The following is a 72,089-nucleotide window of genomic DNA, read 5'->3' as shown; positions in this document are numbered from 1 at the left end:
ATTCTGAGTAAAGCCTTCTGCAGTAACATCAGCATTTTACCAACAAAATCCTACAGCAACGTCAACGGAGTCTTTGACCGACTGATCCTTGGGCAGTACAGCAAACTATAACACAACAAACAGGAAACGGTGAAGACGTATGTCCAGGCGTCTCAAGTCTGGACTCGTTCGGCTAATTGAGCACAACTAACAGAAAGGAAGCATTTCAGGGCACAGAGGTGACAACCTCACTACTTACTTTTATTTTTCCTCTTGAAATATTCCAGGAAACAATTCTGAACGGAATATCTTTCATATGACGACCACGTAAACAAGTACCAAATATTTAGCTATGGAACAAATATTTATTGGTTGGGAGAGAAAAAATAATAATTAGACCTACGGTATGTTTAAATTAAAGTAGTATACAGACAGCAACAATAACTGAAATGAAGGAAACTACAGTGCACAAAAAGTACAAAAAAGCTGGGAGTAATTTAGATATAGAAACACATGAGATCAATCAGGAGCAATGATTTGGGTCCACAGATGAAAAGACAATAGAGTTGCCTACTACATGTATAAATATTGCAACTATCGAATCACAGAAGTGACAATCAGAAGAGGATATTTTAACAATTTTAGGTTCATATGCACTAAAAGAATGGAAATAAGTAGTAAAATAAAATTAACACAAATAAGTACATAATGCTATTAGACGATTTAAATGGTTGAGCTAGGAAGAGAAAAACAGCATATAGAATAGTGACATAAGGGAACTACAGTTATTAAAAAAAAAATAGATTTTTGTACATTCATTAATTCAACGTAATGAATACATTGTAACTTTTTATTCAAACAAGAATGTAACTTTTATTCAAAACAACAATAATCACTTGCTATAATTGAATGTAAACAATCCCGTCAACAATGGGATTTCCACTCCACACAGTAACAGTATTCGTTATTGCACTACACAGACGACAATGACAATTTACTTGGATTATTGAGTAGAACAATGTACTGCTAATTTTAACTAATGTTCACAAAGCACTATTTACAAATCAGAACTGTCAGTTCTCAGTTCACAGTTCGTTTGCCTTGGCTAGTTCTTCTGGCTCAGTCACTCGAGTTCACAGTATCTCGAACCCCAGACCTTCAGAGGAAATCCGCTGAACTTCGAACTCAGGTCCCCCAACTGCGGTCCACTGCACTCAAACTCAGGTCTTCCGGCTCCCACAGTTACGGACACAACTCAAGTCGAACTCCGGTCTCGAAGCTGGCTTCACTGCTACACAAGACTGCCTTGCTGTCCGAAACTAGCAACGACTGCAACTAACTAACTAACTAACTAACTAACTAACTAACTAACTCAAGTTCACTCGCGTGTTGTATTTATAACTAAACCAGTATGTCTGGAGAGTGCGATTTCGCGATCAATCGACAGATGCCTAGAAGATGGCACCTCTCGAATTCTCTGGATTTCTCCCCTCAGTCACTAACTGCTTTACTTCCCCCTGTCCACACCTGTGGAGTAACGGTCAGCGCGTCTGGCTGTGAAACCAGGTGGCCCGGGTTCGAATCCCGGTCGGGGCAAGTTACCTGGTTGAGGTTTTTTCCGGGGATTTCCCTCAACCCAATACGAGCAAATGCTGGGTAACTTTCGGTGCTGGACCCCGGACTCATTTCACCGGCATTATCACCTTCATATCATTCAGACGCTAAATAACCTAGATGTTGATACAGCGTCGTAAAATAACCCAATAAAAAAATACTTCCCCCTCACCCTTCGTCACGACCGCGCTGCCACCTCGCGCCCCCTTACGTCTGTCCCCTCCAGACCCGAGCGGCCGCAACCTTCTTTGCTGCGTCGCTCGTTTTCTCGTGCGCCCCCGACCTCTGTGGAACGCGATCGACTCCCGACTGTCACAATATTTTCAAACAAACAACACACACAAATTCATATCGCCAGGTAAAGGTATTCATCCCATTATTGACTATTGCATAGCAATTAAAATAAAGCCACAAAATTAATTCAAGATGTCACAATACAAAAAGGAGTCAAATGAATTACTCATCACAAACTGCTATGAACAAAAGTAAAATTTCCACCTAGATGGTTTAAAAAAAAAAAAAAAAAAAAAAAAAAAAGAAGGAAATTTCCTAAATGTCTTTCAAAATTAAACTCTCAAAATGATAAAAGCCTGAGAAAATTATTCCAACAGGAATTAAATTACATTCCGATAAAACAACAGAAAAAATGCAAAATAATGGATAAACATTGAAAATATACTAAAGACAGCTACATATGATAGTGTAAGAATTATTATAAAAAAAGAACACCATATTAAAGTAAGCTGCACCTAGTTATATTATTAGAAACATAAATATATTATTATATGCTGTACTCACTTACATAATTTTGTTTTACAGCATCAGTGTCGGAAATGAAGTGATAGCTACAGACCAATTGGCGTTTGTTGACTCAAGCAAGTACGTCATAACTGGTCCAGCCGAAGAGATTAAGAAAATTAATGATCGTCTGGGGTGCACCAACAAAGTTATAGGTTCCAGGACTCTATGTGTGGTAATTATTATGAAGTACCTCAAACCTAATTCCCATTCAGAGGAATACATACTAATACTTTCATTTATGTAGATTTATTAATAATTTAATCCATAAAAATATTATATCTAGATAGAATTTAATCAAAATTTTATTCTAATAATAAACAGTCCTGATATCCTTCTTATTTAACTTTAATAATAAATTTATTACACTTGTTGATGGCTCAAAGCCTGAAAATAAATTACTTATCAATGACTTTGGGTTTATGGAATAGGACACTTTCTATTCATAATTTGAAAATGCATTTTAATTTCAATTTCCATACATTTCAAAAGCTACAAAACTCCACTGCATATCTCAGGAAGTAATATTTAGTGTAATTTTATCTAATAATAATTTGTCGACTAGTAAAGGCATCGATCTTTCGTTTCAGTTCGATTGCGATAAACTCGACAATGTGCCATCAGTCACATTCACCATTGGAGGTGTTGCCTTTAACATCAGCTCAACATACCACATTCAGCAAAACGTAAGTTTTTGTGGGCGATATAAAATTTGACCCGAAATTTATGTAAATATAAGCATTACATAACACAGAAAATTTCAAGCCATGATTATTTTTCAAAATACTCATAGTCCGAACCTTATCGATACATTTCTGGTCTGGCAGCTACTTCAGAGAACAAATTTTCTTGGTAATGCAGCAATTTCTGCACTTTTTTCATCATATCTTTTGTTGCCTTCGAAGCTTTTTGGTCAGAGGTCTAAATAACAGACAGTTGCTAGCAATGTAATTAATCCAGCCTACATCAAGCATATGGCAGGGCTTCCCAGTCAAGTTCAGTTAGATTATCTTTGGTGCTTAGAGGTCGGGCGTTGTCATGAAGGAAGATGATTCCTTCAGACAATTTTCCACGTGTTCTGTACCTTAGTGATTCTCTCACTTTACCTTAAAAAGAGTAGATTATTAATATACGTTTGTTTGTTTATCTAAGAAGAGATCGATCGGTTAATATCTACGTCACTAAAATCGTAATTAATTACTGTTTCTCTGTTGATTTCACCTTAACTCTTCTTGGTGGTCACAAATAAAAATGTTTCCCTCTTTGCTAGAAATGTTGATTTGAGGAATTCATTGACATTCCCAAGCATCATCGGTTGTCACAATTCTATCCAGGACCTCGTGACACACTTAATTGTAGCGCTAGGGATGTTTGGAACAAACTTTAATCCTTATATTGATTACTTCAATAGAATCTATGTGCATCCATTTTGCACACTTTTCATTAACGCCGGTATTTATTCTATTATCTTGACAAATTCACCGATACTTATTCGTCAGTTATCCAACTCAGTTCTTCAGATGCTTGAATCTTTCATCCGTTGACAGAAGTCGTGATACAAGACACAAACCGCAGTGCTCCCATCTTTAAACAATATGCACTTCTCTAAGGATAATGAACGAAGGAAACCATTTTACTGAAACTGTGCTGAAAGTCTTCTACAAATTTCAAACCACTGGTTCCTTCCACACCGGGAAAATTCGTGGTAATTCGTTGTGCATCAGCCTTTCTGACACATATCGTTCATGTTTGTCTTCTGCTGCTATATCTTATCTTACTTACTTACTTACTTACAAATGGCTTTTAAGGAACCCGAAGGTTCATTGCCGCCCTCACATAAGCCCGCCAGCGGTCCCTATCCTGTGCAAGATTAATCCAGTCTCTATCATCATACCCCACCTCCCTCAAATCCATTTTAATATTATCCTCCCATCTACGTCTCGGCCTCCCTAAAGGTCTTTTTCCCTCCGGTCTCCCAACTAACACTCTATATGCATTTCTGGATTCGCCCATACATGCCCTGCCCATCTCAAACGTCTGGATTTCAAGTTCCTAATTATGTCAGGTGAAGAATACAATGCGTGCAGTTCTGTGTTGTGTAACTTTCTCCATTCTCCTGTAACTTCATCCCGCTTAGCCCCAAATATTTTCCTAAGCACCTTATTCTCAAACACCCTTAACCTATGTTCCTCTCTCAGAGTGAGAGTCCAAGTTTCACAGCCATATAGAACAACCGGTAATATAACTGTTTTATAAATTCTAACTTTCAGATTTTTGGACAGCAGACTGGATGATAAGAGCTTCTCAACCGAATAATAACAGGCATTTCCCATATTTATTCTGCGTTTAATTTCCTCCCGAGTGTCATTTACATTTGTTACTGTTGCTCCAAGATATTTGAATTTTTCCACCTCTTCGAAGGATAAATCTCCAATTTTTATATTTCCATTTCGTACAATATTCCCGTCACGAGACATAATCATATACTTTGTCTTTTCGGGATTTACTTCCAAACCGATCGCTTTACTTGCTTCAAGTAAAATTTCCGTGTTTTCCCTAACCGTTTGTGTATTTTCTCCTAACATATTCACGTCATCTGCATAGACAAGAAGCTGATGTAGCCCGTTCAATTCCAAACCCTGCCTGTTATCCTGAACTTTCCTAATGGCATATTCTAAAGCGAAGTTAAAAAGTAAAGGTGATAGTGCATCTCCCTGCTTTAGCCCGCAGTGAATTGGAAAAGGATCAGATAGAAACTGACCTATACGGACTCTGCTGTATGTTTCACTGAGACACATTTTAATTAATCGAACTAGTTTCTTGGGAATACCAAATTCAATAAGAATATCATATAATACTTCCCTCTTAACCGAGTCATATGCCTTTTTGAAATCTATGAATAACTGATGTACTGTACCCTTATACTCCCATTTTTTCTCCATTATCTGCCGAATACAAAAAATCTGATCAATAGTCGATCTATTACGCCGAAAACCGCACTGATGATCCCCAATAATTTCATCTACGTACGGAGTTAATCTCCTCAAAAGAATATTGGACAAAATTTTGTACGACGTCAACAAAAGTGATATTCCTCGAAAGTTACCACAGTTCGTTTTGTCCCCCTTTTTAAAAATAGGAACAATTATGGACTCCTTCCATTGTTCTGGTACAATTTCTTTTTCCCAAATAGCAAGTACAAGTTTATAAATTTCGCTATATAATGCACTTCCACCCTCTTGTATTAATTCTGCTGGAATTTGATCGATACCTGGAGACTTGTACTTTTTCAGATTTTCTATCGCAATTTCGACTTCTGAAATCGTGGGTTCGGGTATAAATGGCTCAGCAGTTTGTATTTCAATATCGTCCCGATCATTTCTATTTGACCTATGTACATTTAGTAGTTGCGCAAAATAGTTTTTCCATCTGTTTAGGATTGATGAAGAGTCTGCAAGCAAGTCACCATTCTCATCCTTGATCACGTTTACCCTTGACTGATATCCGTTCTTAAATTCCTTTATACCCTTATATAAATCTCGAATGTTTTTATTCTTACTATTTGTTTCTACCTCATTCAGTTTTTCCTTCAAATAACCTCTCTTTTTATTCCTAAGTGTACGACTTGCTTCCCGTCTTTCATTGAAATAATTATCTCTATTCTCCTCAACTGGATCCTGTAAGAATTTCAATTTTGCCTGTTTCCTTCTTTCTACTACCATGCAACAATCTTCATCAAACCACGGTTTCTTTTTCTTAGTTTCATAATAACCTATGCTCTGCTCAGCTGCAATTTTGATACTATCTCTGATATTTTCCCACACGCTATTAACATCTAATTCTTTCTCAACTTCGTCGGAACTTTCTAAAGTGGCAAACCTATTCGAAATTTCGACCTGATAATTTTGCTTAGCTTCCTCGTCCTTTAATTTCAAAATATTGAATTTAGTAATATTAACTTGTTGCTCTACTCGCTTGGCTACTGATAATCTTTCTCTTAATTCTCCAATCACCAAATAATGGTCAGAATTACAGTCTGCACCTCTGAAAATTCGAATATCTACTATACTAGTATGTCTCCGTTTATCTATCAAGATGTGATCTATTTGGTTGTGTGTCAATCCATCTGGAACTACATCTACAGAACTTAAATACGAATTACTAGAGACTGTATTCTGTCCCAGGGCGTACGGGAATAAGGTTAGTTGTTCATACACTACATTGGTGTGACATCATGTTGGCGCGTGGGACAGCTACTATAAGAGTACTTGTTTCTTCTATAGTTGACGTTCTATCAATGATTCAAAACTTCACCTTGAAGAATGTTTAAAATGCAGAGAGACGAAGAGCAGCAGTTTTTCAATAACATTTAATCCATGACTTAAATTCTGCTGAGGTTCATATTGATCATTTGATAATTAACACATGACTTAAATCTTGCTGAGGTTAATAAGTAGGTATGTTTTTACTATTAGAAGTTATCAATCAGCCTGTAGCTAAAGCCCTGTACCTAGCGAATAAGGACTAAATTGTTTTATGTTAATTCACCAGACAGGTATTCCTCACCACGGCTATCTCATCCCACATGAGGTAGGGTCGCAACAGGTCAAACAACCTAATCCATTGACATCTTTGACAATGGGGAAATGAGAGGGAAAACATTTTAAAACGCATTCTTGTAAGGGAATTTGGGTCAATAGACTGAACATGTGAGCTCCGAGGTGGGGGGGAGAAGCATGACGGAACAAGCAACATGTTAGGATCACCGAAGATGTACATCGAGTGGGACTGCCGCAGTCCTCGCAAGAGAAGGGATTCGAGCTCTTGCACTGTGAAGTACCGAAGACAGTATGCGGAATTCAAGGATCCTACTTCGAAGGCTTCAATTTGGAAAAACGTTCAAACTTGTTTGGAGAGGGAGATGTGTATCTGTGGCCAATTTCTTTTAGAGCTAATCCCGACATTTTGTGTTAGGAAAACCACAGCAAACCACAGGCAGCACGAGTTGTGCCATTTTAGGAGACTAGTAAATTGACTCTGTGATGACTATTAAAATATATTGCGATCGACCCTGAGCGTATGATTTTTATTGTTGTTGTAACAGCCCAAATTGAATTTCACACTAGACACGATGTTGGGATGTTTCTGGCATAAAATCGGCTCGGATGGTCATCCTGAGCCTGGATCAGGCCACTTCACACGTCACTACCGATGCTGTGCCCAATAAATTAAAATATGTCTTATATTTTCAATGCCAGAAAATTCAGTAGGTTACATCTCGATATATCGAATGCATATTTTTTTTATCTTCTTGCATACACAAAGTTCCTTTATAGAAAAATTCAAAGTATATTTTTAACTCAGTTTATTTTGAACTCAAGTATTTGGTCAAGTATGAGACTCCCTCAAATTTCCGAAGGTTAAGTCAGTAAAACCCTGTGTCCGGTCACATTTAATACAACTTAGGTAAGCAGTCATTATATAGACAAGGTTACGGACAGCAACGGAAGATAGTCCAGCTGCTTTTCTTTCTCTTATGTATCATATATGCAGGTACAGTCGGTTGACGCAGTAAATTGTATACAGCTGTAAATGATGATTAAAGTAAATGTTTGACATGCCAAATAATTTATTATATAGCATATAAAGTAGGGTATTATTTTAAAGAAAAAGTTTCGAGAAATATATATATAACAAATTCCAGTTTAAAATTAAATTTAAATCAACGAGGACACTCTGTACAATTCATTATAAGTGCATTAGAAGAAAATTGTGTATTACAATTAGCGATCTTGTTAAAGGGCATTGCAGTACTGAATAACTACATAATCTTAGTGTTTGGAATGAAACATATCTCCTTCTGTTTATTAGATGAAGCTTGTATCTAGAACACATTCAACCTCCATCAAACATATTGAAAGTGAGGAATATCAGAGATATCTAGATCATTATTATATTACGTGGCAATGTCCCCGCGGTATCATGATCTATGGATCTCCGAGTCACGTATGTTATCTCAACTGGAGAAACTCTATTTTATTTGCTATGTGAGTTAAAACATATGACTCAAAATAATGTTTACGTAGCGTTACCGTACAAGGAAGTTTTATTTCAGTACACTTTATATATATATATATATATATATATATATATATATATATATGTATATATATCTTAAAATTACGGTTTTTGACTTTTTCTAACAAAATATTAGCTAAGAACGTCATGTTACACCAGTCGTAATACAACAGCTACCGAGTAGCAGCAACCAATTTGAAGAGGATGAAGGTCTCTTTCTAGTCTTCTTGAGAAGTAGCTACTTCTGCACTTTCAATGTGTTTTGGTGTTTTAATGTTTCTGTATGGAATATCGTTTGTCTGCTCTGCTTTCAGACATAACTGATATTTAACATTTTCAAACTGAAGTATTCACTCCCAATTCTTAAGTTAACCTCAAAAGCTTATGATTCCTTTATTTCAGAATAGTCAATACCTTACTGCATTTCCTGATATGCAATACTGAGTTGATTGTAAGGGAGATGAGATGGGTGGAAAGTTGTTTATGAAGTAATAGTGCGATTAAATTTGTCACAGATGTCTTCAGCTTCAATCAGCACTGAGAGCACAGCTCGGCTGACAATATATCTCATAATTCTCTACATTAATCAGAAACGGAATGTACTAACCCCGCACAGTGTTTGCGCTATATTCTCTATGCAAATAGTATTGTAAATTTTTATACTACACAACAATGTAGTTTATTCTTCCAACAATAACTCTTCACCTTCTACAATTTAATTCTGCTCCCGTCAAGAATGGGATTTGCTCTCCACACAGTAACACAGCATTCGTTATTGCACTCCACACACGACAATGACAATTTACTTGGATTATTGAGAACAACAATGAACTGTCAATTTTTACTAATGTTCACAAAGCACTATTTACAAATCAGAACTGTCAGTTCTCAGTTCACAGTTCTTCTAGCTCAGTCACTCAAGTTCACAGTATCTCGAACCACAGACCTTCAGAGACAGTCCAATGTACTGGAACTCAGGTCCCTCCGACTGCGGTCCACAGCACTCGAACTCAGGACTTCCGGCTCCACAGTTACGGACACAACTCAAGTCGAACTACGGTCTCGAAGCTGGCTTCACTGCTACACAAGACTGGCTGTTGTCCACTGACTGTAACAACACTGACTTACTGACTGACTCAAGTTCACTCGCGTCTTGTATTTATAACTAAACCATAGTTGCGAGAAAGTTCGCGATCTAGAGATTTCCAAGCATGTGTCCATTCTCGAATCATCCGGATATCTCTCCTCTCTGCCGCGGTCGCTCTTTCCCCTTTCTCCCCACAGCACATGCCCCAGGAAGCAGATGCGCGCGCAACCTGCCCGTCACGGCCGACCTTGCACTTCCTTCTGCTGGTCGTGAGATCGAATCTCACGCGGCTGTCACAATATGTTTTCAGTGGGTCTGTGACCAAATACTTAACTTCACAGAAGTCGGACGGTTTCCTTCAAAGCAATCATGATGAAGTGATGATGGAGACTTGTTGAAATGAGGGCAGTGGTAACGAGTGTATCCAAAGTAAATCTACATTAACAGTATTCTTTTCCATCACACATTTCCCTTGAATACAACAAGATTAGACATCAGTCTACAGTGTGGAAAACTAATAATGCAAGACGATAAAATGAGGCTTATTGAAATATTATTACTATTCTATTTTAACATGTATACTTCGATTTTGCAGGGAGATTTGTGCTACTCGGGTTTCCAATACTCAGCTGGAAAAGTTATCCACTTAGGAGATTTCTTCATGGACAACTATTATGGAGAATTCGATGACCAAAATAAACGCATGGGATTTGCAAAATCCGTAGAAGAACTGTAGGAGTAAGACATTGAAGATACACTGTGGCTTGACTTCAGGAACAACTTTGGAATCGTTTCTAACACAGGACATAAACGATCAAATAATTATATGGACCAACGTACTAACTACTGTCTTTGCCATAATAATGGAAGTGTGTAACTGAGATTCACGTTTTACACTGCACAATACTGTATACAACTGTGTCATGGTGAAGGAACAATATATATGTGCATTCTCCTTTCATGAGTAACTTAATTTTTTCCTCAAATTCCAATTATTCCCAGAAACTCAATCCAAAATTAAGAAATGAATAGTGTCACACTAACTAACAGTCGTATTAACTCTCCGTCCAAGTGGTTATGTCGCAAGGTCATCGAAGCGCGGGGAAATCACGTTGCAATATTATTTACTCAAGGTGGTAGTTTTCTTTAAGTTATTTTAAACAGTTTACAATATTACGTAAAAGTTCAATTCGAAGGAGGAAATGTTCTTAGCCACAAGGTTTTCGGGAGGCCGCCTGTAGAGTGATTTGAAAAACCAGAAACGGGGTGATGAGGAAAGGATGGTGGGAGAGGAAAGGAAGTGGCGAAGATGAGTGGGGTTCCAATCGCCTGATAAAGTTACCTGATATTCATTCATAGGAGTGAGGGAAAACCCCGAAAAAACCTCACCCAGGCAACTAGGAATCGAACACGAGACCGCTAGGTTCGGAGTTAGACTCGCTAACCCCTCAGCCACAATGGTGGACTATGCTTGGATTACTCTTTATACTCGTCTTCTGAAATACTCTTTAGTTTTTAACCCAAAAGTGAATCTTAATATTTTGGTTTTCGTTAATATTCTTGTAGGCCTATATACTGATCGTAATAAATCTTATAATTGTAAAAAGTGTAAGCCTAGGCTAATTTCTTTACAAAAATATATCAGCTAAACAGTCAGCTTTCTACGCCACAGACAAATCTTCGAAGTGGAATATACAGGGTGGAAGTGAAATAATCCTACAGATAGAATGGGACGATAGGGTACACGTAAATAACTGGAAAACCTATATTACGTTTTGTGACTAAATGCACGGTTAATTAGAAAATTGAGTTGGAAGTTTCAGCAGTCTGGTAACATCGCCGCTAACATACTACTCTTTCTACTCGTAATACAGCTGTAAGAAGTGATCGAACTCAGATCTTTCTGTCTCAATGAACTACCTCCCATCTCTCCTTCTGGCTACCATGTTGCGAGCTGGTCGCATTGTTCAGTGGCTTCAAATTAGTGGGTTTTAAATTAAATTTACACGAAAACCGTCCACGCTATTGAAATATGCCAGACGGATAAATGTGATAAACGATTCTTTATTAGATTTTCTATCGACATGGACGAAAATCATGATTCTACTCGCAATATTTACCGAATATTTGTAAAAAAAAAGAATCTCAGAAAACTATGGACTTTCCACCAATATGTATTATGCTTTTTTCTTGCATACAACATGAACTATTCGCTCTGAAAATCTGCAGGGTTACTTCACTTTCACCCTGTGTATTGAACAAGGACTGTATTTGCAACAAGTTCCCGCGGAGTGCTCGCCTTTACCCCTGCTGAATTTCCGACATTAATTATCATCATAACCAGCCTTAATAACATCTATCGTCATCCTGATACCGTTGCAACGCAGAACTACCTCCCATTTTACATCGGGGTAATGACAAAATAATTCACAGCTTCAGTGCGTTACCTCTATAGAAGGATTACAGGGTAAATAAAGTGCCCACCACTGAATTTGGAAACAAGATTTCTTTGTAGATATTTTGTGAATAGTTGAAGTAGATTTTACAGCTAATGTGTCAATTGCTTCATTTACTGTTCTCAAATGAGCGGGTTCCCATTGTAGAACAATGCCTTTGAGTGTTCATCGCTGCTTATTTAAGAACTGGCGGTGCAGTTTCCGTACAAAGAAGTACACGGAACGTTGCATTGTCTCTAACCTTTGACATCGTGTTCTAAAATAATGTACAGGAACATCATTTTATTTTTACTGTAATTTTTATTGTACATGAGTTTTTTAATGTACTTCACACCCATCCCCTCTACTAGTAAACCCTCCACACAGAACCAAGGCTGCGTATGCAGTCGAAGTCGCCTTACGGTAATAGCAAACAGTAGGCCTACTGAGTTAATGAGTAGAGTACGTTCCAGAAATATGTTGGCGTTTTCCAGTGACAAAAGAACTTTCAATATTGAATCATATTTTCGCACAGGTACTGTCGTCCGTTTGCCTACGTTGCATCCCGGTTTCCCCCACCCACTTCTGTTCGCCCCTCTGTAAAGGCTAGTGGCTGGGCTGTCTTAGTTCTTTTCTGAAAACATTAATTTCTGTTAGGAATTGTATGTCTACTTAATATTATACAACTATTTAAAATAACTTAAATAAAAGGGCCTTGTTAAGTAATTAACTGTCAGGTGATTTCCCCTCTTTCTACGAGACTGGGACAAAACCACTTGGACGGACAGTAGATAGCATGTCTGAGTAATTTATCTTTTCGGATCGGGCAGAAGTGAAGATTGAATTTATATTACGTAAGGTACTCTTTTATAGAGTAGGTACAGAATTATTTCAACATGAGTTACTAGTACGAAGGACGAAACTGGTAATTGGGATTAGATACAATAGTCTATAGTGCGATAATATGCACAAAAGAACTGAAGCCTGTATCGAAATGAACGGCCACCATTTTAAAAAATGTGTTTAAATATCCATATTATGATAATTTTTCAATTTAACTTCATTCTCTATATTGTACGCTAATGTGCTGAAGACAGTATAATACACACTGCATAATGAATACGTCCGCAGTTCGTGAGTAAAAACACTTATTGTTAATATAGTACTATATTTTGATTAAACAAAAACCCAATGAAAATTATCAAACTCAAAATCACGATATTTTCTAGTTTACGTAAATGGATGAACTACTTTTCTTCCCTCCTATGCCTAGTAAAGTAATCTGTTTGTATTTTATGCAGTATCATCGAACTCCAGTCGTGGAAGGGGGTTGCAAACGGTGTTTCCGGTTCTCAACCGTTAATCCAAAGGTATAGCCAGGTTAATAATAGAAATGTTAGTAAAAATAAAATGATATCCCTGTATATTTACTGATATAGTATCAAAATTGTTCATGATCTTAGCCAAATATATGCACATTCAATGTTACTTCTAAACAGATTTTAATGTAAGAGAACTTATTTTTAATTTCTCTTGCAATGTACCCTTAAATTACCGACCAAAAAAGTGACTACCCAAACACGAATATGCAAATGGGAAGAAAGGTGACGCCGGATAGCAACATAGCGAACATACCTCTAAGAATAAAACATGAAACAAAATAATCTACGAGAAATTCCATAAAACAGTGAAGATTGGTAATATAACCCAAGGGTCGTGTGATAATTCATTTCACGTCTACGAAGGTGTCTACAGTAAAAATTATGACCACCACATTTCATGTGAAAATTATGATAGTTGGATATCGGGTTGTAAATTTTAAAATAACAAACAAAGGTACAGTTAAATGCATTTAATTTACGAGACGTAAAATGTGTAAGAATCAGATAACATTACAAGAATTAATCATCTATAGGAATACTTTGAATTACGAATGTATATTATTTCTGAGTTTGTAAAGAAGAAACACAATAATGCAGACGATTGTGTTAAGTATTGTTCAGTACGCAGAAAAGACCAGAAACTTGTATGAGAGGTAATACGATTCATGCACAAACGTACACGAAGCTCGAATCCTTAGCAAACTTCCAATGAAAGTCACTTTCTTGTGAAATATGTACTTTTACCTGCTGTGCCGTTCGACTGGTTAATGGTTTATCTTCTAACTTTAGTTTTTAAATTAATTTTCTCTCTTGCACACTAATGAACAAATAACATATCTTTCTACTTAAATAAAGAAAAAATATTGCCTCAAATACATGTTATTAGAAGTTTAGCACTTTGTATTAACCTTTCAATAAAAATGATTTAACAAGAAGAATCCTTTGTGTTGTTATAAGTTACTGTTTTTCTTTCAATTCTGGAAAAACGGCCAAAGTAGCTGCTGCAAAACAATAACTTGAATTTGTAATAATTTTTTTAAGTTCTGGAAAAACGGCCAGAGTAACTGCAAAACAATGAGTTGAATTTGTAACAATGTTTTTAACTCTGGAAAAACGGTCAAAGTAACTGCAAACAATGATTGAATTTGTAACAATTTTTTTAACTCTGGAAAAACGATCAAAGTAACTGCAAAACAATGAGTTGAATTTGTAACAATTTTCAAAAATTTTGTAAAAACAGATAAGTAGCTGCAAAACAATGCGTTGAATTTGTAACAATTTTCAAAAATTCTGTAAAAGCAGATAAGTAGCTGCAAAACAATGCGTTGAATTTGTAACAATTTTCAAAAATTCTGTAAAAGCAGATAAGTAGCTGCAAAACAATACGTTCAATATGTAACAATTTTCAAAAATTCTGTAAAAGCAGATAAGTAGCTGCAAAACAATACGCTGAATTTGTAACAATTTTGAAAAATTCTCTAAAGGCAGATAAGTAGCTGCAAAACAATATGTTGAATTTGTAACAATTTTCAAAAATTCTATAAAAGCAGATAAGTAGCTGCAAAACAATACGCTGAATTTGTAACAATTTTAAAAAATTCTGTAAAAGCAGATAAGTAGCTGTAAAACAATGCGCTGAATTTGTAACAATTTTGAAAAATTCTCTAAACGCAGATAAGTAGCTGCAAAACAATGTATTGAATTTGTAACAATTTTCAAAATTTCTGTAAAAGCAGATAAGTAGCTGCAAAACAATGCGTTGAATTTGTAACAATTTAAAAAAATTCTGTAAAAGCAGCTAAGTAGCTGCAAAACAATGCGCTGAATTTGTAACAATTTTCAAAAATTCTGTAAAAGCAGATAAGTAGCTACAAAACAATGCGCTGAATTTGTAACAATTTTGAAAAATTCTCTAAAGGCAGATAAGTAGCTGCAAAACAATGCGCTGAATTTGTAACAATTTTCAAAAATTCTGTAAAAGCAGATAAGTAGCTGCAAAACAATTCGTTGAATTTGTAACAATTTTCAAAAATTCTGTAAAAGCAGATAAGTAGCTGCAAAACAATGCGCTGAATTTGTAACAATTTTTAAAAATTCTGTAAAAGCAGATAAGTAGCTGCAAAACAATGCGCTGAATTTGTAACAATTTTCAAAAATTTTGTAAAAGCAGATAAGTAGCTGCAAAACAATGCGTTGAATATGTAACAATTTTCAAAAATTCTGTAAAAGCAGATAAGTAGCTGCAAAACAATGCGCTGAATTTGTAACAATTTTGAAAAATTCTCTAAAGACAGATAAGTAGCTGAAAAACAATGAGCTGAATTTGTAACAATTTTCAAAAATTCTCTAAAGGCAGATACGTAGCTGCAAAACAATGTGTTGAATTTGTAACAATTTTGAAAAATTCTGTAAAAGCAGATAAGTAGCTCCAAACAATGCGTTGAATATGTAAAAATTTTCAAACATTCTGTAAAAGCAGATAAGTAGCTGCAAAATAATGCGCTGAATTTGTAACAATTTTCAAAAATTCTCTAAAGGCAGATAAGTAGCTGCAAAACAATGTGTTGAATTTGTAACAATTTTCAAAAATTCCGTAAAAGCAGATAAGTAGCTGCAAAACAATGCGCTGAATTTGTGACAATTTTCAAAAATTCTGTAAAAACAGATAAGTAGCTGTAAAACAATGCGCTGAATTTGTAACAATTTTGAAAAATTCTCTAAAGGCAGATAAGTAGCTGCAAAACAATGTGTTGAATTTGTAACAATTTTCAAAAATTCTGTAAAATCAGATAGTAGCTGTAAAACAATGCGCTGAATTTGTAACAATTTTCAAAAATTCTCTAAAGGCAGATAAGTAGCTGCAAAACAATGCGTTGAATTTGTAACAATTTAAAAAAATTCTGTAAAAGCAGATAAGTAGCTGCAAAACAATGCGCTGAAATTGTAACAATTTTCAAAAATTCTGTAAAAGCAGATAAGTAGCTACAAAACAATGCGCTGAATTTGTAACAATTTTGAAAAATTCTCTAAAGGCAGATAAGTAGCTGCAAAACAATGTGTTGAATTTGTAACAATTTTCAAAAATTCTGTAAAAGCAGATAAGTAGCTGCAAAACAATGCGTTGAATTTGTAACAATTTTCAAAAATTCTGTAAAAGCAGATAAGTAGCTGCAAAACAATGCGCTGAATTTGTAACAATTCTGAAAAATTCTCTAACGGCAGATAAGTAGCTGCAAAACAATGCGCTGAATTTGTAACAATTTTCAAAAATTCTGTAAAAGCAGATAAGTAGCTGCACTACAATGCGCTCAATTTGTAACAATTTTCAAAATTCTGTAAAAGCAGATACGTAGCTACAAAACAATGCGTTGAATTTGTAACAATTTTAAAAAATTCTGTAAAAGCAGATAAGTAGCTGCAAAATAAAGCGTTGAATTTGTAACAATTTTTTTTTAAATTCGGAACAAAAACGGTTAAAGTAGCTGCAAAACAATTAATTGAATTTGTAACAATTTTTAAACTTGATTAAAAATTCACTTCGCTAAACAAAATGCTATAACTTGAAGCATGAGCAATTTGCAACATTAGTGATAATTTAAATCATAATAATATGGAAATTAAATTTAAAAAATTGGAAGTTAAAGTTTTTGGATATATTATGAAGATTATCGAAAGAATATGGCATAGAATAGACAAGCTACAACAAAGAAACAAGTCCGAGACGACAACAACAAATAGTGGAAGTAAATATTACGAACTACTTACTACCTGTCAAAAACAGGTAGCTAAGTACTCCGAAGACTGTTATATACAATAGAAGTAATTTAATACAGTTATATGAACACTTTTTAATGATTGAATAAAATTAATAAAATCGGTTAAAAACCATACATGTTTCGGAGGTATGCTCCTCCATCTTCAGTGGTAGTACAGATGTACCAGCGTCGTGGTACTACTACTGAAGATGGAGGAGCGTACCTCCGAAATATGTATGGTTTTTAACCGATTTTATTAATTTCATTCAATTTTTTAAAAGTGTTCATATAACTGTATTAAATTACTTCTATTGTATATAACTATCTCACTCATGAGCACTGTTGTATCTTACCTAACTTATAGAATTTAATTACTTCGAAGACATTTAAGAAAATAAGAATAGAAAATATGTGTAACAATAACTTTTCCATGGTTCACTTACAGCAATCGAAAACGAATGAAATATTACCCAACAGCAGAGCATAATTCAAATTTGAAAGTCCTTTTGATTATATTGCAGTTTTATGAATACAAAATAAGACGGACCAAGATTGGAAGATAGCAGGAGTAAAATTACTAAAGGAATACAAAAACATTAAATATCAAGACATTCAAAGTAGGCTCTGTCTTGTCAAAATTCGAACAGATATTTCTGTGACAATAGTATTGTCATGTTTACAATCATGTCTTCTAGTGTGACATTTGACACTAAATTATTATTCCTAATGTTGAAAAATGTAATTCTCAAACTTCCTATTTCGTGACAGGTTTCCTTGAAGTAATTTAGGAGCCATTATTCTGAGCCTTGCTGTTCGATTATGATTAAGCTATCATTTAAAAGAACATTTCTGTGCCTTTATCGAAACCACGAAAACTGTAATGCGTCAACATTTTTCTTTGAGCTCGTAAAACGTATAATCGCCATAGTAACATCCACTCCAGACTACCTACTCGTACATACAGGGTGATCCAGAATATTTATACGAAATTTTCGTGTACGTTCCTGTTTGTCAGCAACAAAAAATAGGTTACCGGTGTAGCTCAGGCGGCAGGCGCGTATTTCAGTTGATTCGGAGCTGGGCTTGGGCGTGGATTCGATTCCCGCTTGGACTGTTTACCTAGTTGGGAGATTTTCCCGAATCATAAGGCGAATTTCAGGCAATCCATGACAAATCCCTGGCTTCTTCTTGCTAAATACCATCTCGCTATCACCAACTTCATCGACGTTAAATACCTATTAGTTGATACAGTGCCGTTAAATAACCAACTAAAAGAACAAGCAGTCCAAAGTCAACGATTTCGAAAACATAAATAATCACTTGAAGTAACATTGAATATTTACATTCACTACTCAGTATTTATGTTATTATGGTATTAAAATAGAAATTTATGAAATACTGCACGGCTAAAGAAACAAAATATTTGCATTATTCTAACAACAAACACAGATGCACGAGTTTTTGTATCAGTTGTGACATCATATATCGATATTAGAACAACTGTCTACTACAAAGGCATATCAAACAGCATAAATAAATTGAGAATGGCAAATCCATATAAATTCCGAATTTCACCTACGTATTCCAAAACTTTCATTGGTAATTTCTTTTCCACAGAAAAAAGTCTGCTCTCAGATTAAAATCCGACCTTCAATCAATTCTTGTATTAAGTTAAAAGCTATATAAATAATCATATCGATTAACATATCATTTAATGACGCTGTATCAACTACGAGGCTATTTAGCTTCGGTGGAATTTATGTTAGAGAGAAGAGACCGAGGATTTGTCATGGATTATCTATTACCTTACAGTTTGGGAAAAACTCCAAAGAAACCCACCCAGATAACCCACGCTCGAGCGCTGTATCAACTACGAGGCTATCTAGCTTCGGTGGAATTTATGTTAGAGAGAAGAGACCGAGGATTTGTCATGGATTATTTATTACCTTACAGTTTGGGAAAAACTCCAAAGAAACCCACCCAGATAACCCACGCTCGAGCGCTGTATCAACTACGAGGCTATCTAGCTTCGGTGGAATTTATGTTAGAGAGAAGAGACCGAGGATTTGTCATGGATTATTTATTACCTTACAGTTTGGGAAAAACTCCAAAGAAACCCACCCAGATAACCCACGCTCGAGCGCTGTATCAACTACGAGGCTATCTAGCTTCGGTGAAATTTATGTTAGAGAGAAGAGACCGAGGATTTGTCATGGATTATTTATTACCTTACAGTTTGGGAAAAACTCCAAAGAAACCCACCCAGATAACCCACGCTCGAGCGCACGTTCGAATCAGGAGACCAACTTCTTTCTTATCCCTGACATACTCCGAAAGTTTTGCAATAATATTATTCTAACAAAAATATATGAAATGATTACGCCTAACATATATAAATGCCAATATGGTACGTACAGTGTACAGGAAATTATAAATATGGACACTGCGCGTCGGTACCATTAATGTAGCAGTGACATTTGAGTTACCTTCAAACAGCTGCATCTGCATCAGCATGAGGTTCTGCCTTTTTCCCTAGAGATGGCGCTGATATCGCGTCAGCAATCGACAGCAGAAATAATTTTTACAGACTTGGTGTTCCACTGTTCACGGGTGCTCGATTGCACTGACCTCTATCGTTTGAAAGTGAAATTACACGCTAACGGAGCGCATGCGTAAAGAGGAATAGAACAGGAAAATTCACTCACTGCCTATTCTTTATAGTCTCTATTTGCTGGACAGACATTTGTATCTCAGTGTGTTGAATCTCTTAATGACAATATGTGGGCTATTCTGATAGCCGTTGTATATCTTGCATTCAGTACCTGTTTGGAACTGTCGGTGTATGATGATTAGATGGTTGTTTATTATGCGACTCAAAAGTAGTCGTTTCTCTCAATCTTGAAAATAGAGTAAAAAAATTAAGTTCACAATGCGCATCTAGGAATTTCCAATATGAAAATTTATATCGTAGCTGGTTTTGATGCATCAGTTGAGAATTTTATTAAAATTGAACCGTTTGCCAGCTCTGACCATTAATGCCTCCTAATGAAACTGCCTCAATGTGAGGGGAAAAATCGAAACCATGCATACCGCTTCATATATTGACTTGGCCTTCAGAGAAAACACTTTATAATTTTAGTGGATACTTTTTCTAGATGGGTTGAATTTGTTCGGCTTACATCTACCAATACTCAAACCATGATTCTATCCCTTAGACCCATTTTTGCTACACGTGATTCCCATCTGAAATAGTCACAAACAATGGAAAACAATTTACTCGAATGGAATTAAACATGTCACTACAACCCAGTACCTAGTGGATCAGTTGTACGCCAAGTTCGTGAAGTAAAGAACTCGTTGAGGAGGCTCGTCATTGGGTTTTGGGATGTTAGATTATCAAACTTCTTGCTGACGCAACACACCACCACATAATATATTAAAGGATCTACACCAGCAGACCTGCTTATGGGAAAGAACTACGCAAGGCACTGGATCAAATAATACCAAAATAACTTTATAATTATCATTCTGTTTTGAGGCGCTCTTTTAAGGGGCAAGTCTAGAGAGATAATGATGAAAATTCAGCGTTTTGTTTTTATGTTCGTAATTATATTGGAATCTGCCAGTATCATAATAGGCTTATGATTTAATTTCTTATTTGAGATCCCTTTAAAGTGTGTCACAAGACATTTGTCATAAAGATAAATTAAATTGCAAAAAAATTCAAAATGTTCCCTGTGGCTATACAGACTAACCCTGTTGTAATCCAAAGACTTCACCGTTCTGAAGTACCAATCCACAAGTACACGGCAGTTCTAGTTAAGTAAATACATTACATGCACGCATCATTTCAGAAAATTGCCAATATCTCAAAAATATTTTATGCCTTCAAAATGCTCCACAGTATATAATTTTCATCTATCTTCAAATTTGAAACACATATTGTAACTTTTATTCTCCTTTATCCACCACACACCCGACAACAGTGTGACTTTTATTACTAATGATTCACCCTACAACAATGGGTATTCCACTCAACACAGCAACATAATAGTCGTTATTGCACTCCACACGACGACAATGAAAATACACGACGTATATTATTGAGAAGAACAACAATGTACTCCTAATTTCAAATAATGTTCACAATGCACTATGTCCAGAACAAAACTGTCAGTTCCCAGTTCCGAGTTCGTTCGCCTTGGCTAGTTCTTCTAGCTCACTGTTCAAGTTCACTGTACATCGAACTCAGGTCTTCCGGATGCGTGGCTCTCGCCTGAACACTGTCACACTTACGGACTCACTCAAGTTCACTGCACGTCGAACCCAAGTCTTCCCGGTTGCGGTCCACCACACGTCGAACTCCGGTCTTCCAGATGCTCTCGAAGGCTGGCTTCCTTGCTCGAAGACTCACTTGTAGACTTGAAGACTCAAGACTAACTGACTTCCGAAGACTGACTTGCGCTTTTAATTATTACACCATAACTTTTGGAATTTCCGATTCGCGTGGCTTTCTGAATCTTCGAGAGGAATACGCTTTTAGATGCCTTCTATGCTCTCCCCGCTCCGCGCCGTCACCGAAGTTCTCCCCTTGCTTCTTACCGCGCTATAGCTCCTACCAAAGCTTAAGTTTCCGTTTCCCCGCGCCTTCCTTCTCGCTAGATGCGCGCGCAACCCCTTGACGCCACCAGAACGTTCCAGATGGGTGCCACAATATACAGGGTGTCCGGGACAAAATTTACCAATAAGAAATTTTAATAACTCACCAAATAATTGATGGATGAAAATTCTGTTTGCTGGAATTGACAAAGGGACTTCCAAAGTTTCGAATGACCACTAATAAACTTCTATGTGTGCACCTCTTGTAGCACGACAGATGTCCAGGCGATATTCAAGTTATTGCCATCTGTTTCGTAACATTTCTGGAGTGACAGTTGCACAAGCTGCGACAATTCTCCGACGCAGATCCTCCAAATCTGCCACTACAGTCTTGTACACAATGTCTTTTATATATCCCCAAAAAAAGAAATCCAGTGGGGTTAGGTCTGGGGATCTGGGAGGCCGTGCTGTAGGTCCACCTCGACCAATCCATCGCTGAGGAAAGCATTCATTCAAGTGATCTGTAACATGTAATGCATAATGAGGCGGAGCTCCGTCTTGTTGGAAAACATATCCCTGTGAAATTTGAGGAATGGCGTAATTTTGCAGCATATCAAGATACACATTTCCATTGATAGTGTTTTCCACAAAAAAAGAACGGTCCAATCACAGTTTCATGTGTAAGTCCGCACCAAACATTAATCTTAGGGCTGTCTCTTTCCAATTCCCTCACTACATGCGGATTTTCTGATCCCCAGATGCGACAATTATGCCTGTTGACGATCCCACAGACGTGGAAGGTGGACTCATCACTAAACACGACCTTCTGCAGATATCTATTTTCAATATCAATTTTCAACAGCATGTCACTAGCGAAATCATATCGTGCAGGTAAGTCGTTTGGTTTCAACTTTTGAACCAATTTAATCTTGTATGCATGCAGACGTAACCTCTTGTGCAGAACATCGTGGATAGTTGACTTTGGAATTGCAAGTTCCCTGCTGGCACGGCGAACAAACTTACACGGGCTCCGTTGGAAAGCTTGCTGAATTCTGTCGACTTGCTCTTCTGTCACTTTCTTCCCGCGTGGTGTTTTCTCTACAAGAGAACCGGTCTCAAGAAGCTTTCTATGCCAAGTTGTTATTGTGTGCCTATCTGGTGGTTGCTTCTCAGGCCACTGTTGTCTAAATCTTCTCTCCACTATCTTCGGATACTTGAATTCGGCAAGCCAATAGCAGCATTGAACTTTTTGTTGCACTGTGAACGCCATTTTAATTACAGCTATGTCAACAACAATGACCAAATGTTGCCAACATCACACATAAAACTTAAAATGTCCCTCTTTCATTTGCCGCAAATTTCATTTTCCTATCTCCATTATTACGCGAGTTATTAAACTTTCTTATTGGTAAATTTTGTCCCGGACACAGTGTATTTCAAAACCAGCTTAAAAATAGGGTTAGCTTTTGCATGTAGAATTAAAATTATTCTTATTAATGATAATTAAATTAAAAATTAAAAATTTTCAGCGACGTCGACAGCATACGATTAATAATTTTCACATCAGCAGAAACTGTATGAAATTTGAACTTGGAATGTAATAAAGCATAAAAAGATTTCTGGGCTATATTGAAAATATGATTGACTCAGAGAATTCTGAATTTGCATATCATATTATAATCAAAATATCGATAACTCATGAATCGTTTGGTCAATTCATCTGAAATGTTATATAGAATGTCGGTTTATAAAATTCCTTCATCTGCATAAGTTTGAGTGCAATATGTTAAGAATTGTGGAAGTAACAAATTTCACTGCATTCCCCTTAATGTCGGAGGCCGTGTTCACCCAAGAATATTTGGCCAGAATCCTACGTGAGTAATTATTATTGCAATGGTTTAAAACGATCAAAATTAGGCTTTTGGGTGTCCTGGAACTTGGCTTTAACCTTCCTGTTATGTTCGAAACTTTGTCACACATGTTGTGAATGGGTCAGTTTGACCCAGCATTTGAAAAATGGATATAATAGTAAAACAACTTCTTTTATTTAAGCCTTGGTAAAAAAAAGCATATAATATCCTATTTTCCAATGTGTGAACACAAAATAATTACCAATTTACTCTATGCAAATATTGCAATAGGCCTAAAATGTTTGCATGACCTTGGCAGAGAAACGCTTTGCACCTATTACATTTTACAGTAATTTGGTCTTTCTTCGGTCTACATTCCTTTTTGTTGCACTTTATCCTGAACTCGTTCCTGGAACATTTTCCAAACTTAGTTTTATCTTCTGAGGCGGGCTTCTTGTCATTTTTTTTCTCGCATTGCTTGTGTTAATTGTAGGCCTAATCCAATTCCTTCAGGAACAATCTTCATCTGTACAATTTATTTGGATTGTACTCGCATGAACATATAATACATAAGCATTTATTCCTGCAATATCAAGTACATTGTAAAACACACAATCAGACGATCTTTTAGTACACCTTTTGCAAGAGTAGGTACTGGCACGTTTATCCGTGGTGTCAATTCCTCCCTTCGTTTTGTTGTAATGTAATATGATTGCAGGCTTTCTGTGTTCTTCTGAAGATAGAATGCAGTCGTGATGCAAAATCACTGATTTATTCTTCTAAGACACATACGACACCATAGTTACGTCGGACTGAAATCCGAAAATGGTTCGACTCCCTGGTCTCGTGCAGTTCAGGTGCATATCTTATGGTTTGTCTTTTCTCAGAGTCCTGACTAACGTTAGATTCCTCTTGAGAAGTTCCTCGGCCCAAATATAATAATCTGTGGTGCTACAGCCCACGAAGGGCCAAGACCGACCAGCCGGCTGATGGCCTCACGACGACATGCCGAAGCAGAGGTGAACGTTCATCCAACCAGAATGAAGGTATCGTATGGTTAGCATGATGAGCCCCCCCAGCCGTTATAGTTGGTTTGCATAACCGGATTTCACTACCTATCATAGCTCCCCAAGTGCATCACGATGCTGGGTGAGCACCGGTCCCATATATTGGCCGAAATTTCATGAGAAAATTTCGTCCCTCATGAGGACTCAAATCAGCGCGCATTCCATCACGCGAGTCCTAGGCAGGACCACGACGCCACGGCGTGGGACCGGCCAAAATATAGCTGGTGAGAAAATTGTTCGTGGTGATGTTTCGATCAGTCTTTTCAATGCTACCAACATTTCTGCCTTGGTTTGTTTCTCGTGGTCCACTTTCTGGCTTTGCTTTGCAGACTTCTGTTGCGCAAACATATTATGCTGTTTTTACATCACAATTTTATACCATACTTGCCTCTGGATTTTGGAAGTGTGTACTGGCGGAAGGGACATTTGTCTCGAAATGGCACCAACTGCTCATATACTGTGACATCTTGACATGTAGAAAAAAGATATAATAGCAGCCAATTTGTCATGACGTCATCTAACTGGTCGGACTGATTTGTTGTCAAACTTGAGAAACCTGCTAGTAGTATGAAAAAACTGAAGTGATACCTTTGCACAGAAAACAGGTCTACTATACATACTGTCCCATAGTTCTTGAAGTGATTATCCAGTAGATCTGTACACACCGGCTAATATCAGTGTGAGTGAGTGAGTGAGTGAGTGAGTGAGTGAGTGAGTGAGTGAGTGAGTGAGTGAGTGAGTGAGTGAGTGTGAATTTGTATCGGAACACAACAACAGTACGTAACTCATAATTAAAATCAAAATCCGTGACTGGGTCTAAATGACCCAAACACAATAAATGTGTCAAAGTGAAAAATATGACAAAGTACTATATTTTTGTGGCCAAAAGTAATAGGAAATATTCGTAATGATGTTTTTTAGGATTACTCAAAGTCTTGTCACAATATCGCTGTTTTTGTAGGTTTTACGTTAATTTTAGTAAATGCAATGGGTCATTTAGACCCATTCACAATAGGAAGATTAAGAACTCATACCTCTATGATGTCGAATTACAAAATAGTAACATAGAAAAACGGCATGTTGATTCAGTTACGGAAACGTGTATGAATCATCTGAGTGGTGGGGAGTGTTGTAAGTCTTAGTCACGATGTGTGGGCTTTGGTGATTGTTGCTTATCTTGATTTAATGTCTGAATAAATATTTCCTTGAATTCATTATGTGAATATTACTATAATTATTTAATAATACTAATAAATGCAATTACACTTTCTATCGCTACGAAGAGTTCTTATGTTGCAATTGTTTGATAAGGCTGCCCTCAATTCTGTGTCAGGTATTGTACGATTTTGTATTTATATTTTATTTGGAAATGATCTGTATAGCGCTAAATGCGCTGATCAATCAATAACTTTTTTTTATTGTTTGATAGCACACATGTCATCAATGGCGGTTCCTCTATGGAACAGACGGAACAGGTTGTTCCCTTCCTCCCTGCCCCCTTAACTGAGATTGTGAGATATACTTCATTCTAAAGGATAGGCCTACTTGCAGTTTTCGAAAAGCGAGAGCAGCTATCGTTAGCAGGCTTATTGCAGTGAATAGAAAACGACTCGAGCGAGCCCTTCCCGTGTACTGTGCGTGATGATGTGAGTGAGAGTCTCAGTTAACGTTTTCTCCGAAGCAGGCCGAGCTGACACAAACTTACCCGAGTATCTCTGGAAGCTGTAGAATACCCTCTTTCCTCGCGGAGTATTGAGAAGTGTGGAATGTACTGTTTCATCAAGCTAGGTTATTTATGTAGTGATAATTCGAAAAACACTCAAGTTCGAAAAGTTTTTCATGTGACACAATACAGTGTGTGAAATTATACAATAGTTCTTAAAAATATGTACGATTTACTCATTCACGGCCTGAGTTAAATATGACGAAATAATGGCACTGGAACAGGTGACTCCTGCCTGTTCCAACTTCAACGAGGCCAAGCGCGAGCGCCCTGATGCGAACCAAGACAGCGATCGTTGTATCGATCAGCTGAAGTCGAGACTTTTAGTTCGATCAATTTTGCTGAGAAAAGCGCGGTTATTTTGAATGGCAACCCTACTCCTCTCCTTACAGAACTTAAAACTAAAACAAAATCTTATAAAAGATATTTGCAAAGCAGCTACTATAATTCTGTGAAATAGTTAACTGGGTGCTCGTCAAGCGGTAAATTGTGGTTTAATTTAGGTTTATTGATTGTTAGTTAACGGTATTATATATTTAGCCCTACTACTACTACTACTACTACTACTACTACTACTACTACTACTACTACTACTACTACTACTACTACTACTACTACTAATAATAATAATAATAATAATAATAATAATAATAATATATCATTAATCTGTTTTATATTAATATATTCTTTTTCTGATTAAGTTGTTAATGAAGTAAAAAAAAAAGGAATTTGCAATGTTGCAAAAATCATAATACAGAGTTTTATATTAGGTCTATAATTATTATTATTATTATTATTATTATTATTATTATTATTATTATTATTATTATTATTATTTCTGATCTGTTCCCCATTGAGAATTAGCACCGCACGCCACTGCATGTCATATAGCGGTGTGTCAATTTTCCATACATAGAAGTCTTGTCATAATCTACCGTAATTTCTAAGGAACCGTCCTCATTTTGAATGCATGTTTCATATCATGTTAAACTATCCATCAAATAAATAAAGTTCGTGTCCTTTCATGTTGGAAATATTGTTAAAAATATTGTCTTCTAATTCAAGTAGTATCTAAAATTATTTACATCAATTTCGTCCTTCAGTTTCTACAATAAATATAAATTTAAAATATTTAAATCCAGAGATCCATGAGTACAATCCTAGACAACAGAACCGATCATCGGAAATCTTTCTGATGAATGTCATTGAGGAATCTGTTTGTGCATGGTTGTGTTGTGCTTAATGAATCAACCATCAGTTTTCTCCTCTTTTGCCAATTAAGTTATTAATGTAATGTCAAAATTCGCTGCCTTCTTGCTAAACCCCCCAACTATTCTACACGTAGTAGTAGCACACCAAGTCATTTCTTAATTATAGGTTTTCCATTACCGGTACATAATGTTCTCCAAAATGCACGCATCATGAAATTTATGAAATTTTCATTTTTACTATTTATTTGTTAAATAGCTTCTCATTTAAGGGGACACGTGTGGTTTTTAAAAATTCTATAATTTTCATCCAAAATTTATTCATTTTAAAGTACACAAACATGCCTAAAATACTATCATCTGTCAAAATGTTGTGCTATTTGGGCTAATAGTTTTGAATCTGTATTTGTTAAATATATTTTATATCGACGTCACCAAAAAGGCTCCTTACGACAAAGTTTTCAAAATGTTTAGTTCATATTCGCTCAAAAGATTGAAAACAGTCATGGGAATATAAATTAATTAGCTTTTGAGCTCAGTCTAAATAGAGAGTCACGATACATTTTTAAGTGGATTTTCTTAATTTTTCACCATTATTTCACCATAGTGTCCCCTTAAAATAAATGAAAGATTTCTTGCGTTCCTATAGACTTCAGATTAAGCATAGCAGTTTAAAGTTTATGCTACTCCAATCTCTAGTACTATTAGATACATATATTTACAATATTCCTTTTGTAAATGCTAAAACTTACTCATTTGCGAATGTTGTCCTGCATATTTCACCACAAGCGTCTAAAATAAAGTTGTTTCTAAGTAACTGTTATCTTTAGAAAATGTTGTACACGAAGTATCATTCTATGCAGATATTTTCATGGCATAACTTAAGCCCTACATTAATTTGCACTGAAAAAGGATTTCTATAGTCCTCAATGTCTCTATTTAAAATATTCTAGTGTAAGTTCACATAACACTCAGACAGTAGAATGATTAATCAAATGTACTCAGCAGTTGCAAATAATAATAATAATAATAATAATAATAATAATAATAATAATAATAATAATAATAATAATAATCCTGGGGTCAACAGGCTGCAGAGGGTTAATGTCGACAAGCCGACTGCTGGTCTCACATCAACATACTTCAGCAGACGTGAACGATCATCCTACTAATAACGGAGTATTGTGTTGTTAGCACAATGATCCTCGTATCCATTATAGCTGGTTTAAGAAATCAGATTTCACTACTCATTGTAGCTCCCCAAATTCATCACGATGTTGGATGGGCACCGATTCCATACAATGATTAAATTTTATGAGAAATAAAATAAACACTCGATCTAGCAGCAGTTTTCATCACCTATTTTTTTTTTCCTTACAAAAATACAGAGAAGTCGATTTCTACATCTCCGTATAAATATAATTTTTTTATTTTCCGGCACTGAGCATTTTTGTTTTTTGCCTGAACATGTAGCAGTATACTGCAATTTTTCGTAGAGTATTGCATGAATTTTGTTACATTTAACTATAAGTCGCATTATTTAGAAAGTACAAACACTAGAAGTTAAAACTTGCCAGAACTTTGTTCTCACGATTTTTTTTTAACTTTATTGCAGAAGGAACAGTGTCGACATATCGGTTTTAGATAAAAAAAATATTTACCATATTTACCTTCAGTCATAATTAACCACAGAATTGTGTAATTTGGAGTATAATAGCTATGTGATTACCACTTACAAAAAATTTAGTTCTTTAATAGAGAGAACACGAAATGGCATAAGCATTTATGGTCGTTTTCATGCACCATACTAACAAGTAGCATTACTTAACTTGCTGTAATTGTTGCTCATCAGGCAAGGGCCTATCTCATACAAATGCTTGTACAATAAGTTTATCTCATTTTTTCAAAAGCGTTTTAATAAATATTGCATCAAATAAACAATGAGAAGTGGAGAAAGGTTTCATTATTTTTATGCTCGACCACGCCGAAATATAGTAACTATACACCTGGTAGCAGCCCTTTAATGGACCTCATTAAAGTACACCTATTCATTAAAGTTCAGGTGTCCCACAAATCAGAAAATACCATTGTAGCAATATGAAAGCGCAAGTATCGATTATTCTCGGATATGCAATCGAAAGAAAACAATGAATCAATAAATCACCTATATTTGAAATAAAGTCAGTTCTGTTACTATAATAATTAGCGTTAATTGTAAATAATATTCCAATAAATTCAATTTGTCATTTCGTTTTTCAATATCTAATTCAATTTCAAGGTTATATCAAGATTAATGTTTATTTTACTCTCTAGATTATAGCAAGGTCAATGTCGACATTTGTTACTCGGAAAAAAATCAATACTTTCGCGCCTGCGCACATTTCACAATTTACGAGGTATTGCACAAGGTCAGTTCCGCTCCTCAGTCAGATAAGAATAACATGAATACTTACGAATAATTTCAAGTTATAAATATGGTCGAGCATAAAAAGTCGTATGAAACTTGACTATAATGGTAATTAAGAAGCTCGTATGAATATTATGAAACTTGCTTCCGCTCGTTTCATAAACATACTCGCGTCTTAATTACTACCATTATAGGCTCGTTGCATAATGTACTATTAAAACCTAACAGGTAATAACAATTTTGTCAATCATATTCAAAATTAATTACAAAAATAAAAAGTTGAATACAAAATTTTGTTTAATGTTATGCCATTCACGTTTGGCATAGCATTCTGGAATATAATTAAGCGAGAACATTGTAAAATATCGTCTGAGGTTTCAGTGATATCGATGATTTGGAATTCCAAGTGGGCTTTAAACATGATAACGCAGCACCCGCGCTTCAACAGTTTTGCAAGGGGCGCCTGTCTTCTAGATAGTGAGCACGAACTTCCGCACATACCAGTTATTTTATGCTACAGGTGGGGATTTTAGCAGAAACACTATATAAGCACGACTTTCTTTACAATATGTATTAATTTTGTTCAAGTCTTGGCTAGCTTTAAAATGAATTCTATCATCTGTTTTACTCTGCTGTGTGTTTTATCTGCGTTGGCTAGAAATGTTACAGAAGACTTCATGCGGTAGGTATTTCCTTGTGTATTTAAGATACGAAGTTAAACCTCTCAATGTTGAAGCAATTTTTCAACTTTTTTCGAATAAAATAATTTTCTCGATTTTAGACGAAATTCTACATGTAATAAAGAACGAGAGAATAAAACACTTAAGGGAAGAGGATGGTATTTTTTGGTGAAAAATGAGTAAATTTTCAAAAAACAATTTTTTTCCTTAAAATACTCTGTGATATGTGTAGAATACATTGTATAATATTTTGTGGGTATTTGTGCCCTTATCAGTTGTTCAGACGCCATTTTTAAACTTCCTGCGCTCTGGATTTTTAAATCACACCGCCCTTTTGTTTGTTGTTTCCGGAACTTCATTTTTTTTTCAAAACCAAATTTTTCTTTAAAATACTCTGTGATGTGTGTGTAATACATTGTATAACATTGTGTGGGTATCTGTGCCCTTATTGGATGTTGAGACGCCATTTTTCAAGTTCCTGCGCTCTGGATTATTAAATCACACTCCCTTTGATTGCTGTTTCTGGAACTTTACTTTTTTCGGTACATAGCCAGACAAAAATCGATATAATTTTTTAACTATTAAAGATATATGAATGGAATTTAGAATACACATTCTCTAGACTACTAGGAAACTTTTCTCTGTAACGGAATTTCCCTAATTGATTTCATTTTAAAAATAAGTCTCTCTGTTTGCAAGAAAGAAAATAAAAAAAATGTTATTAAATTTTAATTGTTTATTTTACAAATGTAGGAACTAATATCAAATTTCTGTTACAGACAGTTTGTAGAGCGTGCTTTTACAAATAAATTGTAACATAGTGTTTGAATTTATCTTTAAAAATGGCTTAGATATATCGAGTTTAGTAAAATCCTGCATTGGGTACATTTTTTTTTTCAAATCTGCCTCCCAAATAATTTATTCAAAATATTTATATTTTGTTGAGTTGCTATAGCCATGAGCTCTCTACATACAAAAAATTAATATTTTACACCAAATAAGAAAAAAGTTTTAAAAATTACTATCCTCTCCCCTTAATCTGTGCTTCAAGTTCACATACCATCAGTCTTTTACAACTAATTATGATAATATTGTAAGAAAATCAGTGTAAATAACGCCAGAAGAGAAACAAATTTATTAGAACAAAATTTACCTGATATATGCGCCACATTAACGAGTCTATGTTTCTTTGTTCGCGCTACTCTAAATTCAAAATAATTTTTTATAATAGCAGTCTCCTCTTAGATACGTCAAACTCTAACAACTTTGAATGTCTATTACGTTCCACTACTTCTACTCGTGCTTTGATGGTTTGGTAACTTCTACAATCTCGAGACATTGACTTAAGTAGGATATAGCTCCGCAATTAACAATTAAACTTGATGTTGAGGCAGAAATGTTGCTTGTATATGCTTCATTCGTTATACAGACTTAAGTGTAAGACTAACAGCCTGACGTAAAGTGTATTCAAATTAGCAAACAAGTAGAGCTTTCAGATTGAAAAATATATACACTAAAATTGTCAATTTTATTGTTCTCTAGTGGTATTATCGATTGATGGATCAATTGTGTTTCTTTCGAGATCATATACTTTGTTTACATCTTTACTCTAACTACAAAAATGGGCAATAATGAAACACGGCTATTTCTGTACTTGAGAATAAGTTCTATAATGCTGTTTTGTGTTTGATATTTTCCAAGATCGGCCCTAGTTTCATTTCAACGCAATGCCATTTTTTGTTGCCTAAGTTTACTTTGTGAAAAGGCCTTAAAAATTATTCACATGCCGTAAATCTCTGACACCCTGTAGTTTTAGTTCCCTTCTAAAGAATATGTGACAGCATTTTTATCCTTCCTTAAAAATCCAAAACCTTCTTCCGACAGCACAAATTCATAACATATGAGCGAACAGCCTTGTCAATTTTTTTCAAGTTAAACGATATATTCTTACTGTCATCATTGTATCTGTAAATTGACATGACATTTCGCTTTCCTTGATCGCCGATATTACATACTGGTTTGGTATCTCCTTCAAAACCATGTTTTCATCATGACGAGTACAACCTTCATAATTCTTGACAGAAATGTTAGCCATTGGAACAATATCAGAACTACAACGCAAATAATCTCTCAAAGAAACGCTTCACAGAAACGCATTTCACTATAGTTGCATTGTCTTTCGCAAATATTGATCAGTCTACATTTAATATTATTATCATAATTTATTTCCACTTGTACAAATTTAATCTTATAACCAATCCAGAAAAAATAATTCACACGTTACTTATGTGAAAGTAGATTTAGGTTGGGTTAGGTTAGTTTAGTGGGTATCATTTAAACCAGAACTGTGAACATTGCTGATCTATTGTGCAACCTCTCCACACTCATTTTCACATTATGAAGATACTACTAGTCTAACGAGAGACAGCAAGCAGTAGGAAAAGCTGGAGTTTCACAATTTCTTTCACGTCTTTTAATAATAAATTCTTCTTGTTTCTATGATCCACAGTAGCTGTCAGATAACATCATCTAAATATATATTAAATAAACTTAAATTATTAAATACATTTAACAAACAACAAGCCAGAAATACTCAAAAACTTACATCACTTCCATGAAACTCCTGAAGTACCTTACAATAGTATTATTGCTCTGGTTACATTATGTACGAGTATTTACAGCAATCAGAACAATTTTTGGGTTGCAGACGTGCCGGTTTCCTGCCCATGACGTCGATTTATTCCGTGCCACTAACTCTCGAAAAAATCTTATTGCTTATCAACGGAAAACTCGTAAACAAATGAATCTATTCACGTTCTCTTTTTATAAAATAAATTTCAGATCTTTGGCTAAAACTTCTCATTGGAAAATTTCCAGGAAACTAAAAACAAGAAAATTCCTAGCACAGCGATCATTCTCTTGCAGTTAGCGGAAATTTTAAAATGAAATTAGTTTCATTTGAGGTTCGTATTTGTAATAAGAAACAATTCTACATAATTTTACTTATACTCGCGTACTCGTGGTATTGTAAGAAACAATAACATATCAAATTTGCCGAGGTCTGTAACTAAAAAAGAAATAAAATATTTGTGATGTTATTTATTTGGCCACCGCACCACAGAACATGGTAATAATCATGTTCAACATCAAAAGCATACAAGCAAGATTCTCTATAAAGGCCTGCAGTAGCTTTATAACTTAAAAAGAACTTATTTTAATCCGTCTTAAGCATTCCTTCGTAACTAAGTCTGATACTCCCGAGTTCACTTTGTTAGTTCAATGAAGTAACTTTCAACAATGCGACATCTCGATGCGACTAAAGCTTCACGCTCAAATAATAATTTCTTATACAAATCCTTTCAGTCTCAGTGACCAGATACGTGGTACATTCATTAAGTTCTGAGACTGAGGGCATAGTGGCGGTGTGGTGCACTAGAACGGATAGGTGGCGCCGTGATATGGTACCTTGTCAGTTAGTCTCTCGTCCCAGCATCATACAGTTACGTGCATATAGTGTAAGCAGAACTACGGTCATTGTTGTGACGGTGATTTGAATGCGCGCATCGGAACTCGAGTATGTTGCAGTTTGAGCAACGGGCAAACGTCACGTTCTGTCAGAAATTAGGCGAAATTGCTATAACCGATCATAACTGGAGAAGAAACATGGTGCTTCCTTTACGATCTGCAACTGAAGCGACAATCCGCCACCTGGAAAACGCCATTTTCCACGACAGAAAAATCCGCAACAAGACAGGTCAAAAGGCAAGGTGATGCTTTAACAGTTTTTTTTTTATTCAAATGGAATTGTTCACATAGAATTCATCCCACAAGGTGCAACTGTAGACAAGATCCTCTACAAAGAGATTCTTGGCCGTTTACGCAATTCAATTCGTCGTAAGCGTCCTGAGCTTTGGCATAGGAAGAATTGGCTGTTGCTACACGACAACGCCTCTGCACATCGCTCCATCCTTGTCCAAGAGGAACTTGCAAGGCAAAAGGTCGCTGTTTTGCCACACCCTCCGTACTCACCTGATCTCGCACCATGCGATTTTTTTTCTCTTTCCCCTCATGAAATCAATCCTACGTGGGCGTAATTTTTATGCGGCCGATAAGGTCATGACTGCCACAAGAGAAGCCATACGGCGTCTTCCTGCCAACATCTTTCAGCAGTGCTTCCAGCAGCTACACCAACGTTGGCAGACGTGCATAGCGGCCAACGGCGACTATATTGAGGGAGGATGTCGATCTGTTTAAGTGTACGCCGTATCACGCGGCATCTTCTGAGACATCCAGATTCTTGTGGGTGCCTACCCTTCAGGCGTCAGTGTCAGAACTTAATGACTGTACCACGTATGAGTATACAGCAGCGATAAAGAAGTACGTTGTCAGTAATTTGTGGTTTTATGGACATACAATTTATACTTTAACTTAACTTACAGCTTCCTTTGATACAAACTTCGAATCTTGTACAAGTTGTACAGTCCTATAATTTATCTAATACTGTATGTGAGAATTCCCTAAATACGCTACCATTCAAGTTCTTTTTTTTAATTCCATACAAAATGTCTATTGTTTAGATTATGTTACTATTATTAAATGTAATATTTACTTGATATTTTTTATCAATTCGGATATTTTGTATGATATCTTCATTGGCAACTTCTTGAATAAGTACATTTCACGAAATTATTATATGCAACAGTTCTCTCTTCTTCAATATACAGATTCACTTCACTTCTTATTAACGACTAAAAGAGACTGTTCATCTATCAGTAGCAGCCCAGACAAACAAAAAATAAGTCATACATGTTACGTGGTTTATGATGTATGTCATGACCTTCTCTAGATAAAAAGTAGGCCTACAAATGCATTATCAGAAAACTTTATTTTAACTATGAAGTACATTTTTATGATACTGTAACAGCTATAAAGTTATGAAAATTGCGATTAGCATTCCAATGTACACAAATCATTTCTAGATATTTCTGATTCTCTACTTGTCACAGATGTAGTGGAATCAGAGAAATTGAGAAGTAAGACATATGGCAACTTTTTTAAATCAAATTTCGATTTTGTGAGAAAAATTTTTCAATTAGAGGAATTTTATTATAAAATTATGTTATTTGAAACTGAACTATTCGATAAAGTAGGTGAACTTTGAGGTAAAACATGTCTGTAACGCACAAAAGCAAGGACATGCCTAGGAGAAACAAAATGTAAAAGTTATAATTTCGCTAAACTCTAAATATTTATACAGTCATAATATGGATGCCAACTCTTACAAATTTAGTAAAACTTCTCTCAGAAGACAAACTACTTCAAATGTTAAATATGTTTAAATTCTCGCCCTCATTATAGCAGATAATGATACTCCTTTAATGCAGTCCCAGATATTGCTAGGATTAGTTGTTCTTCGGAACTTCCGCTGTAGAATCTAATGAAGTTGTGCTAATTATAAGATAATGTGGTGCAGTAATAAATCGTCGCCTAATGGTGATAATAAAAGTTGTAAATTGTGGATAAATGTGAAATGACAACAGACACGGGAATATCTAACTTGTTCTTTGCTCATTATCCTGACAGAATTAATCAAATTACACTGTCACCTTCTATTATGTGCCTGAATTATTTAACTTATGTAACAATTCTCAAGGACGAAATCAAAAATTTCCAAACGTCGAATGTAATTTTCTCCTTAAGTTCATAGGCCTATGTATACAAAAACTATGACAAAAGGCAATACCGGTACCTTTCAAACTGCATTTACAACATTAGCATCGTCATCAACAATACGATCGAGTGAAGACAATTAAACATTCCCTCATTTGTAAAATGATCATATACGAGAAAGTGTGTGTCAAGGATTTCTTCCTTTGCTGACTAATTGATGACTAAAGTGGGAATTCTATTCAAAGTTTTCACTGTCAGCGATACCAATTTATTATCACATATACTTAGTCATACACATTCCGCCTTGAGCGATATGCCTACGTTTCGTGCATATAGAAACAGTTACAACATGATAAATTCGTAGATTTATAGCGGAAGTTTCGTTTTTACTACTTTTTTCCATAAACATAGATAAACAATGTACAATATATGAGGCACAAAGTCTCTTTCTGATAATTAAACTGAAGACAATTTTATCTTGACCTCAGCATTTTCTAGATCTAGAAAAATGAGGCCAGAACAATGGCAACAATAAAACTATCTTAGTTATAGCTAATTATTTTCTTATCGGTACGTTAAAAATGGCGTTAAGTGATAGCTCATCCAACTATCCATGACTCTGGAAATGAGTGGACCAAAGGATTCAGTTCATTATGGTAAGAATAGTGATGATATAGACAGTGTAGAGATTGGAAAACAGAACTAGTGTTACGACAAAGGAACAGATACCGTCAACCGGGTATATTTTACACAAGGGGGGTAACTTCACACATTTCTAGAAAAATATTTAGAAGGCAGCACATTACAGACAATGTGTAGCAACTCCGTGGAACTGATTCTATGTGACAACAGCACATATGTGTGGTACACTGAAGTGTGTGCCAATTTTAAAATTGTTATACACCATTTTTCTAGAAATGTGTAAAGTTACCCCCCTTGTGTACAGTATACCCGGTCGACGGTATTACCCTCTACCAGAAGTTAGTATGAATACAGAGAGAATTGCTCATAGAGTGCTGCAGTGAAAGTCATAAATCATAATATTGTTTCCATTTGGGAACGTGATATGAGCTGAATTATACGACTGTACGTGTGTATCGTAAAGCAGACATGTAACAAACAGCGAACATCAAAGAGTGTCACAGAAACGTTTCAAATAATGAAACAATCGTTTAAACCACGGAAGAAAATTAGAAGACGAACATCCTGAACTAGTGAAAAACATTTAAACTCTAGAGTTGGTATTCACTATTCCCATTGATTTATGAAAATAATTGTATTATATCATGTGCGTTAATAAGGATACAGTTCGAGAATAATTAATAAATTAAGAATTACAGAAGCTAAAGTATGTGCGTAATGTTCACATTAATTCACAATGGACAGCAGATCCGAGTTTAAAACTCAAGAGGTCCCTAAAAATAAATCTATCTTCCTGAATTATATTGTTACTAATAAATTATTTCTATAAATATGGGAAGATGTAATATTAAAAAAAAAGAAAGGACAGTTAAAATTAGATTTATAATAAATCAGTGGAACGAATATCGATCCCAAATAAATCACTGGTCTGTTACAGTAAATTAAAGTGTTAGAATTGAAGAAACTGTATATTTTTGCTATCTATAGACCTCCTATGTCCAACTGCATTATTATTCTTCAAACATAGCCAGCCACATTTCCTTTAACATTTTTAAGTATGTATACTTTATATTCTTCATTATTGCTAATGATTTGAAATATAATCACATTTTAACCAATCCGTGTGCAGGTTTTACTCTGATTAAATTGGGAAGTGAAATACGATTTTATTTCATAACGTATTTATATTTTACTGTTAGGTTTTGTAACAAGTTGTTTTTTAAGGTAATGGGTTGTTAGCCCTTCGCCCAACCCCCAAGCTGGAGGACCACCCCTTATCGGCTGTCCACGACTGCTTATTCAATATATTCGCAGCTACCCTCCATATCTGGAGGCAGTCTCCTCTAGACGCACCATGCCGTCAAAAAATCTGAAAGTTAGAATTTATAAAACACTTATATTACCGGTTGTTCTGTATGGTTGTGAAACTTGGACTCTCACTTTGAGAGAGGAACAGAGATTGAGGGTGTTTGAGAATAAGGTTCTTAGGAAAATATTTGGGGCTAAGAGGGATGAAGTTACAGGAGAATGGAGAAAGTTACACAACACAGAGCTGCACGCATTGTATACTTCACCTGATATAATTAGGAACATAAAATCCAGACGTTTGAGATGGGCAGGACATGTAGCACGTATGGGCTAATACAGAAATTCATATAGAGTGTTAGTTGGGAGGCCGGAGGGAAAAAGACCTTTGGGGAGGCCGAGACGTAGGTGGGAAGATTATATTAAAATGGATTTGAGGGAGGTGGGATGAGATGGTAGAGACTGGATTAACCTTGCACAGGATAGAGACCAATGGCAGGCTTATGTGAGGGCGGCAATGAACCTCCGGGTTCCTTAAAAGCCAGTAAGTAAGTAAGTAAGTAAGTAAGTAAGTAAGTAAGGATTTATATTTTAAGGAAAACACTGTTTTGCTATTAAGTATATTTCGCATCATGTCATGGACACGCCTGAGTTACCATGATGCGTGTCACTGATGTCTGCTGCAAACGTGTCCTCATAATCAGCAGAATCATATTGCAAACAAGTTGCCTTTTTTTACGTAACCAGGTTAACTTTCTTGCAAATTACCGCAAACGTGCTTCACCACATTAAATCATCCCTTTAATATCTCGAAACTGTCATCATTTCTTTACTTACAGAACGTTAATATTTGAGCGTTTCTTAAAAGATGACGATGGATGCTTCTATTTCATATTCTCCCTCATCAATTCTGACTGGAAATTATTAAAATAACACGTTTCGTAACAAGTCACAATTTCTTCAGAAAATCATTTCCTTCAGTCAGATAGTGATATTTGAGACAATTGTATAACATTGGCTTACTTCCGAAACCTTGTGAGTGCGTTTGAGAAAATAGTAGCCTACAGTAGAGCGAAATAACTTATTTTTATACACCAGTTAACAACTGTTATGCATTTGTTATTATTTTATTAAATATAAAAAACATTTGTAGTCTTACGGGATGTTATCAGCAGATGCATTTTGAAAACATTGTATATAGCCTACAGATTTCAACATTCGGCAAAACATGTAATTAGAAGTAAGCTGACGATATCCTATGCTGGATATCTTCGTTCTCTTCTGTAAGCTCTTTCGGAACTCATTTTGAACAAATGATATAATAATTCAGATGAATATGGATAATTTAATGTACAGGGTGTTCGACAAGTGCAGTATCATAGGCTAAATTTATTTATTTATTTATTTATTTATTCACTCATTCATTCATTCATTCATTCATTTATTTTATTGCTAGTAAGTTTGAAATGAATACAAGTTAATAAATACAATGAAAGATAAACAGAATATGTTCTATATGACCCTCTCCGACTTCCAAACATGCCTGGATGCGAAACTTCATGATAATTACAAAGTGGTGCAGTATGTCGATGGTGATTTCACGACACTTTTCCTCAATCCGCTTTCGTGGATGATGCAGGTCACTTTGTGCACCGTTTCCGTAAGAAAATCCCGGAAAACAGAGTCAAGCGGATTTAGGTTGGTCGATTCTGTGAGTCCTCTGCAGCTATGTGCATACGACACTGCCGGTATGGACGACAATGCCGGTATGGATTTACTAGGCGAAAGACCATAATGGTTCATGCTCCACCACATTGGTGCCACATCTGTGTGCAATTGGCTCGATGACAACTTCCCTGATCGGTGGATATGACACAGAAGACCCAGAGAGATGGCTCTCAAGTCGTCTGACATAAATCCACCTGACTTTGCTTTCTGGATTTGTGATAAGGAAAAGGTATAAAAGTGAAATTTCGTGACTTGCAATACCTGCGAAATCGGATCAAGGAAAAGTGTCGTGAGATCGCTGCCGACATGATGCACCGCGTTTAAATTCGCCTCCAGACATGTTTGGAAATCGTATGGGTCATAATCGTCATATACACGGGCCCAATGGGGCCGGAATTCATTGCCAACTGTTCTCTACCTATCTCACTCTAGGCAACAACCATACACCTTTTGATGGAGAAGTAAGAGCCATATGTACTGCTGCGAAACAACTGTTGTGCAGGTCCTTCCCATTTCCAAACATTGTCCTCCTCAGTGACTCAAAAGCAGCGATATCTGCAATTGGAAACTACTTACTACAACCAGCTACTGATGACATTCAGCAATGCAGAGAAGACATCAAGAAACTAAATAAAATTGTACATCTGCAATGGATACCTTCTCACTGCGGTATTGCCGGGAATGAAGCAGCAGACTTTCTAGCAAAGAAAGGAACAACTATCCCCCTTTCATATTCTAACATGCTGCCATTCCATAGAGCATCTACAAATATGAGCAGTCGAGTGAGACAATGTTTCCATTAGAGTTTGGAGGACCAAATTAAAGATAAACACTGGAAGGACGCACTGAACTCCACTCTCCCCGAATGGCCCAGAAGAGAAGCTGTTGCGACGTTCCGCACCGCAGTCGGTCATGACTGTCTGGCTAATCACCTCCACCGCCTGGGTGTATTATCCAGCCCTCACTGCATGCTCTGTGGATGTTCCGACACCATGGACTCAAACCACATTAAGACTTGTCCAACACTTTCATCTGTCGGCTTTGTGGATAGGTACTGGGAGGCCAGAGATAGAATGCAGCAGTGCTGACATCCCCTCCTTCATAGTTTCCTTGGACATTGTTCATTTTATTTCGTTTTCTTTCCTTCTTGTTTTTATCGCCATTGTACGACCAATGACTCTAGTCAAGTGCCACTGCATTGAATAAAAAAAATAATCGAATATATTTTATGATTCAGCCTATTATGCGGAACTTGTCGGACACTCTGTATAATTCCCACACTTACATGAGATTTTAATGCCTTAATTTGAAGTTACTCTTCCATCTTCCGGAATTATCTTTTCAACATTCGTTTCAAGCACTTTCTTCATCTATAACAATCGTTATATAGTACATTATGCAACGAGCCTATAATGAAGGTAATTAAGAAGTGAGTATGGATATTTATGAAACGAGCGCAAGCGAGTTTCATAATTTTCATACGAGCTTCTTAATTACCATTATAGGCGAGTTTCATACGACTTTTTATGCTCGACCATATTTCTAACTTGATATTATTAATTTTATTGCATCTGACCTGGAGCAATGTCCCGTATGTTGTGAGATGTGCGCAGACGCGAAAGTATTGATTTTTTCCGAAGAACAGATGTTCACATTGACCTTGCTAGGCCATAAGAACCTACAGAGATAACTTTGAAATAAAGTTAGACATTGAAAAACGAGATGACAAATTGAATTTATTTGAATATTATTCACAATTAACGCTAATTATTATAGTAACAGAACATAACCTTCTGCGACAGTATTGGATTTCCAGCCTCCGTGACTTTTCGCTAATTCTCTTTCGATTGTATATCCGAGAATAATCGATACTTGCGGTTTTATAACGGTAGAAAGCTGACCTGTCATTGGCTGAACAGTTGTAACCTGAGTCGTCATTGGCTGAAAGACCTGACCTTTAATGAGTAGGTGTACTTTAATGACATGCATTAAAGGTCTGCTACCAGGTGTATAATTACTACATTTCGGCATGGTCGAGCATAAACATATTTAAGCATATCGTATCTACCAAGCTACAGAAACTGACACACAAACATTTGATGTTACACTGTTTGTACCTTTATGAATATGTTTCATACCTTCTGCTACAAGAAACTTTATCACTAATGCAACTGAATTATTATCTTTACGCTTCATTTAGAATACTTTACATTTATTATTTATCTTGACATAATACTGTGCAACAATGGTAGAGGTTGCTAATATACCCACAAATTATGGTACACGGACAACTAGAGGGCAATCCAAATTTATATCCAACTTCTTATTTCATTGTAGTAGCATAAACAGTCAGTTCCAAGCTAAAATGTACTGTGTTCCAAATCATTTGAAGCACAAATAAAGCATGTAGATGGCCACCCCATTTTTCATTGATAACACGGGAATGACTTACCAATGCGTTTCCTGGACGGGTCATCGGGCGCCGTGAAAATGTCGAATGGCCTGCAAGAAGCTCAGATTTAACACCGTTGGATTTTTTCTGTGGGGATACTTTAAAGAAAAGGTGTGCGCCAGGAAATCTCGGATGTGATTACTTCAGAAGCGGTAATTCGACAAGAGTGTGGTCGGGTGCCAAATGATATATTTGTGAAGACAGTACAGAACGTTCAGCCATGTCTGGAAAAATGTGCAGCAAATTCTGGTGCTTACGTTGGATTTTAAGTAATCCTAATGACTGTATTATTGATTCATTCTAATTTGATCCTCTCATGGATGAAAAGTTGTATATAAATATGAACCGCCCTGTATATTACTTTATGTTTTGGTGATTTACATCTTATGGCCCACATAATTCTGTTCATATTAACTTCGAATATTTATTTAATAATTTTTTTTGCAGGATACAATTAGAATCCTTTCGGGTCCAAGGTGGAAGAGATACTCGAGTTGGTTATGAAAATATTAGCGTAAGTATTAACCATTAAGAAGTTGATAGCAATTATTACATAATGTAAAGTGAAAAGGGTTTCACTTATCATGTACTGTGCTATTCCTTTATTTTACCATAGTGTATCAAATTTTCTGTTTTTTTTTTTACTTGGTTATTTAACGACGCTGTACAACTACTGAGTTACTTAGCATCCATGGAATTGATGATAGCGAGATGAGGTCGAGGATTCTCCATAAATGACCTGACATTCGCCTTGCGGTTGGGGAAAACCTCGGAAAAACCCCAATCAGATAATCAGCCAAGCGGGAATCCAACCCGCGCCAAAGCTTAACTCCGGATGAGCAGGGAAACGCGCTATCGCCAGAGCTACGCCGATGGCTCAAGTTCTCTGTTAGATGAACTGAACAACTCATGCAAAGATTCAATTCAATCAATGCAATTCAATTCAATTTAGGGCATTTCAAAACCTAAGTGGTTTTTAGCCTCATTCACGATATATCGTCATTCGTCTCTGTTCTCTGCATCTTCTTGTCGTCCTCCCACTGTACAAAGATTATCATATACTTGGTCCTGCCAACGGAGACGAGGTTCCAAATCGTAGATCCTTCTTTCTTTGCCATATTCGTCTTGTACTTCTGAAGTAGACCAGGGCCCACGAAGTCTGTAGAGATATTAAAGATTTAGGTTTCATAAGTTCCTTTAGAAGGAAATTAATTATGCAGATATCCACTTGTAAATTTTCTCGTCACGCAATACAAACAACATTCTAACATACAATTATTTTCAGCAACTAAACACGGGGAAAATATGCATCGGCACGCCATGTCAGACATTCAATGTAATGTTCGATACTGGATCTTCTGACGTGTGGGTCTCTTCTACACGATGCCGCAGTGATAGCTGCAGTAAGTAGTAATTTATGGTTCTGAACTTATATTTGGTAAATTGATTCCGACGATACTTTAGCCATACAAATCCTTCTCTTTGCTTAAACGGCAGAAATTTTAAAAAGAACTCTTCAAAATGAATGCAGATTTTTTTGTAAGCCTTCTTCTTTATTTTGAATAATGGCTTGCTTATTGTTCAAAATAAAGAAGAAGACTTGCAAAGATCAATTTTTAAATTAAGCCAGATTTGCAAAGAATACAATATGAAGATCTCTACAACAAAGACAAAAGTTATGACTCTCCGAGGCATTGAATCTGTACGAACAAAAGTAGTAATTAATAACAGTCAATGTATGGAACAAGTTAGCCATTTCAGCTACCTTGGGAATGATATCAGTTATGATAAAGACTATATTATAGAGTATAAACTACATATTACTAAGTTTCAGGTGATCTACAGAACAATTAATCGAACCCTTAGAAATAAAACACACAGAGAGGCAAAACTGAAGTTTAATAAAGTTATGACTGCGCCAATATTAACGCATGGGAGTGAACTGTGGACGACAAGAAAACAAGAGAGCAGAATATAGGAGTCAGAAATGAAATTCCTTCGACAAGTTAAAGGTTGTACAAGACCAGATCGTACGATATGAATTAACATCCATAGTATGAATGACAAAATAATTATTATAAACATAAGTGGAAAGAACATCTAAAGAGGATGCCAGATACGAAACTGACCATGCAAATATGGAAATATCGACCTATAGGAAGGAAATCTATCGGTAGACCCGGAAGAGACTAGTGAAGTGCTTTGTGTGGAGTGTAGCATTGTATGGGAGCAGAACCATGGACATTACGACGAAATGAAGAGAAGCGAATAGAAGCATTCGAAATGTGGATATGGAAGGATGGACAGTGTGAAGTGGACAGACAGAATAAGAAATGAAGCTGTGTTAGAAAGAGTGGGTGAGGAAAGAATGACGCTGAAACTGATCAGAAAGAGGAAAAGGAATTGGTTGGATCACTGGCTAAAAAGAAACTTCCGACTGAAGGATGCACTGGAAGGAATGGCGAACGGGAGAAGAGTTCGGGGTAGAAGAAGATATCAGATGATAGACGACATTAAGATATGTGGATCATATGAGGAGACAAAGAGGAAGGCAGAAAATAGGAAAGACTGGAGAATGCTGGGTTTGCAGTGAAAGACCTTCCCTTGGGCAGAACACTATGAATGAATGAATGAATGTACAAGAAAAGAGAAAGACAGACTGTATTACCTACAGAGGAGAAAGTATACTAAGCAGTTGGTGTAAAATTGAGGGCCAGCTCTGAAACCGCGCCGTTTGAGGAAGTGGGGAGCGGGGGGAAATGACTCAGCAAGCATAGTACAGTCTACCGCAGGCATGTCAAAACCCTGCACATTGTGCAGCTGCCTCTGTTCAATGTGCAGTTCCTATTCCTCTACTTGGAGGGAGTGAATCAGGTTGGAGGGGCGCGCGTTAGGGCTGTACAGTATCTGTAGCAGCATACCAGCATTTGTTTCAGTAACACAGATCAGTACGGGTGCTGATTGAGCTGTGACTGTGAATGCGTTGTGAAAAATAAAGTGAGGACTCTACAGATATAACGAAGAAGATAAATTACGAATCATATAACATAACTCTTATGTTTTCCTCAGCCAACAATAATTATTTTAAAATGAAAGGCTTTCATCAACCCATGTCGAGGTAAGAGCCTTGTGACAGTTTAGATCAGATGAGTAAAGTTCTCAAAATATGATATTCGCCAGCGCTTATTTCTTAATCAGTACTCTCGCGGCAAAACGAAATTGACAATGGCGTTGTTTTGGAGTCTACTAACACAGCCATCAAATGTTAGGCGACTGACGACTTCTATTTCATAAGCTGCTAAGTGATGAGAATATAGTGAGGAATACTTGAGGTTGTAAGGAGCGAAGAAACCAACTATTTCCAAGGCGGAAAAATTTTCTGGAAAAATATATAATGGCAAATTTTCCATCTATATTATATTAATATACTTACATTAATAAATCTTTAAACCTGACATAAAGAGAATGTCATCGCGTCACAGCTTGTGAACTACACTTCTAATTTCTTTCAGTAACGCTCCCGACTTGTCGATACTTGCTCTCAAAGTTTTCCAAATATACTATATGTGAATTTAAATTCTAAGCTTAATTTATATTATTTATTAATATTATTGTATATTGACATACAGCAAGGAAATGATTTCAGTATAAAAACTTCACAATGTCCTACCGCATGTAATTAATTGGGAATATATTTTCTTCAACATTTGTGTACCAATGGTCCCAATAAATAATAATGCTTGAGAAACAATGAAAGAGTATGGTCTATTACTTTAAAATAATTAGTACCTACTACGTAAAATGAAATACTTGTTCGTTTTTTGTTGTTTCGAAATTACTGCAATATTTTTTTTCTTCAAATACTATATAAAAATCATGTTAATAAATTATGCTTTACAAACCACTACTTTATAAAGTATAACTGAGTAAGCCTAATGTTTCTTGTATTACAAGTATCAGATGTAGACACTGATAATAACTGTGTTTTTTTTTTCCTTCTGCTAAGTATGTTTATGATGTACAAATGCCTATTTAATCCAAAACTAGAAGTGCAGAATAGATTATTGTACACTCCTCCAGCTAAGAACTGGTAAGAGCAACGCCTGAATGATGCAGTCCGCACAGACCGGCGATCCTCGCACATAAATTATGCACAATGAATGCCTCATTTCTGACATATCTGGTCTATCGGGTTCCACGCAGCATTCCTGCCGTGGTTTCAGAGCTGACGCTCAGACAGTATTAATATTAGAAAACAGGCGCAACGTTAGCAGAAAGACTACAGCGCCTCAGCCTCTATTTATTATTACTCTTGTACTTAAAAATCCTTCAGCGTTGTGGCAATATTCTAAACGTTTACTGTGTCGTTATACTCCCCACAGAGCTCCAGAACAGATACAACGCAGCTAAATCATCCACTTACCGACGACGGACAGGACAATACCAAATCAGATATGGATCCGGAGAGTTAGTGGCTGTGAATGCTCAGGATACCTTGAGGGTAAGTGTCAATTATTAACTTAGGCTATATATCATGTCGTCAATCTAAATCTATACTAATAATAAATCTGTAGCCGAAATTTTTCTGGTAATTTTCGATTTTCCAAAAATAATTGGTCCTAACATATATAATTAACCATCCTGAAACCGAAAATCGCTTTTTTGAAATTTTTGTTTGTATGTCTGTCTGTCTGTCTGTCTGTATGTTTGTTACCTTTTCACGCGATAATGGTTGAACGGATTTCGATGAAAATTGGAATATAAATTAAGTTCGTTGTAACTTAGATTATAGGCTATATGGCATTCAAAATACATTATTTAAAAGGGGTGTTATAAGGGGGCCTGAATTAAATAAATCGAAATATCTCGCTTATTATTGCTTTTTATGAAAAATGTTACATAACAAACATTTCTTTAAAACTCATGTCCGATAAGTTTTATTCTTTGAAACATTTTGATAGGACTGATATTTACTGAGATAAATGAGTTTTAAAATTAAAATAACTGCCATCTAAGGCGGTATAATGAAATAAAAAAAATGACTTCGTCTATAAGGGGCCTTGGTCGACAACAATCGAAAGCTATGAATCATAGCCTACAGAAAATGTTTCTGTGTTTGTATGAAGCAATATCGGAAGCTAAATTAACCGATTTGTATAATTAATTATTATTTCACCATTGGAAAGTGTAGTTTCTCTGTATGGACATAATGCTATAATGTTATTACAGTATCTTCTGAGTGAATTGAGGACAGGTAAGATTAAAATAGCTTCTTATGCACAGAAAACTTAATAGGCTATTCTGTGTATTCGTTTCCTGTATTTCTTAAAATAATGTTTATCTCAGAGAATTAACGAACAACGAGAGTGTATTCATTTAGTATGCAGTAATAATATGTTAGCTTAGCATTCCATTATTTTATAATCCAAATTTTAACTATGCCCAATTGAATCGAGTTAAAATACATAAAATACATATGCATTAAATGCAATGCTAAAAATTTGGGTAATGAGCCAAGCAGATTATGTTGCCCTGTTGTAAAATAAAATTTGTTCCTCCTGAGATTCAAGAGCCCCCATAACAAATTTAAAACTTACTTATCGGGGTACATCCGTTATCAACACACTTTTTATATAATATAATATAATATAATATAATATAATATAATATAATATAATATAATATAATATAAGTTATTTAAGTTATTTGAAGGGTTCAGAACCATAGTGGGCCAAGCGCCATTTACTGAATACGTAGAAAACAAGAGTTAAAATGAAGTTATTACCATAATTCAATGGAAACATATAACAAGTAAAATAAAATATACACATTAAATGTAAATGATGTCAATGTTCATTGAACTATGGTTGCATGTAATAAAAATTAAGAAACATGTTAAAGGAATTGTCACTGTACCAAATGAGTGCTCTCTGGACCAAAATGATTCCATTTTAATTTTTAAATAGAATTTAAATTAAGTAACATATTAAACGATTTATCCTTCTATCAAACACGAATATTCCCTGGATCAAATGTCCTATTTTAATTATGCAATTACTTTATATTTATTTCTAACGGGTGCAGCGGAGCGCACGGGTACGGCTAGTTAATGAAATAAATATATTACAGCTTGTTAACTAACTGGAAATCGAATTGGTTGAAAGAGCTGGAATTAGAAATAAACAGATTAGGTCTAAATTGGCTATGGAGAGAGTTAGGGACTATAAATACGAAGACTATTGGAAGAATAGTAAAAGAGAGGTCAAACGAAATTTCGAGACAAGATATTTTTCGCAATATTCAGGACTTAAGATCACTGAATTACTACAGGGAGGTTAAAACGTTTTGGAAACGGGAAGAATATATTAGATTAAATTCAAGGGGAGAGAGAACAGGATTGGCATGGTGGAGTTTATGTATCTGGAGACTCAAGAATAAGAGAGGGAACGTACAAAAAGATAAATGTCCGTTATGTGGACTAGCGGAAGACAGAATGCATAGGCCTATAGCTCTAAATTGTGCGGCAACGAATGATTTAAGAAATTGTTGGGTGGATAAAAATGTTTGAACATAAACGCTACAGTGGCATATAAACAAATGAATGGTCCTCTAAACGCTAGCAATATGTATAAATTAGAAGCTTTCTTTTTACAGTTAAAATTAAGTGGAAAGAGAACGTCAAAGCTCTGACTGAAATGAGATTATAGATGTTGAGTATTCGGACCCTAAATAAAGCTACCTAAAGTATATAATTAAGTTAAAATAACCTTTAAGTAGATTTAATATAAAAAATAAAAAGTGATGGTTTCAAATATAAGGATTTATTATTATTATTATTATTATTATTATTATTATTATTATTATTATTATTATTATTATTATTATGATTATTATTATTATTATATGTTGGTGAATTATATAAATTAGTTATAAAAGTAAATTATATTAGATTAGCAAGCGTAGAAATGTTAGCACTATACTGTGTAAAAAAAATGTTAAACATATACTTAGTTTACACTTATAGGTTGCCATATGACATATGTATTGTTAATTTGTAATCATTATATAGCGGATGATGACGGATTAAGGACTGGAATACATCTAATCCGTTACGACAGGGATACAGAATGGTGTATTAATAAAATAAAATATTACAGCATAAATAGTGGGCCCATTATGGTAGTGAATATCTTGAAAAAGAATTAGCAAACAGTAGGCTTACACAAACAGACCACTAACTTCTGTTTCTCGAACAAACAGTAAGGACGGTAGTTATCGTTTTATCGTTAAAATAATGCAACAACTTTCAATGAGACATTCGCTTCAGAAGAGTAAATGATGAAATACGGCGTATTATAAAACTGGATGAAGGAGACCCATTGAACGATTCATAAAATTGGATATTAATCTATGTTGAATACTGTGACGAAGCTAACGATAATGCTTGTGACCATGGCTGCTTACAGGAAAATTAATGTAATATCACGTATAGCCTAATGAGCATTTTCAGGCTGCAGTTCAAGTTTCATGAATATCATTTCCAGATTGGGAAAATAGCAGTAAAGAACCAGGTATTCGGAGAAGCAGAGACTTCCACCTCAGGCTTTGCCTCTAATGCACTGGATGGGATCTTGGGATTGGCATTCGAATCTCTGGTTCATGGTGACGGGCTACCAGTGTTTTATAATATGGTAGAGCAAGGACTTGTCACAGAGCCAATTTTCACCTTTTGCAAAAGCATGTAAGTAGAAAGTATTTCATTACATTCTAAGCGTCAAAAACTTCTGTACTGCTTGCTTGTCATGAATGTTTACCAGCGAAGAGTAACCTCGTGAAATGTACAATTCAGGAAATAAAAAAATGACAGCCTGAATTTTTAATGTCTGAACTGAATGTACAGTGGGCATCTAAATTTTGTCTGTTTACACTCATTATTATATTATTCATTTAGATGTCTTTGCCAGTATCTAATCCCATTCGAAACCCCGTAAGAACATTTGAGTTGAAATGCTAATGTTTAATATGACTATTACACTTTTACTACGTCACACTACTTTTGACCAATAAAAAGTACGAAAGGACGTCTTTCAACCAATCATGGCTGCTTATCGCACAATTTTATCGCGTCCCTAGTATTTGTTTAATTTTATCGCGTCCCTAGCATTTGTTTATTTTTATCACTACCCTAGCATTTGTTTCTTTGTTTGCCAACATTTCAAACTGCACTGGTCTGGACGTCAAAAAACAGAAAATTACAGACCACTCCAGTCGATGCACAGCGCTTTCAAATATGACTCGCACTGGCATTCAAGAACAAGAATTAATAAAGATCACTGGTCATACCTATGCATCTTATCTGAAACCCTATTTACAAACAAATGAAGAGCACAATTCGGAGATCCTGAATAAGTTGAGGAATACACCATGTACATGCACATGTCCATTATAACATCAACTGAACCACCAACCACTAAAACATTCAAATTTGAAAATTGTACTTTCAATAATTGTTTCTTTTAAAATTATTCATGTTTATTTTTATGTCATCATCGTTAATTAAAACGTTTCTTGTTTATTTCATCATCCCTAATTAAAACTTTTCTAACACTTGTTTATATTATTTAGGTTGTGTTATAGCTTCTGCTATATGATATTATGGATAGTCAAGTATCAGAGATTGTTTAATACTAAGATTTACTGAAAATCATCTGTCAAGTGACGTTGATTACTGGGATCCGGATAACTGAAGTGGAATGCAACTGTTTTAATAAAAATGAAATTGAATCAACAAAGCCTTCTTGACTAGTAACCGTCTACAGAACTCAATGAAGATTCCATAGTTGGCACACCTGATAACAGGACAACAACTAATCATAACACACCACTGCCATCTAGCATGCATCTAGCGTAATATTTGTAATGTTGAGATGGTACAATAATACATTTGAAGACAGTTGTATTTTCGTAAGCCAATTAATATTTTATTGTATTGGAGTACTTAGTTACTTCTAATCTTTATATACTTTCTTCTAATCGTGTAATAGTCAATTAAATCCCACTCGAGTTTTGATTTTCTCTAGATAAGTCAAAACCTCTAGTGAGATTATTGTTGATAAATACTACTGTGTAATTTCCTAGCATTAATTTCCTGAACTACCATAAAGTCCGAAAGTTGTTGCCTTTGTATTTTCTTTACAATTGTGGGAATCTGTTTTATAAACCTTTCACTTGCAACGAATTAAAAACCACGTAAACAAACAATGCTTCTAATTGAAGGGTTCAGAACCCTAGTGGGCCAAGCGCCATTTACTGAAGACGTAGAAAACAAGGGTTAAAATGAAGTTATTACCATAATTCAATGGAAACATATAGCAAGTAATATAAAGTATACACATTCAAACTAAATGATATGTCAATCTTCATTAAACTATGGTATTCACTTAACTTTAACCCTTGCTTTCTCCTTTTCTAATAAATGGCGTTTGGCCCACTATGGCTCTGAACCCTTCATTGTATTTATTATAAACGTTGGCATTATAGCTAAATTAATGTTAGTAACAGGTTTCGAATGGGATTGAATAATGGAAAAGACATCTAAAAGGAATAACATGATAATGACTGCAAATAGAACCATTTTAGATGTCAATTGAATTCAAGTCAAACCATTTAGACATCAGGATGTAATTTTTTTTATTTTCTGAAGTGTACATTAAACGAAGTACCCGAAGAACCAGAAGTAGCCTATGCTTGTACTACCTTCTGATAACTTATTTTGTCATATTGGCCCATTCATCTCAATTTTGATAAACTCTAAACATCATAACAAAATTATATTCGATTCTTCAGCATGCCTATTGCAAGTCAGCTTCTTTTGCGAAATGCACTATCACGTAAATCACATTAAAAGTTTATATTCTTGTATTACAATATAATATGTATAAATTTCTCCCTGAAATTGAATAAAAAGGATAAAACCTACTTAAAAACCGAGATAGTGTTACAATGTGTTATTAAAAAGTAGATCTACTGATTCCATACAAGTTTGCGTACTTTTTCTTTCAATAATCTCTTTAGCTAAATATTAGTTTTCAAACCGATAATAGGGTCCAAATAAAATAAAACCATTAACGTTAATAACGGCATAGCTCAGTGTCCCGGCATAGCTCACTGTCCCGGCATGAGCTCAGTTGGAAAGAGCACTCAGCGCGCAGAGCTGAGAGATCCCGGGTTCGATTCCCGGTGCCGGAACGAATTTTCTTTACTGAAAGACGGTAGTATATTATACACACTATTTAAAGGGTGTAATTGGTATCTTGTTATTTGAAGTGTTCTATCAGTGAGGAAGTGTGTTGTGTCAGTGAAGTGTGTAGTGTCAGTGAAGTCTATTGTGTAAGTGAAGTGTGTTGGTGTCAGTGAAGTGGCTGTGCAAAGTATTTGAACAGTGAAATGGTTAGAAGTGTTAGTGAAATCAGGATAGAATCGGTGCAGTGAGTGAGTTGACAGCGAAATAAGTGTAGTGCCGAAAGGTACTTGTGCAGGTATGAACCTGTCACACTCGTGGGTCTTAGTTCGAACTTAGGGTTAAGATACAAATTAGATTTACTTCAAATGTAATTTTAAGTGACCATACTTCATTTAATTTAGGACGCTCCTTGATATTATTATTATTATTATTATTATTATTATTATTATTATTATTATTATTATTTTTTTTTTAGTTGTGTTTATTATTAATTGTCATTATTGAGTGTAATTAGTTACCACTGCCACCGGGTATATCCATTTGCAGTGTGAATAAATACATACATACATACAAATGTTTAATTGCTCACAATGTGTCATCGCATTATTTTTTTACAAGTCATCTATGCGGGCACTCAAATTTCAGTTTGTAATTAGAAATATGAATATTCTGTTGGAATAACTTTTGTTTCATTTAACTGAAATAATTTAAATTTATGCAATTAAGCTAAACAAAACAAATTCCAATATGATTATAATTAGGTAATCCTCTTTTCGACTTCTTCCTAATCAAAATTCGGTTCGTCGGTTCGTCGGTTCGTCGGTTCGTCGGTGGGGCGGTGAGCTGTGGAGCTTTTATTTATTCCATTATTTAATTATTCTCTTATTCACTTATCTATTTATTTATTTACTTATTACTCATTTACCTATATATTCATGTATATATTTACTCATTTATTCTTTCATTCATTAATTTATTTATTTACTCATTAATCCATCCACTCATTGATTCGTTTATTCATTCACTCGTTTATTCGTTTGTTCCTTCATTCATTCACTTATTTTTAGTAGTAAAATCATCTACGGGAAACATTTCAATTTCCAATGTGTAATTACCGATGATTCTAGTGAAACTGACGACAACCCTGTGAATGAAATTATCTTCGGTGGTTCTGATCCAAATCGTTACAAAGGAGAAATGTTCTACGCCCCCATTATAGGAGAGCAACATTGGAAGATTAAGATCTCTAAGTAAGTAAACTTAAAGTAAGAATCATTCCTTAGTCAATTAAGTTTATTATTATTATTATTATTATTACTATTATTATTATTAGTAAACTATTAACCATCGTCACTTTACAAAAAATATTTTCAGTTATATGCTACTAAATATTACAAAGCATAGTAACAGAGGAGGAATTTGCAATTTAAATCTGCACTTCTTAAACAAGATCTGAGAATGTTCTTGTTTATAATGCCGATTTATAATTTCCATTCAAGGATATTTATGTTAGTGTCGAGAGTTATTTTGAAACAAATGTCGTGGCAAAGATTAATTTAACTATGAGAACCACTCCCTGGTTTCAAGCTCCTAACTTCAGGCTTCAGGTTTTGGTACTTTTGAGTTTTTACATCTATATATATATATATATATAATTTGAACTGGTAATGGAAATTATAGGAAAACGGCTGAATGGCTTTTAATAAATGACCCCTCATTTTGAAGCTTGGAACCCAAAGTTTCTCAGAAAAATAGTAGTTTTCAGTGAAATGTCAAATTTCCTACATCACTTTCCTATTTTCAAAAATCCATCTTTCGTCAGTTTTGAGAACTAATTAATTGCATTATAGAATAAAACAAAACACACACTACAATAAACAATAGACTATTACACGAAAGCCATGACCTACAGGATTGGTGACATATTTAGGGCTCAAATTCAACTGGTTATTAAAAACTTTAAGACTTACTAAAATAATTCACAGGTCTGATTCTGCGGTGTGTAATTTTCTGAGTACAACTGTGTATTAGATATTAAAATCTACAAAACTTGAGGTGATTTGATGACATGATTACCATTAGAAATTAAATATTATTATTATTATTATTATTATTATTATTATTATTATTATTATTATAGTTAATGCCATGATGTGACTATTTTTCATTAATTATACATATTAATGCTATATTGATTATATGAAAGTGAAACGTTTTGGGGTTATATAAGTAGATGTAGAGTATATCTTAAATTAGATCTTCATTTCTATAATTTACTGAGTGGCGGCTATATAGTATATATAACTACAAAACTGACGTAAGATAATAATATTGCTATTAAAATTCAAATATTTTTATAGTTATTAATTAAGTGGGGTTGGGTCTTTTTCATATACTTAATGTCGATGTGGCGTAGATATTTATTTATATGCATCATTCTCTTCAGTATTGGCTCGAGAGAGTGCAAAAATTACAGTTCCTAAGGAGAGACCAAAAGGTATTACTTACTGATAAAATAAGAAGCCTACAAAATGATGTAGTCTCCCGATTATTTCAGCAAACTCTCTTAGCAGGATAAAATGATTTTACCCTCTACATTTCAAGCTCTACATCCAGCAAGATGCTATACCAAGATGTTATGTCTATTGTTCGAAAGCATAGCAAACCTGACATTTTTTTAACTTTCACCTACAATCCACAATGACCTGAAATAAATATTGCTTTTCTCCCACATGAAAAACCCACTGATCGTCCTGACATTGTTACTTGCGTTTTCGCGTTGAAACTCAAAAACTGAAGGTGGATAGGTTGAAGAAAAAGTATTTGACACCTAAAAAAACCATTCAGAGGGTATGTTTCATTATTACGGAAGCAAATAACTTTCAAAAGTTGGTATTCTTCATTGAAAATAAATCTGAAAAATTTTTATTTGAACGTCTAATGAACTTAGTTTGCAGCATTTGCTGCACAAGCCACTAGTTATCTTTAATTCTTAGTGTTCAGAACTATTAAGTGTTTATTGACCTTTTCATACACCAAGACGATATAGATTACATGATATATTTGAATTTATAGTATTTTCAGCAATTATTCAGTTTTTTCCATATAAAATATCGTGTTCATTCTCCAGAATAAAAGGAAACACATTTATAATAAAGGTGAAATTACTGAAAAAGTTGAATTCTTTTACCAGTTGTTGAAAAAATATATTGGTAACTTTACGATTATTATTGCTATTATTGTTATTTCTGTCTTATTAAGATAATATTTTGTATTTGTTACGTTAGCATTTCCGTCGGAAACAAAGTCACATGTAGAGGTTGCCATGCCATCGTCGACAGTGGAACCACGCTGATTCGTGGACCTGAAGAGTACATTAAGGATGTCAATGACCTCATTGGAGCTGAGCCATACGAAAGCGGACAATACAAAGTAAGGAATTCTGCATTAAATGAGACTATTTACACAATGTTATCAATTTAAGGAGACTGGGTAGTCTGACCGTATTGCTGTTGTGTATAAGTGAAATAAGTTATGAAATTTTACTATTATTCTTCAACTTTTGAATCTATCAATTTACTATTTTTACAGCATGCACATAATATTTGCAGGTATGTTTTCATTTTCAGATTATCTTTCTATCTCATACACTTAATTTTATAAAAAAATTTAAACCTGAAAAATTAAATTAAATTTACGTTAAAAACATGGGAATTTTAGGAACGTTTTTCGCAGAAACTACTGGGGCTATAGAGGATTTTACGTTAAGAAAAAATCATTGAGCATACGGGGCTATTCCATCAAATGATCAGTTTCCATAGAAACGCCTACCTACCACAGAGCTGGTACAATGTATTAAGCAAGGCCCATAAAACCAATGCTTTTTTCTTAACGTGGAATCCTCTATAGGAGGCTGAAATTGGGTAGTGAAGAAGCATGACCTCATTCACATATTTTACAAAATTATTATGGATTTTACAGACAGAAAAGTATTAAAAATATGAACATTTTAAAATAATTTTTGCAGGATGGAAAATATTTTTTTTTCTATTGAACGAATTTTCATAAAGTGATGAAAATGGGAGCAAATATAGTCTACTACATTGAAATTTGCTTGACGTTTTAGGAACCTTTAGTGCAAAGGATTTTTGGGGAAAATGTTTCTAAAGTACCAGTATTTTTAACTTAAATTTAATTAATATTTTTCAGGTTTAAATTTTCTTAGGATAATCTAAAAATCAAAATATACCTGCAAATATTCTGTGTATGCTGTAAAAATTGTAAATTGATAGATCTAAAAATTGAAGAATAATACCAAATTGCTTTACTCATACACAACAGCCAAACGTTCAGAGTATCCAGTTCCCTTAAAGAGAAATGACGTAACTCAAGCAGCTGAACAAAACGTTTAAGTTATTGTATGTATTGATAAACAGTAGCCTATATTCAGAAAATCGATGTGTTTTACTTAGTGTTATATCACTTTATGTAATGGAGAATTCGGAAGACTTGTCATAAATAAGTAATTGGTGACAAAAATAGTCATAATAAAAACCAGTGTTTCTTTCCAAGTATGAAGACTATTATCAATACTTCTGTCTTCCATAAAAACTAGCTGTGCAGCTCACTTGATTTAGACGACTGCCCCGATGATCTGCGATTTTTAAATTTCTTAAATAAATGTTAACAACTTCGCAAAACACGTTAGTCTTGGACTACAGCGTCGATGAACAAAACAAGATAGATAGGTAGATGGATTTATTGACTAATAATATACGTACAAATTTTATATTATCATAATTTTATCTAAAATCCAAACAGATGGTTTTTAAGGAACCCAGAGGTTCATTGCCGCCCTCACATAAGCCTGTAATCCGTCCCTATTTTGTGCAAAATTAATCCATTATCTATCATCATATCCCACCTCCCTCACATCCATTTTAATTTTATCCTCCCATCTACGTCTCGACCTCCCCAAAGGTCTTTTTCCCTCCGGCCTCCCAACTAACACTCTATATGCATTTCTTGTTTCGCCCATACGTGCTACATGCCCTGCCCATCTCAAGCGTCTCGATTTAATGTTCCTAATTATGTCAGATGAGGAATACAATGCGTGCAGTTATTCTTAGAAATACATACACGAAGTCACGAATGACAGACTGAAATGAATAGTTAATAACATTGATATGGAATGAAAGAGTAGTTTCAGTAAAAAAGGCTGTATTAATGAGATAATTTTCATTTTTATTATTATTTTACGACGCTTTATCAACTGCAGTGGTTAACGCCAGCGACATGAGTCCAGGGTCCAGCCCAGATCATCTTCATATCGAATACCTAAATTAAATAATAAATAAGAATAACTGCCTTCATACTCAACTTTCAAAGACTTTGTGAAATGATTCGATATATTTAAAATGTAGAAAATAATTCAATCTAAATTACACACATAGCTCTCTTTAAAATTATACTCTTTACTATTCAGTTATAAATTAGAGCTTTAACTTTCTTTGTTATATTTTTGTTTCGTAATTTGGCATTTAAAATTGATATTGTTATTTCCTTTTTTTTTTCTTTTATGGTCAACTTCATAAAATGTACTACAATAACTTCATAAAATTTACTTTGGTATCAAACTACTGAAGAGATTTTTATAGAGATTTTTGGATCACACTGTATCTACAAATAACAAAATTGTCAGTCACATAATTTATTATAACAATATTTAAATTATTTTTCATGTTTGAAGTGAATACTTGTTGACAGTTATATTCCTTACTTGCAGGTTACTTGTGATATAACACAGCTACCGGATGTCACTTTCAACATCAACGGCAATTCAGTTACTATTCCACCGATCAATTATGTACTTAGCGAGGTAAGTTAACAGGGTGTCTGATTCAAGCCGTTCATTTTTGTATAGGCAGCCCAAATATCAGTTCAGACATTTGGAAGGTATTTAATGGTTTCACAATCGGAATCAGGAGTGCGTATAACGTCCACTGACATCACGTTAAGGCGAGGGAGCACTCAGATTTGTGAAAAAATGGCCAAAAATGCATTTTTTGTTTTATGCATATAAAATTACCTTGATGTTTCAGCTTTCTAAAAATGGTTTCACTTCTGCCCTCCGACCATTTAAAGGTCTTTAAATGGTCGTTTAAATGCCTTGGTGCGTAACACAGGCGTGGGCGTGTCATCTCCCTGCTACCTGCCAAGCGAGAAGCATGAAAGTAATGTAATTTGTTTGTTATTAATTCATATTTCCCGCAAAAGGTCAGGTGACAATGTGTCTGGTAAGCCTGCAAGAATGAGGGATATTTCTGTAAGAGTCAGCACTGCAAGGGCAGAGCTTCCAAGTTTGTTTTTGTATAAAAAAAGAAACGCTGTTTGTTGTTGGTCGTACTTTCACACGTGTTTCACAGTACCTTCATTGTTCCAGGCTAATTTTGTCGTTATATTAGATTGTAGAGTGTTTATAGTATTTTTGTTCACTTGTTTCTGATATAAACTCGTGCTCCGTTTTCGTGTAATAATTGTATGTTAAACATGTGCAATCAATGTTACGTTTTTCTTTCGGCTATCCAACGTTTCCTATAGTCGCGTTTTAATTGGATAGTGTTTTATGAAGTTATTTGCTCTTCTCATATTTCTTAATTCGTAGCCTAAGTTATTTCCAGTACCTCAAATTAATTTGTTTTGTTTCATTCGGAATAAATAACGGACACAATAAGAATGTACCTGTAAAGAACAGACAACGTAGGTCCAGTTTCTTCAACCTTTGTTAAAATGTACCTAACATAGCGTTAATTAACTGTAAGTTAAAAGTATAAATTGCTGTTAACAACATTGCGTTTCTTCAACTTTACATTTCACATTTTAACATTCTGTTTGTTAACTCACTGTTAGGACCAGAGATTTTAGAATTTAACCATAACCTACAACCAAGCATAGGCTCAATTCTGTTTTCTGAACTCTGACAATTGCGATTCTCACCTGTTTCCGTTGTTTGAGTCAGAGAAGATAGAAGTCTTTCTAGTCTCTCAGGTTTGATTTATGCTTCTTTCCATCGTCTGTATCACAATAGCGTGGAGCGGCGTATTGCCGTATTAGTATTGCTGTTGTAAAATGTAAAACACTGGAACAAAAAGAAATCGTGGGACTAATAATTCCTCTTCGTTCGAGAGAAGCCTTCTGCTGAAAATAATTGCAGGGTACACGGGAATAACAATCAAGGTCCATTTAGAAAGTTTCGAGAAAAACGAATTTTAAAGTTTGAGCACTTAATACTTTATGTGTAACTTATATTTAATAGAAATTGACGTAGTGGAATGTCAAGAATGATGATTTCTTATTACTAGCTAGACCACATGATAGTACTTCTTTTCCACTATAAGATAGCATTATTAACTCAATTTCGATTTTTGATGGACCTTGATCGTTTTTTCCCGTGTACCCTTCAATTTCGCAATATAAACCAATTACTGAGAATAAACAAACAAACGGATCTACGTTGAAAGCGAAAAGTGAGGCTTGGCAGAAAATAGCCTATACCTTTGTATGAACTTCTGTTCTGTCGAATCACAGAAATCATCCGCTCTGTTTATATATTCATGGATATCATTTTATAAATAATCCAGATATATAAGTTGAGCATCTAACGCACCAGCCATATTGGATACTTCTATGCTAACAGAGAGTTAAATGATTTAACTGCATGGAATTGAGCAGTTAAATTAACATAGGTTTTAACAGCCTGTTAGTACTAACAGTTGTTGAAGAAATGCTTCAACTGTTAAGTTTACAGTTAAAATTGAATAACACACTGTTATAATTTAACAAAGGTTGAAGAAACCGTGCCGTAGAGTTTTAACATAAATGACAATCGTGACAGCAAATGTAATATTTTAACTTTTTTTTACGCCGAAAAGTACATTTTTGTTCAGATCAAACTTCTGCACATTTAAATGACAAAATTAAAATTATTTCAATCATTTATTATCACTATACAGCATACATGGGCACAATTTTCGGTTACGTGAGGCATTCGATTTGAAATAGTTTGTTTACTAGGAGAGAAGACTGTAGAGTAGGATGGGAAATATAAACTGCTGTGACCTGCGTCACCTTATCGTAATCGCTAAGGCGGTCAGTGGCGAATTATTAGGAAAACGCTTGGTTAACGTGAGAGACTCGAAAACTTTTATTCAATTTGGAAAATTAATTCGGCAGCTTTAATCATAAACCTCTTTACTGTGTCTCCATAGCTGAACTGATTTAAATCACAGGCGAGAAATTGCGTAACTAGCCAATAATATTTACGTTGTCTAAGTTTGTTTTCTTGAATATTCTGGCGTTTCTCAAGATTACTTAATAGATTTTCACGTTCTCGTCCTACAATAATTTTAGAAAATCATGTTTCGTTTTCTACGCACATTTGATATTTTTTTATAAATTTCTTTTGGAATTAATACGCACAAACAACCTTTTAATGCAGCGTGTTTAAGGTATAATGTCGTATTTAGTATACTATGCAAATGTTAAGATCATAAATTTTCTTCGGAATAGTACGAAAAATAACATTTAATTTGTCTTACCTTCTAATTCAGCATGTTCTTTATGACATAAGGAGTAATGTCGTTGTATATTAAATTTATTAATGCCTCATAGGATCTTCGAGCATAACATACATCGTATGTTCTCCCCTTCTAAACAGCAAAAATACTCTTCCTCCCACATCTCATGAAATAATCGTTTTCTAACGCGTACACACTGCTTTGATAATGTCATTATGCCATCACTGATATTGCTTATGGAACTGATATAGAACTTGCCCACGCCTAGGAGATACGTGCGGGAGGAACGGGGACTGTGAAGATGATGTGACTCAGAGCGATAAGCTCTGTGAAGGTCAGTGAGGCACAAATTCTCAAGTGAGGCATGATGCCCATCTCTGCTATACAGCTTACCGCTCTCTTAAGTTGACTGAGCATATTGGAAGTTTAAACAATGGCTTTCCCAAAACACGCTATGGAATATTTCATATAAAACAATTTTTATTTCGAAAAGGAAACAAAAACGAGAAAAATTGTATTACCCCTTTTTGTTAGAAATGTCTCAACGAACAACCCCCCGAAATTAATGACATTATTTACGGTTCACCCTGTATATTATTGCCACTTTTGTTTCGACGCTGATATTTCGCAAATAGGTGAGGAAAATATGATAACTTTAATGTCTTAATGCTGAGAACTGTTGCTGATTATATAATTTTCTTTTCAGAATGACGATCTGTGTTTGACGGGATTCGCCGTCTCCCAGAGCACCGCCACTTTCTGGATCCTGGGAGGAGTCTTTCAAGATGGACTCTGCACACTGTTCGATATGGAACGTAAGCGTGTTGGATTCGCTACGATACGTTGAAGCTTGTTAATACCACGCTACGTCATGAACACGAAATTTACTACAATTCAGCCTTACTATCATAATTAAGGACAAATAAAACCTTATGTGGTTTCAGCAACTTAAACTTTTGAGTCATTTTATTTAGGCCTACCAGAAATTAGTTTTGTTGAAATCCTTTCAATAAATATATTTCCTCTGCAAGCTTCTGTTCGTCTGCCATAATGACGTCAATGCTCTGTAATGCTTCCATTATCTCAGCCGGCTCAATCTCTAGTAGCCTATATCAAAGTTTCGCTTCAGGCAGAGATATACTTTCCTACCATTAGGATTAGGTATGTCCTATATCTTGCGATGTTTTTCCAATTACCTACCTGAATTGCTAAACTTAAATATCGATTTAAAGACAGATTTTTAACGACGAATTCTTGTTAAGCATTTTACAGTTAAATTTCATACAGTTTTCATCAGATAAAGTTCGTAGTTTCGTGAGGAGTGTGATGAAAACTCCTTCCAATGTTTAATACAATCTTCTGCTAATCCTTACTGTTGTTAATTGTCGGTGAGACCACTACATGTGCCTACAATTAGCATAACCACTGTTCAGCATGAGCTTACGTCCAAAAACTAATAGTATTTGTCATGAAATGTGTGCCTTGCGATATCCTCAATTACTAACAATTTTGAATATAATCAATGTCACAATTAATACACTCCAATTAAACTTTTATTCTTATGCATAATATATGTCTATTTCGTTGTCGTAATTGTTTAAAAAATCGAGTTCTTTGCAAGAAATAGATTTTTTTAGAATAAGGGGATAGAAGGAAATGAGGCAGCCAAAGAAACCGGCAGTTCCAGCGTTGTAGTACTGAATTCTCTATTAGATGGCGCTAGTCGTAACTTTCTGTCAAGAGTCCGTGGATATCCACGGACTCTGGTCTAGTCCTCGGGATGAAATTGTTAAGGTTCGTGACACTTTTAATGACATGGAAATATGGAAATCTGATAGGTTACGAAAAATAGGAAAAAAGTTTGAAGATATAAGCAAAGTCGGTCTTGGTCCCTTGAAATATGGTCCAGAGAGATTGAGAAAAAAAAAGATCTTTTGGCTATGTTATAATATCTCAAAGAAGAACCTACTCATTTCCATAAGGACATATTAGGTGTACCTTAATAGCATTACGTTGCTGAGGGTGATATGTACATAACAGATTGCAACGTAACATCTTTCTTCAGAAAAAGTTTAGTGAACGTAACACTTTTTGTTGTATCTCACTTTTGTTTAAAATGTATTATAAGCAGGGAAAGGATTTATATGTAAATACATATTTACTTATAAAGCTAATATAATTTATATTTTGCATTATCTTTATGTTTCACAATGTGTAGGGTTGAAAAATCCTACTTTTATTTTCCATATTTTTCCATATTTTAGAGTTTAGTACATATTTTCGTTAATTTCCATATATTTTCCATATTTCATATAAAACAGTCCATATTATATTAGGTTTAACAATAAAACAAAACAAAATTCCATTAACTTTTAAAAATACATTTCAACAATAGAGATTTAAACACATGTTCAGTAATCCCTTTAACATCAGAGTTATTTGAAAATTAGCAGTCCTATCAACAATGGGAAAGTAAGTTACAAAACTGTATTAATTTAATTTAAAATTTTTAACAGACTTCAGTTGTGCAGCTCAACAGTTAAATGCCAGTCAGAGTACACATAGGTTCAGTTTTGTAAATCATACTATAAAGACGGTAAATATGCCAAAAGTACGTCATTCAGTCAATTTAAAATCAAAACTAACAAGTTACATTTCAGAATTTAAAGAAGATGGTTTATCAACTGACAATAAAATATTATTTTGTAATTTGTGTCAGTGTGCAGTATCATCTACACAAAAGTTCCTGGTGCAACAACACATTACAACTAGTAAACATCAGGCCAACAAACAACTAAATTCCAAGCAGAGACAATTGTTTTTAACACAACCAACAACATCGAATGTAAGATCTGAGTTTAACATCGACCTGTGCCGTTCTCTCATCTCTGCTGATATTCCTCTCTACAAACTAAAGAATAAGGTCTTCAGGGAATTCCTTGAAAAATATACTCAACATACAATCCCGGATGAGTCAACACTTAGGAAGACGTATGCTCCATCCATCTACGATGAGACAATACAGAAGATAAGAGATGAAATTAAAGATAGTTCAATTTGGGTTTCCATTGATGAGACTCCCGACAAAGAAGGTAGACTTGTTGGTAATGTAGTTATCGGTTTGTTAAGTGAACAATATTCTGAACGAATTCTTTTACATTGTGATGTTCTAGAAAAGTGCAATAACAAAACTATAGTTAAACTGTTCAACGAAGCTATGGGTATCCTGTGGCCAAAGGGTATTATGTACGATAATGTGTTATTCTTTATTAGCGATGCTGCCCCTTATATGGTCAAAGCTGGACAAGCATTATCTGTTGTATATCCTAAATTGACTCATTTTACTTGTGTGGCGCATGCATTTCATCGTGTGGCAGAAGTGGTCAGAGACAATTTCCCTAAAGTAGATTTGTTGATTTCATCAGTGAAAAAAGTATTTCTCAAAGCTCCCAGTAGAGTTAACGTGTTGAAAGAAATGTACCCTGAAATTCCATTGCCACCAAAGCCAATTTTAACTAGATGGGGTACATGGCTAGAAGCAGTTGAATATTATGCCGAACATATAGACTCTATTAACAATGTTCTCCTTGCATTGGACTCTGAAGATGCAGTCTCAATTGATACTGCGAAAACAGTTACCTGTGACATAAGTGTGAAGAATGACTTAGCTCACATTCAGCATACATTTTCATGCATCATAAAAACGCTCAAAAGTCTCCAAAATAGGCACCTTTCACTATCTGAAAGTTTTGAAATTATAAATAGTACTGTGGAACAACTGAATCGTGGTAGAGGTAAAGTTGCAGATGCAGTAAGAGCTAAGGTGGACACTGTACTTTCAAAAAACCCTGGATATGAAGAACTACAAAAGGTTGTTGCTGTGATGAGTGGTGAATCAACAGTGAAGATTAACTTGGACTTATCCCCAGCAGACATTGTGAAATTGAATTATGTACCAGTTACTTCTTGTGACGTCGAACGCTCTTTTAGTCAGTATAAATCTATCCTCAGAGACAATAGAAGAAGATTCACTTTTCAGCACTTGAAAGAAATGTTTGTAACCTATTGTTATGGTAACAGACAATAAAAATTGTGTTTTGTTGAAACTACATTGGAAGATAAGGTACGTCCATTATATTTTTTGTTTAGTTTGATTAAAATGTACCAATATTTAACGTACATAGTCATTTTTTTATAATTTTAAGTCCATATTTAATTCCATATTTTGGTAAAAATCCATATTTAATTCCATATTTTGGTAAAAATAACTACATATATATTTACATATTTCATATATTTTTAGTCCATATAAATCCGTTCCCTGATTATAAGTTATGACACAATATATTCCTTCTAATTATGACAATATTGTTCAGTAATATCTGTTCTTGGTATTTAGTATTATTTTTTAGTTTTCAGATCATATTCACAGATAATATAACATTTTCCTTGATTTTCTCAAAACTTACATGTTTTATTAATATTAGAACAGAAAAATTCGCTCCTACGCCGGGGAGCGAATCCGGGTCCTTGGTTCTACGTACCAAGCGCTCTCACCATTGAGCTACGCCGAAGTCCAATCCACAGCACCGGATCGAACTCCTCTCCTCCAGTATTTTTCCCTTTGTGGTCTGACTCCAAGTTGGGCGTATATGTTGATATTTTATATATTAAGTCAACTGCCATTATACAAGGAGCGCAATCAGCTGAGTGACTCGGTGGCCGGGATTCCACAATAATATGCACAGTAATCTGTACAGAAATATGCATTGTTGCTAGAACAATCTACGTAAAGATTATTATTTTTGATCCTACAGAATATATCTGTTATGGTAACAAAGGGAAAAACATTCACGGCGCCGGAGCGAATTCTTCTCCTCTAATATTAATTGTTAGCATAGCAGATACATTCTGTAGGACCAAAAAATAATAATCTTTACTTACATTTTTGAACTTACGCTTGCAGGTCATTTTATGTCCATCGTAGAATGTCCATTTATGAATGTCCTGTCGATATTAGGTCCAATGACAAAAATGTCCACACTAAATATAGATCCAAAGACAAAAATGTCCACACTAAAAAATATGTCTAGTTTTCTTATGCCAAAATGTCCACGCAATAATATCTATCAGTGTCCATATGTTGAATTAATTAGATATTAACATTAAATTGTTAGAAAATTAAATAACACTGTTCTACAAGGGTAATTTTTCTTATATGAAAATATGTGATTCCAAAGGATTTTGATATGGCAAATTCAAATCTGAAAACAGAAATTCGCTATCAGGCACAGATTTTTAGTTATACGACAATATACGTCTCATTTAACTTACATTTTAAGTTTGTGATAAAGATGGTGAACTTTGCTTAACAACAGTTGCCTACAGTTAATTTTGTTCTTCATTGGTTTTCCTTTTCAAATTGTGGCATTTCTGTTGCTAGTAAAATTTTATGTTAATAAGCAAGTCGTTGTCACAGGATTTAAAATTGAGTTAAACTGGCATTATTTGGATGATGGAGACATTCCTTACCATGTGAGTAAATATTCATTTTTAACCATAATATTCCGACATCTGTGGTATATAAAATGTGTAAAACTTTACATATTTCCTTTCACAGAAACCTCCTAAATCATAGAAGTAAAATAGACAGATTCTAACAGAGAGAGAGAGAGAAATCTTGAGTTTAACCTGAAATTCTTGTTAGAGGAAGTGAGTATTGTTTATTTACATGAAATATTGTTTCTGCATATGCACAATTCAACTCATAATGACATTCTGCAATGATGTTTGTGACCTAATGAATACTTTGAACTTCAAATACGAGCCATAGGAGTGGAGACTTTTATAGATGCCTCAAAATACAGTCTAATCATGCTAGGCCTTATTAAACAATTTGTTAAGGCCATGAAGATATCTGGAAGAGGATTTATGTGCCTTTCAAAAACGTTTCTTCGTTTTTCTGCAGCAAAAATAAAAGAGGGCGTGTTTGTGAGTCCCCAAATTAGATACTTCAGAAGGATTCAGATTTTGAACAATGCCTTGCACCAAAAGAAAGAAGAGCGTGGTCTTGTTTCAAGAATGTAACGCAATTTTTTCTGGGAAGGAAAAGAGTTAACGACTTCGAACAACTGGTTCAACAAATGATAAATGCATATAGAGATCTAGGATGTCACAAGTCTTTAAAAGTGTATTTCCAAGATTCTCATCTACATCATTTTCCTGAGAGCTGCAGTGATGTCTCCGACGAACATGGTGAAAGGTTCCATAAAGATATAATATCCATGGGAAAGCGGTATGAAGGGAAATGGATGCCTGCGATGCTTGCTGACTACTGCTGGAACATTATTAGAGACTGCAAAATTGAACACAAGAGGAAACAAATAAGATATTTAAATTCTTAGGAAAAAGTGTATTTTGTTCATATTTTCTAACCTTAAATACGTTTTTCCATATAATATAATTATTATATTGAGGCTTGTATTTATTTTTTGTTTTATAGCGCATAAAATGTTTGTAAATAATTTTGTAAGTGACTAAAATATTAATAGTTACATATTTTGCCTACATAAATACATAGCGTGGAAACGAAAATTATTTTAAAAATGAAATTGCATATAACTTGAAAACTATGCGTGACACAGAGAAACTAATTACAGATTTGAATTCAGGAGGTAAATTTCCATATTAATCAAGAATGTTATACCCAGAAAAATGAATTTCATTTTTTTTTAGAACAGTGTAATTTTAATAGCAGTTGCTGCACAAATTTATTAATGAAAATGGTTACTATATGTGTGCAAGTAAGTGAGGAGTCACAGAATTTACACGATTTCATCAAGTTAAGAAAATTACATCATTCCTGCTCAAGAGGAACCGTAATGTTTAATTTTCGGTGGTATGATATTGCTCCGAGTTAAAGCTTCACATTCTCCTGATCCTTATATTGCCGAGAAGATCGTACTATTTGTAGCACCTTTTTTCCTTCTTATACGGAGAAGGGACCCGAAGGCTTAAGATACGTTTTTCTCGCTGCGACTATTGCGATGATCGTTCAACGATGATCGTGCAACGATAATCGTTGAGCACTATTTCTATGCATTTCCTATGGAGCTGTTTTCCTTCGAGCGACTGCCGCTAGAGTCGTTAACGACGATCGTACGTCTTGAATAGTCGTTCAGGAAAAGGTTGGATATAATCGTCAGTCGTTAACGTTTATTGTGAGAAAGACGTGTATCATGGCTCCTTCGTTTTCTGACGCGGATGATGAAATTCTTCTCGAGGAAGTGGCGGATCATCCCTCACTGTGGCAGCTGTCACATGCGTCCTACAAGAATCAAAGGGTCAAGGACAATATATGGGCTGAGTTTGTCAATAAAGTTGGAAAATTAAGTTATTAATTAAGTTATTTAAATTTTTATACAGTCTCTCTACATTATTGAGCTCAAGCAGACTGTGTTTTTTTCGCTCTTTTCATCCCATACGTATGGAGAAGTATTTCGTCTTCCATCTCCTCAATCAAAGGTATTTAAGTAATCTTTTACGTCTACTCATTAAACTCATTCTGTTAAACACAATCTCCCTTTAGAACAGCCGTGGCGAAAATGTGATTCACAGCACATTGTGGCTTGCAATGATAGCTATGCATTTCTCTTGCTTCCTACCTTCTCCAACCCCCACCCTCTCACTCACTGGAGTCAAACTCCGTTCCATTTGTATTTGCCTCTGACCTGCGAGTGGCATATCGTCGCAATGTCTCTTTCGAAACCATGTACCTCTACAAAAACGAAAGTTTCAAGTAGGATGGGAGGACGAATTTTTTTTTTTTTTGCCAATATGATGAGAATATTAAATATATGATTTGTTCACAAGTATTACGAGGAAAACGGTTGTGTAACATAAAACGGCATTATACTACATGTTACTCATGAAACATTAAAAGGTTAAGTGTTATTATTATTATTATTATTATTATTATTATTATTATTATTATTATTATTATTACCTCTGTACGTCGATCCTTTTTCAGCAGATGTACGAATAATACGGTTAGATCTTCAATTTAAACTCACAGATTTACAAGTGATGTTAAATTAAAGTTATATGTAAGAACTTGAAAAATGTTAAACGTTTCAAATCTTTGCCAAAAAAAAAAATAAATATCCGAAGCTTCGTTCATTCGTTTGCTCTGTTGAAGCTATGTTCGCTACAACTTACGTTTGTGAAAAATTATTTTCGACAATGAAAATAATAAAAACCAAATTTAGATCACGACTGACAGACAAATACCTTCGTGATCAACTACGACTTGCAGTAAGTGACATAATTCCTATTTTGAAAATCTGTCGCAGAGACATTCTGAAGACAGTTAATTTTAGGTTGTGATAATGTGTCCTATGTTTTCTTGTTCATTTCTTTCTTCGTTACACGTACTAAACATCAGTTGTAGCCTCGTACTGTATAAAATTATATTCGATTGCTTGACTAAGGAGAATGTAAATCCGTTAATAAGTCAGACAGTTGCTTCACTTCCCCTTCGGGTGTCCGCCTCCCTCCATAGGTGCTATGCACGTTGCAGGTTACGCAGTGGCTCGGCGCACGATCACATTTTCGCTGCTCTAGAACAATGCGATTGCGAATGAAAACACGCGACTAGTGAAAAATCAACAAATCGTAGTCGCTCCGAGCAAAATGGTAACCAACGATTATCGTTCAACGTTTTATCATTCAACAATAATCGTTGAACGATCATCGCAATAGTCGCACCGAGGAAAACGTACCTTTACACTGCAGCCTGAGGCTTATTGTGCTTACCACTCCTATTCTGTGAATGATTGGGTAGCTGAACGGCCGCGTTCTTGTACGGGTACAGCATGCCGCACCGTGAACTTAACCCTGGCTATTGTATGGATGATGATGATGATGATGATGATGATGATGATGATGATGATGATGATGATGATGATGATGATGTGTGAATAATGATGGAGAAACGAGTCCGAGGTCCATCACCGAAAATTACCTAGCAATACTGCTTCAATTGGTTGAGAGAAAACTCCGGAAAAAAAACCCCAACCAGGTAACTTCTCCCAATCAGGATTTGAACCCGGGCCCACTCGTCTCGTAGCCAGACGTGCTAACCACTACTACACAACGGTAGCACACTTAGTTGATTTTTTTTCGTATTTCTTGTTTATTGGGTGTATGACATTCACATGACCAGCCTGTATTTGCAGTATCTGATGTGTTTCGTTTTGTTCTTGTCTCACGGTGTCGAGAAATCACCAAATACTAACATGGTGGACGTAAAACCAGTCAATTACGGTGTAATTTGACCTCCTAAATTCGAAAATTATAACAAAAATGCTTAGTTAGTGCTTGTTTTCAAGATTTTTGAACTTTATAATATTATAATATAATATTATAAATGATTTTCTCATTCTCCATCAAATAACAAGTAAATGTTTTTTTTCATACCTCCGAGGTCAAGGTAGCTGATTCTTATGGAAATTGATGTGCTGATTCCGAAAATGTCGGTGGATTTTTTTCTATCTCGTCTAGTTCAAAAGATACTCAAGAAAAGATATTCAGCAAAAATCAAAATTCTAGAAATTTTAAATATTATGTCATATTAGGTACATACATGTTTTTTTAGCCTTCTTCTGTATTTTACTTCTGGGGCATCCCTTATTACTGACCAGCAATAATCAGCAATTATCGTAGTGCTCCATTTACCCTCATATCTTCTTTATAGAGTAGCGATATTTTGGTGAAAACATTTCCAATGTTCATCACTTTTCCGAGATTGTCAGGGAAGAAGTCCAGACGGGAGTGGAGGAAATGCATTTTAAGAGACACATTACATCCTATTCTATTGTATGCCATCAGCATATTATCCACTAATTCCCTGTATTTTGTCGCTTTGTTGTTTCCAAGAAAATTATGTGCAACTAACTGGAATGATTCCCAAACGATTTTCTCCTTGCCTGTTACAAGTTCATGAAAATGTTAACCAAGCAATAACTTTCCAATTTGTGGACCTATGAAGATTCCCTCTTTGATTTTATAATCACTGAGTCGTGGAAATTTATGAAAGAGGTATCTAAAAGCTTCTCCATCTCTATTCATACCCTTTACATAGGTTTTCATAAGTCCCAGTTTAATGTGCAACACTGGTAATATTATTTTGGTCTCATCTATCAGTAACATTTTTAATGCCTGGTTCTAATTTCTGCCCAAGGGACCACAACTAGTTACATAGGGTGCTATGCGTAGACATTTCGCTAGCCTGCGCTAAGAGCGTGCTAAACTAGCCCCGGCTATCGACTGATTACTTGTACAGGATTCATATCATATCATATCACTAACACTGGTTTATGAATACGAAAAACGTTAGTTCGCTGATCATCCACCAGAAGCCCGCGCTAAGAATGTCTATGAATATGACCCATAGTATTTATCTCGTGCACGACTATTCCACTCACACAAAAAACAACAGTATTTTGTGTAACCCTGCTGAAGACATAATATTATGTATGTATGTATGTATGTAAGCATGTATGTAACTCTAAGCACCACCCGCTGCCGTCATCCAGACTGTAGCGAGCTTGAAACACTTGGACACGTGCTTGGACAATGCCCCAAAGGCGAGCTGCTGATCAATGCTAGACATCATCGTGTACGACATGCTTTGGCGATATCGTTAAAAACTTTAAATTGGGAGATTCATGAGGAAGTACATTGTGTATCATCAGATGGTTCTTTTAGCCGGGCAGACATTATTGCTATCAACGGACGCTTAAAACGGGCTC

At 35.1% G+C, this 72,089-nt stretch overlaps 2 protein-coding genes across 3 annotated transcripts in view; both read left to right on the top strand.

Moving 5' to 3' along the window:
* The window catches only part of LOC138709623 (aspartic protease Bla g 2-like), an 18,447-nt gene extending 7,932 nt beyond the window's left edge, over positions 1–10,515 (top strand). The window contains exons 7-9 of the mRNA XM_069840523.1: positions 2,413–2,566; positions 2,982–3,077; positions 10,152–10,515. Coding sequence (XP_069696624.1) covers positions 2,413–2,566; positions 2,982–3,077; positions 10,152–10,292 — 391 coding nt within the window. The 3' untranslated portion in view covers positions 10,293–10,515. The remainder of the gene's footprint in view (positions 1–2,412; positions 2,567–2,981; positions 3,078–10,151) is intronic.
* A 20,056-nt stretch (positions 10,516–30,571) lies between these two features.
* Positions 30,572–63,405, top strand: LOC138709620 (lysosomal aspartic protease-like). Of its 2 annotated transcripts, XM_069840520.1 has the most exons (9): positions 30,572–30,664; positions 42,907–42,973; positions 43,745–43,862; positions 46,842–46,960; positions 50,004–50,200; positions 53,830–53,952; positions 55,990–56,134; positions 58,488–58,580; positions 61,985–63,405. In XM_069840520.1, the coding sequence occupies exons 1-9, from the start codon at positions 30,588–30,590 to the stop codon at positions 62,123–62,125; spliced, it is 1,080 nt and encodes a 359-aa protein (XP_069696621.1). In that variant the 5' UTR covers positions 30,572–30,587; the 3' UTR covers positions 62,126–63,405. The 2 variants fall into 2 exon arrangements, with proteins under 2 accessions (XP_069696621.1, XP_069696622.1); XM_069840521.1 differs by lacking the exon at positions 53,830–53,952.
* Positions 63,406–72,089: the final 8,684 nt, after the last annotated feature.

This window comes from Periplaneta americana, chromosome 11 (genome assembly GCF_040183065.1).
Source record: "Periplaneta americana isolate PAMFEO1 chromosome 11, P.americana_PAMFEO1_priV1, whole genome shotgun sequence".
Lineage (NCBI taxonomy): Eukaryota > Metazoa > Arthropoda > Insecta > Blattodea > Blattidae > Periplaneta > Periplaneta americana.
This window is presented reverse-complemented; position numbering and strand designations above follow the sequence as displayed.

Bases quoted from the DNA above. Each gene is read 5' to 3' on its own strand.
- LOC138709620 (XM_069840520.1), top strand. From the start codon at position 30,588: ATGAATTCTATCATCTGTTTTACTCTGCTGTGTGTTTTATCTGCGTTG. The intron at 53,953-55,989 runs GTAAGTAAACTT...TTGTTACGTTAG, and splicing joins TGGAAGATTAAGATCTCTAA to CATTTCCGTCGGAAACAAAG. The intron at 58,581-61,984 runs GTAAGTTAACAG...TTTTCTTTTCAG, and splicing joins TCAATTATGTACTTAGCGAG to AATGACGATCTGTGTTTGAC.